The following is a 72,089-nucleotide window of genomic DNA, read 5'->3' as shown; positions in this document are numbered from 1 at the left end:
GTGGACACTGGACCGGCGCCGGCGGACACTGCCGACACTTCTGACATACGCACGCGTGCGGGGACACCTCCCCTACAACGCCACACTCTCGGATAAGCCCGAGAGATGTAAAAAAAAGTTTGGCGGACCGTCCAGTGAGGTCAGAGGTCAGAAAAGTGCAGTTTTCAGACAACGGTGGACACTGGACCGGCGCCGGCGGACACTGCCGACACTTCTGACATACGCACGCGTGCGGGGACACCTCCCCTACAACGCCACACTCTCGGATAAGCCCGAGAGATGTAAAAAAAAGTGTGGCGGACCGTCCAGTGAGGTCAGAGGTCAGAAAAGTGCAGTTTTCAGACAACGGTGGACACTGGACCGGCGCCGGCGGACACTGCCGACACTTCTGACATACGCACGCGTGCGGGGACACCTCCCCTACAACGCCAGACTCTCGGATAAGCCCGAGAGGTGTAATAAAAAGTGTGGCGGACCGTCCAGTGAGGTCAGAGGTCAGAAAAGTGCCGTTTTCAGACAACAGTGGACACTGGACAGGCACCGGTGGACACTGCCGACACTTCTGACATACGCACGCGTGCGGGGACACCTCCCCTACAACGCCACACTCTCGGATAAGCCCGAGAGATGTAAAAAAAAGTGTGGCGGACCGTCCAGTGAGGTCAGAGGTCAGAAAAGTGCAGTTTTCAGACAACGGTGGACACTGGACCGGCGCCGGCGGACACTGCGTGCGGGGACACCTCCCCTACAACGACAGACTCTCGGATAAGCCCGAGAGGTGTAAAGAAAAGTGTGGCGGACCGTCCAGTGAGGTCAGAGGTCAGAAAAGTGCAGTTTTCAGACAACGGTGGACACTGGACCGGCGCCGGCGGACACTGCCGACACTTCTGACATACGCACGCGTGCGGGGACACCTCCCCTACAACGCCACACTCTCGGATAAGCCCGAGAGGTGTAAAGAAAAGTGTGGCGGACCGTCCAGTGAGGTCAGAGGTCAGAAAAGTGCAGTTTTCAGACAACGGTGGACACTGGACCGGCGCCGGCGGACACTAGCGACACTTCTGACATACGCACGCGTGCGGGGACACCTCCCCTACAACGCCAGCCTCTCGGATAAGCCCGAGAGGTGTAAAGAAAAGTGTGGCGGACCGTCCAGTGAGGTCAGAGGTCAGAAAAGTGCAGTTTTCAGACAACGGTGGACACTGGACCGGCGCCGGCGGACACTGCCGACACTTCTGACATACGCACGCGTGCGGGGACACCTCCCCTACAACGCCACACTCTCGGATAAGCCCGAGAGATGTAAAAAAAAGTGTGGTGGACCGTCCAGTGAGGTCAGAGGTCAGAAAAGTGCAGTTTTCAGACAACGGTGGACACTGGACCGGCGCCGGCGGACACTGCCGACACTTCTGACATACGCACGCGTGCGGGGACACCTCCCCTACAACGCCACACTCTCGGATAAGCCCGAGAGATGTAAAAAAAAGTGTGGCGGACCGTCCAGTGAGGTCAGAGGTCAGAAAAGTGCAGTTTTCAGACAACGGTGGACACTGGACCGGCGCCGGCGGACACTGCCGACACTTCTGACATACGCACGCGTGCGGGGACACCTCCCCTACAACGCCACACTCTCGGATAAGCCCGAGAGGTGTAATAAAAAGTGTGGCGGACCGTCCAGTGAGGTCAGAGGTCAGAAAAGTGCCGTTTTCAGACAACAGTGGACACTGGACAGGCACCGGTGGACACTGCCGACACTTCTGACATACGCACGCGTGCGGGGACACCTCCCCTACAACGCCACACTCTCGGATAAGCCCGAGAGGTGTAAAGAAAAGTGTGGCGGACCGTCCAGTGAGGTCAGAGGTCAGAAAAGTGCAGTTTTCAGACAACGGTGGACACTGGACCGGCGCCGGCGGACACTGCCGACACTTCTGACATACGCACGCGTGCGGGGACACCTCCCCTACAACGCCACACTCTCGGATAAGCCCGAGAGATGTCAAAAAAAGTGTGGCGGACCGTCCAGTGAGGTCAGAGGTCAGAAAAGTGCAGTTTTCAGACAACGGTGGACACTGGACCGGCGCCGGCGGACACTGCCGACACTTCTGACATATGCACGCGTGCAGGGACACCTCCCCTACAACGCCACACTCTCGGATAAGCCCGAGAGATGTAAAAAAAAGTGTGGCGGACCGTCCAGTGAGGTCAGAGGTCAGAAAAGTGCAGTTTTCAGACAACGGTGGACACTGGACCGGCGCCGGCGGACACTGCCGACACTTCTGACATACGCACGCGTGCGGGGACACCTCCCCTACAACGCCACACTCTCGGATAAGCCCGAGAGGTGTAATAAAAAGTGTGGCGGACCGTCCAGTGAGGTCAGAGGTCAGAAAAGTGCCGTTTTCAGACAACAGTGGACACTGGACCGGCGCCGGCGGACACTGCCGACACTTCTGACATACGCACGCGTGCGGGGACACCTCCCCTACAACGCCACACTCTCGGATAAGCCCGAGAGATGTCAAAAAAAGTGTGGCGGACCGTCCAGTGAGGTCAGAGGTCAGAAAAGTGCAGTTTTCAGACAACGGTGGACACTGGACCGGCGCCGGCGGACACTGCCGACACTTCTGACATATGCACGCGTGCAGGGACACCTCCCCTACAACGCCACACTCTCGGATAAGCCCGAGAGATGTAAAAAAAAGTGTGGCGGACCGTCCAGTGAGGTCAGAGGTCAGAAAAGTGCAGTTTTCAGACAACGGTGGACACTGGACCGGCGCCGGCGGACACTGCCGACACTTCTGACATACGCACGCGTGCGGGGACACCTCCCCTACAACGCCACACTCTCGGATAAGCCCGAGAGATGTAAAAAAAAGTGTGGCGGACCGTCCAGTGAGGTCAGAGGTCAGAAAAGTGCAGTTTTCAGACAACGGTGGACACTGGACCGGCGCCGGCGGACACTGCCGACACTTCTGACATACGCACGCGTGCGGGGACACCTCCCCTACAACGCCACACTCTCGGATAAGCCCGAGAGATGTAAAAAAAAGTGTGGCGGACCGTCCAGTGAGGTCAGAGGTCAGAAAAGTGCAGTTTTCAGACAACGGTGGACACTGGACCGGCGCCGGCGGACACTGCCGACACTTCTGACATACGCACGCGTGCGGGGACACCTCCCCTACAACGCCAGACTCTCGGATAAGCCCGAGAGGTGTAATAAAAAGTGTGGCGGACCGTCCAGTGAGGTCAGAGGTCAGAAAAGTGCCGTTTTCAGACAACAGTGGACACTGGACAGGCACCGGTGGACACTGCCGACACTTCTGACATACGCACGCGTGCGGGGACACCTCCCCTACAACGCCACACTCTCGGATAAGCCCGAGAGATGTAAAAAAAAGTGTGGCGGACCGTCCAGTGAGGTCAGAGGTCAGAAAAGTGCAGTTTTCAGACAACGGTGGACACTGGACCGGCGCCGGCGGACACTGCGTGCGGGGACACCTCCCCTACAACGACAGACTCTCGGATAAGCCCGAGAGGTGTAAAGAAAAGTGTGGCGGACCGTCCAGTGAGGTCAGAGGTCAGAAAAGTGCAGTTTTCAGACAACGGTGGACACTGGACCGGCGCCGGCGGACACTGCCGACACTTCTGACATACGCACGCGTGCGGGGACACCTCCCCTACAACGCCACACTCTCGGATAAGCCCGAGAGGTGTAAAGAAAAGTGTGGCGGACCGTCCAGTGAGGTCAGAGGTCAGAAAAGTGCAGTTTTCAGACAACGGTGGACACTGGACCGGCGCCGGCGGACACTAGCGACACTTCTGACATACGCACGCGTGCGGGGACACCTCCCCTACAACGCCAGCCTCTCGGATAAGCCCGAGAGGTGTAAAGAAAAGTGTGGCGGACCGTCCAGTGAGGTCAGAGGTCAGAAAAGTGCAGTTTTCAGACAACGGTGGACACTGGACCGGCGCCGGCGGACACTGCCGACACTTCTGACATACGCACGCGTGCGGGGACACCTCCCCTACAACGCCACACTCTCGGATAAGCCCGAGAGATGTAAAAAAAATGGACACTGGACCGGCGCCGGCGGACACTGCCGACACTTCTGACATACGCACGCGTGCGGGGACACCTCCCCTACAACGCCACACTCTCGGATAAGCCCGAGAGATGTAAAAAAAAGTGTGGCGGACCGTCCAGTGAGGTCAGAGGTCAGAAAAGTGCAGTTTTCAGACAACGGTGGACACTGGACCGGCGCCGGCGGACACTGCCGACACTTCTGACATACGCACGCGTGCGGGGACACCTCCCCTACAACGCCACACTCTCGGATAAGCCCGAGAGGTGTAATAAAAAGTGTGGCGGACCGTCCAGTGAGGTCAGAGGTCAGAAAAGTGCCGTTTTCAGACAACAGTGGACACTGGACAGGCACCGGTGGACACTGCCGACACTTCTGACATACGCACGCGTGCGGGGACACCTCCCCTACAACGCCACACTCTCGGATAAGCCCGAGAGGTGTAAAGAAAAGTGTGGCGGACCGTCCAGTGAGGTCAGAGGTCAGAAAAGTGCCGTTTTCAGACAACAGTGGACACTGGACAGGCACCGGTGGACACTGCCGACACTTCTGACATACGCACGCGTGCGGGGACACCTCCCCTACAACGCCACACTCTCGGATAAGCCCGAGAGGTGTAAAGAAAAGTGTGGCGGACAGTCCAGTGAGGTCAGAGGTCAGAAAAGTGCAGTTTTCAGACAACGGTGGACACTGGACCGGCGCCGGCGGACACTGCCGACACTTCTGACATACGCACGCGTGCGGGGACACCTCCCCTACAACGCCACACTCTCGGATAAGCCCGAGAGGTGTAAAGAAAAGTGTGGCGGACCGTCCAGTGAGGTCAGAGGTCAGAAAAGTGCAGTTTTCAGACAACGGTGGACACTGGACCGGCGCCGGCGGACACTGCCGACACTTCTGACATACGCACGCGTGCGGGGACACCTCCCCTACAACGCCAGACTCTCGGATAAGCCCGAGAGGTGTAAAGAAAAGTGTGGCGGACCGTCCAGTGAGGTCAGAGGTCAGAAAAGTGCAGTTTTCAGACAACGGTGGACACTGGACCGGCGCCGGCGGACACTGCCGACACTTCTGACATACGCACGCGTGCGGGGACACCTCCCCTACAACGCCACACTCTCGGATAAGCCCGAGAGATGTCAAAAAAAGTGTGGCGGACCGTCCAGTGAGGTCAGAGGTCAGAAAAGTGCAGTTTTCAGACAACGGTGGACACTGGACCGGCGCCGGCGGACACTGCCGACACTTCTGACATATGCACGCGTGCAGGGACACCTCCCCTACAACGCCACACTCTCGGATAAGCCCGAGAGATGTAAAAAAAAGTGTGGCGGACCGTCCAGTGAGGTCAGAGGTCAGAAAAGTGCAGTTTTCAGACAACGGTGGACACTGGACCGGCGCCGGCGGACACTGCCGACACTTCTGACATACGCACGCGTGCGGGGACACCTCCCCTACAACGCCACACCTCGGATAAGCCCGAGAGATGTAAAAAAAAGTGGGCGGACCCTGTAGGTCAAAGCCACACTCTCGGATAAGCCCGAGAGATGTAAAAAAAGTGTGGCGGACCGTCCAGTGAGGTCAGAGTCAGAAAAGTGCAGTTTTCAGACAACGGTGGACACTGGACCGGCGCCGGCGGACACTGCCGACACTTCTGACATACGCACGCGTGCGGGGACACCTCCCCTACAACGCCACACTCTCGGATAAGCCCGAGAGATGTAAAAAAAAGTGTGGCGGACCGTCCAGTGAGGTCAGAGGTCAGAAAAGTGCAGTTTTCAGACAACGGTGGACACTGGACCGGCGCCGGCGGACACTGCCGACACTTCTGACATACGCACGCGTGCGGGGACACCTCCCCTACAACGCCACACTCTCGGATAAGCCCGAGAGGTGTAAAAAAAAGTGTGGCGGACCGTCCAGTGAGGTCAGAGGTCAGAAAAGTGCCGTTTTCAGACAACAGTGGACACTGGACAGGCACCGGTGGACACTGCCGACACTTCTGACATACGCACGCGTGCGGGGACACCTCCCCTACAACGCCACACTCTCGGATAAGCCCGAGAGGTGTAAAGAAAAGTGTGGCGGACCGTCCAGTGAGGTCAGAGGTCAGAAAAGTGCAGTTTTCAGACAACGGTGGACATTGGACCGGCGCCGGCGGACACTGCCGACACTTCTGACATACGCACGCGTGCGGGGACACCTCCCCTACAACGCCACACTCTCGGATAAGCCCGAGAGGTGTAATAAAAAGTGTGGCGGACCGTCCAGTGAGGTCAGAGGTCAGAAAAGTGCCGTTTTCAGACAACAGTGGACACTGGACCGGCGCCGGCGGACACTGCCGACACTTCTGACATACGCACGCGTGCGGGGACACCTCCCCTACAACGCCATACTCTCGGATAAGCCCGAGAGATGTAAAAAAAAGTGTGGCGGACCGTCCAGTGAGGTCAGAGGTCAGAAAAGTGCAGTTTTCAGACAACGGTGGACACTGGACCGGCGCCGGCGGACACTGCCGACACTTCTGACATACGCACGCGTGCGGGGACACCTCCCCTACAACGCCACACTCTCGGATAAGCCCGAGAGGTGTAAAAAAAAGTGTGGCGGACCGTCCAGTGAAGTCAGAGGTCAGAAAAGTGCCGTTTTCAGACAACAGTGGACACTGGACAGGCACCGGTGGACACTGCCGACACTTCTGACATACGCACGCGTGCTGGGACACCTCCCCTACAACGCCACACTCTCGGATAAGCCCGAGAGGTGTAAAGAAAAGTGTGGCGGACCGTCCAGTGAGGTCAGAGGTCAGAAAAGTGTAGTTTTCAGACAACGGTGGACACTGGACCGGCGCCGGCGGACACTGCCGACACTTCTGACATACTCACGCGTGCGGGGACACCTCCCCTACAACGCCACACTCTCGGATAAGCCCGAGAGATGTAAAAAAAAGTGTGGCGGACCGTCCAGTGAGGTCAGAGGTCAGAAAAGTGCAGTTTTCAGACAACGGTGGACACTGGACCGGCGCTGGCGGACACTGCCGACACTTCTGACATACGCACGCGTGTGGGGACACCTCCCCTACAACGCCACACTCTCGGATAAGCCCGAGAGGTGTAAAAAAAAGTGTGGCGGACCGTCCAGTGAGGTCAGAGGTCAGAAAAGTGCAGTTTTCAGACAACGGTGGACACTGGACAGGCACCGGTGGACACTGCCGACACTTCTGACATACGCACGCGTGCGGGGACACCTCCCCTACAACGCCACACTCTCGGATAAGCCCGAGAGGTGTAAAGAAAAGTGTGGCGGACCGTCCAGTGAGGTCAGAGGTCAGAAAAGTGCAGTTTTCAGACAACGGTGGACACTGGACCGGCGCCGGCGGACACTGCCGACACTTCTGACATACGTACGCGTGCGGGGACACCTCCCCTACAACGCCAGACTCTCGGATAAGCCCGAGAGGTGTAAAGAAAAGTGTGGCGGACCGTCCAGTGAGGTCAGAGGTCAGAAAAGTGCAGTTTTCAGACAACGGTGGACACTGGACCGGCGCCGGCGTACACTGCCGACACTTCTGACATACGCACGCGTGCGGGGACACCTCCCCTACAACGCCACACTCTCGGATAAGCCCGAGAGATGTAAAAAAAAGTGTGGCGGACCGTCCAGTGAGGTCAGAGGTCAGAAAAGTGCAGTTTTCAGACAACGGTGGACACTGGACCGGCGCCGGCGGACACTGCCGACACTTCTGACATACGCACGCGTGCGGGGACACCTCCCCTACAACGCCAAACTCTCGGATAAGCCCGAGAGATGTAAAAAAAAGTGTGGCGGACCGTCCAGTGAGGTCAGAGGTCAGAAAAGTGCAGTTTTCAGACAACGGTGGACACTGGACCGGCGCCGGCGGACACTGCCGACACTTCTGACATACGCACGCGTGCGGGGACACCTCCCCTACAACGCCACACTCTCGGATAAGCCCGAGAGTTGTAATAAAAAGTGTGGCGGACCGTCCAGTGAGGTCAGAGGTCAGAAAAGTGCCGTTTTCAGACAACAGTGGACACTGGACAGGCACCGGTGGACACTGCCGACACTTCTGACATACGCACGCGTGCGGGGACACCTCCCCTACAACGCCACACTCTCGGATAAGCCCGAGAGGTGTAAAGAAAAGTGTGGCGGACCGTCCAGTGAGGTCAGAGGTCAGAAAAGTGTAGTTTTCAGACAACGGTGGACACTGGACCGGCGCCGGCGGACACTGCCGACACTTCTGACATACGCACGCGTGCGGGGACACCTCCCCTACAACGCCAGACTCTCGGATAAGCCCGAGAGGTGTAAAGAAAAGTGTGGCGGACCGTCCAGTGAGGTCAGAGGTCAGAAAAGTGCAGTTTTCAGACAACGGTGGACACTGGACCGGCGCCGGCGGACACTGCCGACACTTCTGACATACGCACGCGTGCGGGGACACCTCCCCTACAACGCCACACTCTCGGATAAGCCCGAGAGATGTAAAAAAAAGTGTGGCGGACCGTCCAGTGAGGTCAGAGGTCAGAAAAGTGCAGTTTTCAGACAACGGTGGACACTGGACCGGCGCCGGCGGACACTGCCGACACTTCTGACATACGCACGCGTGTGGGGACACCTCCCCTACAACGCCACACTCTCGGATAAGCCCGAGAGGTGTAAAAAAAAGTGTGGCGGACCGTCCAGTGAGGTCAGAGGTCAGAAAAGTGCAGTTTTCAGACAACGGTGGACACTGGACAGGCACCGGTGGACACTGCCGACACTTCTGACATACGCACGCGTGCGGGGACACCTCCCCTACAACGCCACACTCTCGGATAAGCCCGAGAGGTGTAAAGAAAAGTGTGGCGGACCGTCCAGTGAGGTCAGAGGTCAGAAAAGTGCAGTTTTCAGACAACAGTGGACACTGGACCGGCGCCGGCGGACACTGCCGACACTTCTGACATACGTACGCGTGCGGGGACACCTCCCCTACAACGCCAGACTCTCGGATAAGCCCGAGAGGTGTAAAGAAAAGTGTGGCGGACCGTCCAGTGAGGTCAGAGGTCAGAAAAGTGCAGTTTTCAGACAACGGTGGACACTGGACCGGCGCCGGCGGACACTGCCGACACTTCTGACATACGCACGCGTGCGGGGACACCTCCCCTACAACGCCACACTCTCGGATAAGCCCGAGAGATGTAAAAAAAAGTGTGGCGGACCGTCCAGTGAGGTCAGAGGTCAGAAAAGTGCAGTTTTCAGACAACGGTGGACACTGGACCGGCGCCGGCGGACACTGCCGACACTTCTGACATACGCACGCGTGCGGGGACACCTCCCCTACAACGCCACACTCTCGGATAAGCCCGAGAGATGTAAAAAAAAGTGTGGCGGACCGTCCAGTGAGGTCAGAGGTCAGAAAAGTGCAGTTTTCAGACAACGGTGGACACTGGACCGGCGCCGGCGGACACTGCCGACACTTCTGACATACGCACGCGTGCGGGGACACCTCCCCTACAACGCCAGACTCTCGGATAAGCCCGAGAGGTGTAATAAAAAGTGTGGCGGACCGTCCAGTGAGGTCAGAGGTCAGAAAAGTGCCGTTTTCAGACAACAGTGGACACTGGACAGGCACCGGTGGACACTGCCGACACTTCTGACATACGCACGCGTGCGGGGACACCTCCCCTACAACGCCACACTCTCGGATAAGCCCGAGAGATGTAAAAAAAAGTGTGGCGGACCGTCCAGTGAGGTCAGAGGTCAGAAAAGTGCAGTTTTCAGACAACGGTGGACACTGGACCGGCGCCGGCGGACACTGCCGACACTTCTGACATACGCACGCGTGCGGGGACACCTCCCCTACAACGCCACACTCTCGGATAAGCCCGAGAGGTGTAAAGAAAAGTGTGGCGGACCGTCCAGTGAGGTCAGAGGTCAGAAAAGTGCAGTTTTCAGACAACGGTGGACACTGGACCGGCGCCGGCGGACACTGCCGACACTTCTGACATACGCACGCGTGCAGGGACACCTCCCCTACAACGCCACACTCTCGGATAAGCCCGAGAGATGTAAAAAAAGTGTGGCGGACCGTCCAGTGAGGTCAGAGGTCAGAAAAGTGCAGTTTTCAGACAACGGTGGACACTGGACCGGCGCCGGCGGACACTGCCGACACTTCTGACATACGCACGCGTGCGGGGACACCTCCCCTACAACGCCATACTCTCGGATAAGCCCGAGAGATGTAAAAAAAAGTGTGGCGGACCGTCCAGTGAGGTCAGAGGTCAGAAAAGTGCAGTTTTCAGACAACGGTGGACACTGGACCGGCGCCGGCGGACACTGCCGACACTTCTGACATACGCACGCGTGCGGGGACACCTCCCCTACAACGCCACACTCTCGGATAAGCCCGAGAGGTGTAAAAAAAAGTGTGGCGGACCGTCCAGTGAAGTCAGAGGTCAGAAAAGTGCCGTTTTCAGACAACAGTGGACACTGGACAGGCACCGGTGGACACTGCCGACACTTCTGACATACGCACGCGTGCTGGGACACCTCCCCTACAACGCCACACTCTCGGATAAGCCCGAGAGGTGTAAAGAAAAGTGTGGCGGACCGTCCAGTGAGGTCAGAGGTCAGAAAAGTGTAGTTTTCAGACAACGGTGGACACTGGACCGGCGCCGGCGGACACTGCCGACACTTCTGACATACTCACGCGTGCGGGGACACCTCCCCTACAACGCCACACTCTCGGATAAGCCCGAGAGATGTAAAAAAAAGTGTGGCGGACCGTCCAGTGAGGTCAGAGGTCAGAAAAGTGCAGTTTTCAGACAACGGTGGACACTGGACCGGCGCTGGCGGACACTGCCGACACTTCTGACATACGCACGCGTGTGGGGACACCTCCCCTACAACGCCACACTCTCGGATAAGCCCGAGAGGTGTAAAAAAAAGTGTGGCGGACCGTCCAGTGAGGTCAGAGGTCAGAAAAGTGCAGTTTTCAGACAACGGTGGACACTGGACAGGCACCGGTGGACACTGCCGACACTTCTGACATACGCACGCGTGCGGGGACACCTCCCCTACAACGCCACACTCTCGGATAAGCCCGAGAGGTGTAAAGAAAAGTGTGGCGGACCGTCCAGTGAGGTCAGAGGTCAGAAAAGTGCAGTTTTCAGACAACGGTGGACACTGGACCGGCGCCGGCGGACACTGCCGACACTTCTGACATACGTACGCGTGCGGGGACACCTCCCCTACAACGCCAGACTCTCGGATAAGCCCGAGAGGTGTAAAGAAAAGTGTGGCGGACCGTCCAGTGAGGTCAGAGGTCAGAAAAGTGCAGTTTTCAGACAACGGTGGACACTGGACCGGCGCCGGCGGACACTGCCGACACTTCTGACATACGCACGCGTGCGGGGACACCTCCCCTACAACGCCACACTCTCGGATAAGCCCGAGAGATGTAAAAAAAAGTGTGGCGGACCGTCCAGTGAGGTCAGAGGTCAGAAAAGTGCAGTTTTCAGACAACGGTGGACACTGGACCGGCGCCGGCGGACACTGCCGACACTTCTGACATACGCACGCGTGCGGGGACACCTCCCCTACAACGCCAAACTCTCGGATAAGCCCGAGAGATGTAAAAAAAAGTGTGGCGGACCGTCCAGTGAGGTCAGAGGTCAGAAAAGTGCAGTTTTCAGACAACGGTGGACACTGGACCGGCGCCGGCGGACACTGCCGACACTTCTGACATACGCACGCGTGCGGGGACACCTCCCCTACAACGCCACACTCTCGGATAAGCCCGAGAGTTGTAATAAAAAGTGTGGCGGACCGTCCAGTGAGGTCAGAGGTCAGAAAAGTGCCGTTTTCAGACAACAGTGGACACTGGACAGGCACCGGTGGACACTGCCGACACTTCTGACATACGCACGCGTGCGGGGACACCTCCCCTACAACGCCACACTCTCGGATAAGCCCGAGAGGTGTAAAGAAAAGTGTGGCGGACCGTCCAGTGAGGTCAGAGGTCAGAAAAGTGTAGTTTTCAGACAACGGTGGACACTGGACCGGCGCCGGCGGACACTGCCGACACTTCTGACATACGCACGCGTGCGGGGACACCTCCCCTACAACGCCAGACTCTCGGATAAGCCCGAGAGGTGTAAAGAAAAGTGTGGCGGACCGTCCAGTGAGGTCAGAGGTCAGAAAAGTGCAGTTTTCAGACAACGGTGGACACTGGACCGGCGCCGGCGGACACTGCCGACACTTCTGACATACGCACGCGTGCGGGGACACCTCCCCTACAAAGCCACACTCTCGGATAAGCCCGAGAGGTGTAAAAAAAAGTGTGGCGGACCGTCCAGTGAAGTCAGAGGTCAGAAAAGTGCCGTTTTCAGACAACAGTGGACACTGGACAGGCACCGGTGGACACTGCCGACACTTCTGACATACGCACGCGTGCTGGGACACCTCCCCTACAACGCCACACTCTCGGATAAGCCCGAGAGGTGTAAAGAAAAGTGTGGCGGACCGTCCAGTGAGGTCAGAGGTCAGAAAAGTGTAGTTTTCAGACAACGGTGGACACTGGACCGGCGCCGGCGGACACTGCCGACACTTCTGACATACTCACGCGTGCGGGGACACCTCCCCTACAACGCCACACTCTCGGATAAGCCCGAGAGATGTAAAAAAAAGTGTGGCGGACCGTCCAGTGAGGTCAGAGGTCAGAAAAGTGCAGTTTTCAGACAACGGTGGACACTGGACCGGCGCCGGCGGACACTGCCGACACTTCTGACATACGCACGCGTGTGGGGACACCTCCCCTACAACGCCACACTCTCGGATAAGCCCGAGAGGTGTAAAAAAAAGTGTGGCGGACCGTCCAGTGAGGTCAGAGGTCAGAAAAGTGCAGTTTTCAGACAACGGTGGACACTGGACAGGCACCGGTGGACACTGCCGACACTTCTGACATACGCACGCGTGCGGGGACACCTCCCCTACAACGCCACACTCTCGGATAAGCCCGAGAGGTGTAAAGAAAAGTGTGGCGGACCGTCCAGTGAGGTCAGAGGTCAGAAAAGTGCAGTTTTCAGACAACAGTGGACACTGGACCGGCGCCGGCGGACACTGCCGACACTTCTGACATACGTACGCGTGCGGGGACACCTCCCCTACAACGCCAGACTCTCGGATAAGCCCGAGAGGTGTAAAGAAAAGTGTGGCGGACCGTCCAGTGAGGTCAGAGGTCAGAAAAGTGCAGTTTTCAGACAACGGTGGACACTGGACCGGCGCCGGCGGACACTGCCGACACTTCTGACATACGCACGCGTGCGGGGACACCTCCCCTACAACGCCACACTCTCGGATAAGCCCGAGAGATGTAAAAAAAAGTGTGGCGGACCGTCCAGTGAGGTCAGAGGTCAGAAAAGTGCAGTTTTCAGACAACGGTGGACACTGGACCGGCGCCGGCGGACACTGCCGACACTTCTGACATACGCACGCGTGCGGGGACACCTCCCCTACAACGCCATACTCTCGGATAAGCCCGAGAGATGTAAAAAAAAGTGTGGCGGACCGTCCAGTGAGGTCAGAGGTCAGAAAAGTGCAGTTTTCAGACAACGGTGGACACTGGACCGGCGCCGGCGGACACTGCCGACACTTCTGACATACGCACGCGTGCGGGGACACCTCCCCTACAACGCCAGACTCTCGGATAAGCCCGAGAGGTGTAATAAAAAGTGTGGCGGACCGTCCAGTGAGGTCAGAGGTCAGAAAAGTGCCGTTTTCAGACAACAGTGGACACTGGACAGGCACCGGTGGACACTGCCGACACTTCTGACATACGCACGCGTGCGGGGACACCTCCCCTACAACGCCACACTCTCGGATAAGCCCGAGAGATGTAAAAAAAAGTGTGGCGGACCGTCCAGTGAGGTCAGAGGTCAGAAAAGTGCAGTTTTCAGACAACGGTGGACACTGGACCGGCGCCGGCGGACACTGCGTGCGGGGACACCTCCCCTACAACGACAGACTCTCGGATAAGCCCGAGAGGTGTAAAGAAAAGTGTGGCGGACCGTCCAGTGAGGTCAGAGGTCAGAAAAGTGCAGTTTTCAGACAACGGTGGACACTGGACCGGCGCCGGCGGACACTGCCGACACTTCTGACATACGCACGCGTGCGGGGACACCTCCCCTACAACGCCAGACTCTCGGATAAGCCCGAGAGGTGTAAAGAAAAGTGTGGCGGACCGTCCAGTGAGGTCAGAGGTCAGAAAAGTGCAGTTTTCAGACAACGGTGGACACTGGACCGGCGCCGGCGGACACTAGCGACACTTCTGACATACGCACGCGTGCGGGGACACCTCCCCTACAACGCCAGCCTCTCGGATAAGCCCGAGAGGTGTAAAGAAAAGTGTGGCGGACCGTCCAGTGAGGTCAGAGGTCAGAAAAGTGCAGTTTTCAGACAACGGTGGACACTGGACCGGCGCCGGCGGACACTGCCGACACTTCTGACATACGCACGCGTGCGGGGACACCTCCCCTACAACGCCACACTCTCGGATAAGCCCGAGAGTTGTAATAAAAAGTGTGGCGGACCGTCCAGTGAGGTCAGAGGTCAGAAAAGTGCCGTTTTCAGACAACAGTGGACACTGGACAGGCACCGGTGGACACTGCCGACACTTCTGACATACGCACGCGTGCGGGGACACCTCCCCTACAACGCCACACTCTCGGATAAGCCCGAGAGGTGTAAAGAAAAGTGTGGCGGACCGTCCAGTGAGGTCAGAGGTCAGAAAAGTGTAGTTTTCAGACAACGGTGGACACTGGACCGGCGCCGGCGGACACTGCCGACACTTCTGACATACGCACGCGTGCGGGGACACCTCCCCTACAACGCCAGACTCTCGGATAAGCCCGAGAGGTGTAAAGAAAAGTGTGGCGGACCGTCCAGTGAGGTCAGAGGTCAGAAAAGTGCAGTTTTCAGACAACGGTGGACACTGGACCGGCGCCGGCGGACACTGCCGACACTTCTGACATACGCACGCGTGCGGGGACACCTCCCCTACAACGCCACACTCTCGGATAAGCCCGAGAGGTGTAAAAAAAAGTGTGGCGGACCGTCCAGTGAGGTCAGAGGTCAGAAAAGTGCAGTTTTCAGACAACGGTGGACACTGGACAGGCACCGGTGGACACTGCCGACACTTCTGACATACGCACGCGTGCGGGGACACCTCCCCTACAACGCCACACTCTCGGATAAGCCCGAGAGGTGTAAAGAAAAGTGTGGCGGACCGTCCAGTGAGGTCAGAGGTCAGAAAAGTGCAGTTTTCAGACAACAGTGGACACTGGACCGGCGCCGGCGGACACTGCCGACACTTCTGACATACGTACGCGTGCGGGGACACCTCCCCTACAACGCCAGACTCTCGGATAAGCCCGAGAGGTGTAAAGAAAAGTGTGGCGGACCGTCCAGTGAGGTCAGAGGTCAGAAAAGTGCAGTTTTCAGACAACGGTGGACACTGGACCGGCGCCGGCGGACACTGCCGACACTTCTGACATACGCACGCGTGCGGGGACACCTCCCCTACAACGCCACACTCTCGGATAAGCCCGAGAGATGTAAAAAAAAGTGTGGCGGACCGTCCAGTGAGGTCAGAGGTCAGAAAAGTGCAGTTTTCAGACAACGGTGGACACTGGACCGGCGCCGGCGGACACTGCCGACACTTCTGACATACGCACGCGTGCGGGGACACCTCCCCTACAACGCCACACTCTCGGATAAGCCCGAGAGATGTAAAAAAAAGTGTGGCGGACCGTCCAGTGAGGTCAGAGGTCAGAAAAGTGCAGTTTTCAGACAACGGTGGACACTGGACCGGCGCCGGCGGACACTGCCGACACTTCTGACATACGCACGCGTGCGGGGACACCTCCCCTACAACGCCAGACTCTCGGATAAGCCCGAGAGGTGTAATAAAAAGTGTGGCGGACCGTCCAGTGAGGTCAGAGGTCAGAAAAGTGCCGTTTTCAGACAACAGTGGACACTGGACAGGCACCGGTGGACACTGCCGACACTTCTGACATACGCACGCGTGCGGGGACACCTCCCCTACAACGCCACACTCTCGGATAAGCCCGAGAGATGTAAAAAAAAGTGTGGCGGACCGTCCAGTGAGGTCAGAGGTCAGAAAAGTGCAGTTTTCAGACAACGGTGGACACTGGACCGGCGCCGGCGGACACTGCGTGCGGGGACACCTCCCCTACAACGACAGACTCTCGGATAAGCCCGAGAGGTGTAAAGAAAAGTGTGGCGGACCGTCCAGTGAGGTCAGAGGTCAGAAAAGTGCAGTTTTCAGACAACGGTGGACACTGGACCGGCGCCGGCGGACACTGCCGACACTTCTGACATACGCACGCGTGCGGGGACACCTCCCCTACAACGCCACACTCTCGGATAAGCCCGAGAGGTGTAAAGAAAAGTGTGGCGGACCGTCCAGTGAGGTCAGAGGTCAGAAAAGTGCAGTTTTCAGACAACGGTGGACACTGGACCGGCGCCGGCGGACACTGCCGACACTTCTGACATACGCACGCGTGCGGGGACACCTCCCCTACAACGCCAGACTCTCGGATAAGCCCGAGAGGTGTAAAGAAAAGTTTGGCGGACCGTCCAGTGAGGTCAGAGGTCAGAAAAGTGCAGTTTTCAGACAACGGTGGACACTGGACCGGCGCCGGCGGACACTGCCGACACTTCTGACATACGCACGCGTGCGGGGACACCTCCCCTACAACGCCACACTCTCGGATAAGCCCGAGAGGTGTAAAGAAAAGTGTGGCGGACCGTCCAGTGAGGTCAGAGGTCAGAAAAGTGCAGTTTTCAGACAACGGTGGACACTGGACCGGCGCCGGCGGACACTGCCGACACTTCTGACATACGCACGCGTGCGGGGACACCTCCCCTACAACGCCAGCCTCTCGGATAAGCCCGAGAGGTGTAAAGAAAAGTGTGGCGGACCGTCCAGTGAGGTCAGAGGTCAGAAAAGTGCAGTTTTCAGACAACGGTGGACACTGGACCGGCGCCGGCGGACACTGCCGACACTTCTGACATACGCACGCGTGCGGGGACACCTCCCCTACAACGCCACACTCTCGGATAAGCCCGAGAGATGTAAAAAAAAGTGTGGTGGACCGTCCAGTGAGGTCAGAGGTCAGAAAAGTGCAGTTTTCAGACAACGGTGGACACTGGACCGGCGCCGGCGGACACTGCCGACACTTCTGACATACGCACGCGTGCGGGGACACCTCCCCTACAACGCCACACTCTCGGATAAGCCCGAGAGGTGTAAAAAAAAGTGTGGCGGACCGTCCAGTGAGGTCAGAGGTCAGAAAAGTGCCGTTTTCAGACAACAGTGGACACTGGACAGGCACCGGTGGACACTGCCGACACTTCTGACATACGCACGCGTGCTGGGACACCTCCCCTACAACGCCACACTCTCGGATAAGCCCGAGAGGTGTAAAGAAAAGTGTGGCGGACCGTCCAGTGAGGTCAGAGGTCAGAAAAGTGTAGTTTTCAGACAACGGTGGACACTGGACCGGCGCCGGCGGACACTGCCGACACTTCTGACATACTCACGCGTGCGGGGACACCTCCCCTACAACGCCACACTCTCGGATAAGCCCGAGAGGTGTAAAGAAAAGTGTGGCGGACCGTCCAGTGAGGTCAGAGGTCAGAAAAGTGCAGTTTTCAGACAACGGTGGACACTGGACCGGCGCCGGCGGACACTGCCGACACTTCTGACATACGCACGCGTGCGGGGACACCTCCCCTACAACGCCACACTCTCGGATAAGCCCGAGAGATGTAAAAAAAAGTGTGGCGGACCGTCCAGTGAGGTCAGAGGTCAGAAAAGTGCAGTTTTCAGACAACGGTGGACACTGGACCGGCGCCGGCGGACACTGCCGACACTTCTGACATACGCACGCGTGCGGGGACACCTCCCCTACAACGCCACACTCTCGGATAAGCCCGAGAGGTGTAAAGAAAAGTGTGGCGGACCGTCCAGTGAGGTCAGAGGTCAGAAAAGTGCAGTTTTCAGACAACGGTGGACACTGGACCGGCGCCGGCGGACACTGCCGACACTTTTGACATACGCTAGCGTGCGGGGACACCTCCCCTACAACGCCACACTCTCGGATAAGCCCGAGAGATGTAAAGAAAAGTGTGGCGGACCGTCCAGTGAGGTCAGAGGTCAGAAAAGTGCAGTTTTCAGACAACGGTGGACACTGGACCGGCGCCGGCGGACACTGCCGACACTTCTGACATACGCACGCGTGCGGGGACACCTCCCCTACAACGCCACACTCTCGGATAAGCCCGAGAGGTGTAAAGAAAAGTGTGGCGGACCGTCCAGTGAGGTCAGAGGTCAGAAAAGTGCAGTTTTCAGACAACGGTGGACACTGGACCGGCGCCGGCGGACACTGCCGACACTTCTGACATACGCACGCGTGCGGGGACACCTCCCCTACAACGCCACACTCTCGGATAAGCCCGAGAGGTGTAAAGAAAAGTGTGGCGGACCGTCCAGTGAGGTCAGAGGTCAGAAAAGTGCAGTTTTCAGACAACGGTGGACACTGGACCGGCGCCGGCGGACACTGCCGACACTTCTGACATACGCACGCGTGCGGGGACACCTCCCCTACAACGCCAGCCTCTCGGATAAGCCCGAGAGGTGTAAAGAAAAGTGTGGCGGACCGTCCAGTGAGGTCAGAGGTCAGAAAAGTGCAGTTTTCAGACAACGGTGGACACTGGACCGGCGCCGGCGGACACTGCCGACACTTCTGACATACGCACGCGTGCGGGGACACCTCCCCTACAACGCCACACTCTCGGATAAGCCCGAGAGATGTAAAAAAAAGTGTGGTGGACCGTCCAGTGAGGTCAGAGGTCAGAAAAGTGCAGTTTTCAGACAACGGTGGACACTGGACCGGCGCCGGCGGACACTGCCGACACTTCTGACATACGCACGCGTGCGGGGACACCTCCCCTACAACGCCACACTCTCGGATAAGCCCGAGAGGTGTAAAAAAAAGTGTGGCGGACCGTCCAGTGAGGTCAGAGGTCAGAAAAGTGCCGTTTTCAGACAACAGTGGACACTGGACAGGCACCGGTGGACACTGCCGACACTTCTGACATACGCACGCGTGCTGGGACACCTCCCCTACAACGCCACACTCTCGGATAAGCCCGAGAGGTGTAAAGAAAAGTGTGGCGGACCGTCCAGTGAGGTCAGAGGTCAGAAAAGTGTAGTTTTCAGACAACGGTGGACACTGGACCGGCGCCGGCGGACACTGCCGACACTTCTGACATACTCACGCGTGCGGGGACACCTCCCCTACAACGCCACACTCTCGGATAAGCCCGAGAGGTGTAAAGAAAAGTGTGGCGGACCGTCCAGTGAGGTCAGAGGTCAGAAAAGTGCAGTTTTCAGACAACGGTGGACACTGGACCGGCGCCGGCGGACACTGCCGACACTTCTGACATACGCACGCGTGCGGGGACACCTCCCCTACAACGCCAGACTCTCGGATAAGCCCGAGAGGTGTAAAGAAAAGTGTGGCGGACCGTCCAGTGAGGTCAGAGGTCAGAAAAGTGCAGTTTTCAGACAACGGTGGACACTGGACCGGCGCCGGCGGACACTGCCGACACTTCTGACATACGCACGCGTGCGGGGACACCTCCCCTACAACGCCAGACTCTCGGATAAGCCCGAGAGGTGTAAAGAAAAGTTTGGCGGACCGTCCAGTGAGGTCAGAGGTCAGAAAAGTGCAGTTTTCAGACAACGGTGGACACTGGACCGGCGCCGGCGGACACTGCCGACACTTCTGACATACGCACGCGTGCGGGGACACCTCCCCTACAACGCCACACTCTCGGATAAGCCCGAGAGGTGTAAAGAAAAGTGTGGCGGACCGTCCAGTGAGGTCAGAGGTCAGAAAAGTGCAGTTTTCAGACAACGGTGGACACTGGACCGGCGCCGGCGGACACTGCCGACACTTCTGACATACGCACGCGTGCGGGGACACCTCCCCTACAACGCCAGCCTCTCGGATAAGCCCGAGAGGTGTAAAGAAAAGTGTGGCGGACCGTCCAGTGAGGTCAGAGGTCAGAAAAGTGCAGTTTTCAGACAACGGTGGACACTGGACCGGCGCCGGCGGACACTGCCGACACTTCTGACATACGCACGCGTGCGGGGACACCTCCCCTACAACGCCACACTCTCGGATAAGCCCGAGAGATGTAAAAAAAAGTGTGGTGGACCGTCCAGTGAGGTCAGAGGTCAGAAAAGTGCAGTTTTCAGACAACGGTGGACACTGGACCGGCGCCGGCGGACACTGCCGACACTTCTGACATACGCACGCGTGCGGGGACACCTCCCCTACAACGCCACACTCTCGGATAAGCCCGAGAGGTGTAAAAAAAAGTGTGGCGGACCGTCCAGTGAGGTCAGAGGTCAGAAAAGTGCCGTTTTCAGACAACAGTGGACACTGGACAGGCACCGGTGGACACTGCCGACACTTCTGACATACGCACGCGTGCTGGGACACCTCCCCTACAACGCCACACTCTCGGATAAGCCCGAGAGGTGTAAAGAAAAGTGTGGCGGACCGTCCAGTGAGGTCAGAGGTCAGAAAAGTGTAGTTTTCAGACAACGGTGGACACTGGACCGGCGCCGGCGGACACTGCCGACACTTCTGACATACTCACGCGTGCGGGGACACCTCCCCTACAACGCCACACTCTCGGATAAGCCCGAGAGGTGTAAAGAAAAGTGTGGCGGACCGTCCAGTGAGGTCAGAGGTCAGAAAAGTGCAGTTTTCAGACAACGGTGGACACTGGACCGGCGCCGGCGGACACTGCCGACACTTCTGACATACGCACGCGTGCGGGGACACCTCCCCTACAACGCCACACTCTCGGATAAGCCCGAGAGATGTAAAAAAAAGTGTGGCGGACCGTCCAGTGAGGTCAGAGGTCAGAAAAGTGCAGTTTTCAGACAACGGTGGACACTGGACCGGCGCCGGCGGACACTGCCGACACTTCTGACATACGCACGCGTGCGGGGACACCTCCCCTACAACGCCACACTCTCGGATAAGCCCGAGAGGTGTAAAGAAAAGTGTGGCGGACCGTCCAGTGAGGTCAGAGGTCAGAAAAGTGCAGTTTTCAGACAACGGTGGACACTGGACCGGCGCCGGCGGACACTGCCGACACTTTTGACATACGCTAGCGTGCGGGGACACCTCCCCTACAACGCCACACTCTCGGATAAGCCCGAGAGATGTAAAGAAAAGTGTGGCGGACCGTCCAGTGAGGTCAGAGGTCAGAAAAGTGCAGTTTTCAGACAACGGTGGACACTGGACCGGCGCCGGCGGACACTGCCGACACTTCTGACATACGCACGCGTGCGGGGACACCTCCCCTACAACGCCACACTCTCGGATAAGCCCGAGAGGTGTAAAGAAAAGTGTGGCGGACCGTCCAGTGAGGTCAGAGGTCAGAAAAGTGCAGTTTTCAGACAACGGTGGACACTGGACCGGCGCCGGCGGACACTGCCGACACTTCTGACATACGCACGCGTGCGGGGACACCTCCCCTACAACGCCACACTCTCGGATAAGCCCGAGAGGTGTAAAGAAAAGTGTGGCGGACCGTCCAGTGAGGTCAGAGGTCAGAAAAGTGCAGTTTTCAGACAACGGTGGACACTGGACCGGCGCCGGCGGACACTGCCGACACTTCTGACATACGCACGCGTGCGGGGACACCTCCCCTACAACGCCAGCCTCTCGGATAAGCCCGAGAGGTGTAAAGAAAAGTGTGGCGGACCGTCCAGTGAGGTCAGAGGTCAGAAAAGTGCAGTTTTCAGACAACGGTGGACACTGGACCGGCGCCGGCGGACACTGCCGACACTTCTGACATACGCACGCGTGCGGGGACACCTCCCCTACAACGCCACACTCTCGGATAAGCCCGAGAGATGTAAAAAAAAGTGTGGTGGACCGTCCAGTGAGGTCAGAGGTCAGAAAAGTGCAGTTTTCAGACAACGGTGGACACTGGACCGGCGCCGGCGGACACTGCCGACACTTCTGACATACGCACGCGTGCGGGGACACCTCCCCTACAACGCCACACTCTCGGATAAGCCCGAGAGGTGTAAAAAAAAGTGTGGCGGACCGTCCAGTGAGGTCAGAGGTCAGAAAAGTGCCGTTTTCAGACAACAGTGGACACTGGACAGGCACCGGTGGACACTGCCGACACTTCTGACATACGCACGCGTGCTGGGACACCTCCCCTACAACGCCACACTCTCGGATAAGCCCGAGAGGTGTAAAGAAAAGTGTGGCGGACCGTCCAGTGAGGTCAGAGGTCAGAAAAGTGTAGTTTTCAGACAACGGTGGACACTGGACCGGCGCCGGCGGACACTGCCGACACTTCTGACATACTCACGCGTGCGGGGACACCTCCCCTACAACGCCACACTCTCGGATAAGCCCGAGAGGTGTAAAGAAAAGTGTGGCGGACCGTCCAGTGAGGTCAGAGGTCAGAAAAGTGCAGTTTTCAGACAACGGTGGACACTGGACCGGCGCCGGCGGACACTGCCGACACTTCTGACATACGCACGCGTGCGGGGACACCTCCCCTACAACGCCACACTCTCGGATAAGCCCGAGAGATGTAAAAAAAAGTGTGGCGGACCGTCCAGTGAGGTCAGAGGTCAGAAAAGTGCAGTTTTCAGACAACGGTGGACACTGGACCGGCGCCGGCGGACACTGCCGACACTTCTGACATACGCACGCGTGCGGGGACACCTCCCCTACAACGCCACACTCTCGGATAAGCCCGAGAGATGTAAAAAAAAGTGTGGCGGACCGTCCAGTGAGGTCAGAGGTCAGAAAAGTGCAGTTTTCAGACAACGGTGGACACTGGACCGGCGCCGGCGGACACTGCCGACACTTCTGACATACGCACGCGTGCGGGGACACCTCCCCTACAACGCCATACTCTCGGATAAACCCGAGAGGTGTAAAGAAAAGTGTGGCGGACCGTCCAGTGAGGTCAGAGGTCAGAAAAGTGCAGTTTTCAGACAACGGTGGACACTGGACCGGCGCCGGTGGACACTGCCGACACTTCTGACATACGCACGCGTGCGGGGACACCTCCCCTACAACGCCACACTCTCGGATAAGCCCGAGAGATGTAAAAAAAGTGTGGCGGACCGTCCAGTGAGGTCAGAGGTCAGAAAAGTGCAGTTTTCAGACAACGGTGGACACTGGACCGGCGCCGGCGGACACTGCCGACACTTCTGACATACGCACGCGTGCGGGGACACCTCCCCTACAACGCCACACTCTCGGATAAGCCCGAGAGATGTAAAGAAAAGTGTGGCGGACCGTCCAGTGAGGTCAGAGGTCAGAAAAGTGCAGTTTTCAGACAACGGTGGACACTGGACCGGCGCCGGCGGACACTGCCGACACTTCTGACATACGCACGCGTGCGGGGACACCTCCCCTACAACGCCAGACTCTCGGATAAGCCCGAGAGGTGTAAAGAAAAGTGTGGCGGACCGTCCAGTGAGGTCAGAGGTCAGAAAAGTGCAGTTTTCAGACAACGGTGGACACTGGACCGGCGCCGGCGGACACTGCCGACACTTCTGACATACGCACGCGTGCGGGGACACCTCCCCTACAACGCCAGACTCTCGGATAAGCCCGAGAGGTGTAAAGAAAAGTGTGGCGGACCGTCCAGTGAGGTCAGAGGTCAGAAAAGTGCAGTTTTCAGACAACGGTGGACACTGGACCGGCGCCGGCGGACACTGCCGACACTTCTGACATACGCACGCGTGCGGGGACACCTCCCCTACAACGCCAGACTCTCGGATAAGCCCGAGAGGTGTAAAGAAAAGTTTGGCGGACCGTCCAGTGAGGTCAGAGGTCAGAAAAGTGCAGTTTTCAGACAACGGTGGACACTGGACCGGCGCCGGCGGACACTGCCGACACTTCTGACATACGCACGCGTGCGGGGACACCTCCCCTACAACGCCAGACTCTCGGATAAGCCCGAGAGGTGTAAAGAAAAGTGTGGCGGACCGTCCAGTGAGGTCAGAGGTCAGAAAAGTGCAGTTTTCAGACAACGGTGGACACTGGACCGGCGCCGGCGGACACTGCCGACACTTCTGACATACGCACGCGTGCGGGGACACCTCCCCTACAACGCCACACTCTCGGATAAGCCCGAGAGATGTAAAAAAAAGTGTGGCGGACCGTCCAGTGAGGTCAGAGGTCAGAAAAGTGCAGTTTTCAGACAACGGTGGACACTGGACCGGCGCCGGCGGACACTGCCGACACTTTTGACATACGCTAGCGTGCGGGGACACCTCCCCTACAACGCCACACTCTCGGATAAGCCCGAGAGATGTAAAGAAAAGTGTGGCGGACCGTCCAGTGAGGTCAGAGGTCAGAAAAGTGCAGTTTTCAGACAACGGTGGACATTGGACCGGCGCCGGCGGACACTGCCGACACTTCTGACATACGCACGCGTGCGGGGACACCTCCCCTACAACGCCAGACTCTCGGATAAGCCCGAGAGGTGTAAAGAAAAGTGTGGCGGACCGTCCAGTGAGGTCAGAGGTCAGAAAAGTGCAGTTTTCAGACAACGGTGGACACTGGACCGGCGCCGGCGGACACTGCCGACACTTCTGACATACGCACGCGTGCGGGGACACCTCCCCTACAACGCCAGACTCTCGGATAAGCCCGAGAGGTGTAAAGAAAAGTGTGGCGGACCGTCCAGTGAGGTCAGAGGTCAGAAAAGTGCAGTTTTCAGACAACGGTGGACACTGGACCGGCGCCGGCGGACACTGCCGACACTTCTGACATACGCACGCGTGCGGGGACACCTCCCCTACAACGCCAGACTCTCGGATAAGCCCGAGAGGTGTAAAGAAAAGTTTGGCGGACCGTCCAGTGAGGTCAGAGGTCAGAAAAGTGCAGTTTTCAGACAACGGTGGACACTGGACCGGCGCCGGCGGACACTGCCGACACTTCTGACATACGCACGCGTGCGGGGACACCTCCCCTACAACGCCACACTCTCGGATAAGCCCGAGAGGTGTAAAGAAAAGTGTGGCGGACCGTCCAGTGAGGTCAGAGGTCAGAAAAGTGCAGTTTTCAGACAACGGTGGACACTGGACCGGCGCCGGCGGACACTGCCGACACTTCTGACATACGCACGCGTGCGGGGACACCTCCCCTACAACGCCAGCCTCTCGGATAAGCCCGAGAGGTGTAAAGAAAAGTGTGGCGGACCGTCCAGTGAGGTCAGAGGTCAGAAAAGTGCAGTTTTCAGACAACGGTGGACACTGGACCGGCGCCGGCGGACACTGCCGACACTTCTGACATACGCACGCGTGCGGGGACACCTCCCCTACAACGCCACACTCTCGGATAAGCCCGAGAGGTGTAAAAAAAAGTGTGGCGGACCGTCCAGTGAGGTCAGAGGTCAGAAAAGTGCCGTTTTCAGACAACAGTGGACACTGGACAGGCACCGGTGGACACTGCCGACACTTCTGACATACGCACGCGTGCTGGGACACCTCCCCTACAACGCCACACTCTCGGATAAGCCCGAGAGGTGTAAAGAAAAGTGTGGCGGACCGTCCAGTGAGGTCAGAGGTCAGAAAAGTGTAGTTTTCAGACAACGGTGGACACTGGACCGGCGCCGGCGGACACTGCCGACACTTCTGACATACTCACGCGTGCGGGGACACCTCCCCTACAACGCCACACTCTCGGATAAGCCCGAGAGGTGTAAAGAAAAGTGTGGCGGACCGTCCAGTGAGGTCAGAGGTCAGAAAAGTGCAGTTTTCAGACAACGGTGGACACTGGACCGGCGCCGGCGGACACTGCCGACACTTCTGACATACGCACGCGTGCGGGGACACCTCCCCTACAACGCCACACTCTCGGATAAGCCCGAGAGATGTAAAAAAAAGTGTGGCGGACCGTCCAGTGAGGTCAGAGGTCAGAAAAGTGCAGTTTTCAGACAACGGTGGACACTGGACCGGCGCCGGCGGACACTGCCGACACTTCTGACATACGCACGCGTGCGGGGACACCTCCCCTACAACGCCACACTCTCGGATAAGCCCGAGAGGTGTAAAGAAAAGTGTGGCGGACCGTCCAGTGAGGTCAGAGGTCAGAAAAGTGCAGTTTTCAGACAACGGTGGACACTGGACCGGCGCCGGCGGACACTGCCGACACTTTTGACATACGCTAGCGTGCGGGGACACCTCCCCTACAACGCCACACTCTCGGATAAGCCCGAGAGATGTAAAGAAAAGTGTGGCGGACCGTCCAGTGAGGTCAGAGGTCAGAAAAGTGCAGTTTTCAGACAACGGTGGACACTGGACCGGCGCCGGCGGACACTGCCGACACTTCTGACATACGCACGCGTGCGGGGACACCTCCCCTACAACGCCACACTCTCGGATAAGCCCGAGAGGTGTAAAGAAAAGTGTGGCGGACCGTCCAGTGAGGTCAGAGGTCAGAAAAGTGCAGTTTTCAGACAACGGTGGACACTGGACCGGCGCCGGCGGACACTGCCGACACTTCTGACATACGCACGCGTGCGGGGACACCTCCCCTACAACGCCACACTCTCGGATAAGCCCGAGAGGTGTAAAGAAAAGTGTGGCGGACCGTCCAGTGAGGTCAGAGGTCAGAAAAGTGCAGTTTTCAGACAACGGTGGACACTGGACCGGCGCCGGCGGACACTGCCGACACTTCTGACATACGCACGCGTGCGGGGACACCTCCCCTACAACGCCAGCCTCTCGGATAAGCCCGAGAGGTGTAAAGAAAAGTGTGGCGGACCGTCCAGTGAGGTCAGAGGTCAGAAAAGTGCAGTTTTCAGACAACGGTGGACACTGGACCGGCGCCGGCGGACACTGCCGACACTTCTGACATACACACGCGTGCGGGGACACCTCCCCTACAACGCCACACTCTCGGATAAGCCCGAGAGATGTAAAAAAAAGTGTGGTGGACCGTCCAGTGAGGTCAGAGGTCAGAAAAGTGCAGTTTTCAGACAATGGTGGACACTGGACCGGCGCCGGCGGACACTGCCGACACTTCTGACATACGCACGCGTGCGGGGACACCTCCCCTACAACGCCACACTCTCGGATAAGCCCGAGAGGTGTAAAAAAAAGTGTGGCGGACCGTCCAGTGAGGTCAGAGGTCAGAAAAGTGCCGTTTTCAGACAACAGTGGACACTGGACAGGCACCGGTGGACACTGCCGACACTTCTGACATACGCACGCGTGCTGGGACACCTCCCCTACAACGCCACACTCTCGGATAAGCCCGAGAGGTGTAAAGAAAAGTGTGGCGGACCGTCCAGTGAGGTCAGAGGTCAGAAAAGTGTAGTTTTCAGACAACGGTGGACACTGGACCGGCGCCGGCGGACACTGCCGACACTTCTGACATACTCACGCGTGCGGGGACACCTCCCCTACAACGCCACACTCTCGGATAAGCCCGAGAGGTGTAAAGAAAAGTGTGGCGGACCGTCCAGTGAGGTCAGAGGTCAGAAAAGTGCAGTTTTCAGACAACGGTGGACACTGGACCGGCGCCGGCGGACACTGCCGACACTTCTGACATACGCACGCGTGCGGGGACACCTCCCCTACAACGCCACACTCTCGGATAAGCCCGAGAGATGTAAAAAAAAGTGTGGCGGACCGTCCAGTGAGGTCAGAGGTCAGAAAAGTGCAGTTTTCAGACAACGGTGGACACTGGACCGGCGCCGGCGGACACTGCCGACACTTCTGACATACGCACGCGTGCGGGGACACCTCCCCTACAACGCCACACTCTCGGATAAGCCCGAGAGATGTAAAAAAAAGTGTGGCGGACCGTCCAGTGAGGTCAGAGGTCAGAAAAGTGCAGTTTTCAGACAACGGTGGACACTGGACCGGCGCCGGCGGACACTGCCGACACTTCTGACATACGCACGCGTGCGGGGACACCTCCCCTACAACGCCATACTCTCGGATAAACCCGAGAGGTGTAAAGAAAAGTGTGGCGGACCGTCCAGTGAGGTCAGAGGTCAGAAAAGTGCAGTTTTCAGACAACGGTGGACACTGGACCGGCGCCGGCGGACACTGCCGACACTTCTGACATACGCACGCGTGCGGGGACACCTCCCCTACAACGCCACACTCTCGGATAAGCCCGAGAGATGTAAAAAAAGTGTGGCGGACCGTCCAGTGAGGTCAGAGGTCAGAAAAGTGCAGTTTTCAGACAACGGTGGACACTGGACCGGCGCCGGCGGACACTGCCGACACTTCTGACATACGCACGCGTGCGGGGACACCTCCCCTACAACGCCACACTCTCGGATAAGCCCGAGAGATGTAAAAAAAAGTGTGGCGGACCGTCCAGTGAGGTCAGAGGTCAGAAAAGTGCAGTTTTCAGACAACGGTGGACACTGGACCGGCGCCGGCGGACACTGCCGACACTTCTGACATACGCACGCGTGCGGGGACACCTCCCCTACAACGCCAGACTCTCGGATAAGCCCGAGAGGTGTAAAGAAAAGTGTGGCGGACCGTCCAGTGAGGTCAGAGGTCAGAAAAGTGCAGTTTTCAGACAACGGTGGACACTGGACCGGCGCCGGCGGACACTGCCGACACTTCTGACATACGCACGCGTGCGGGGACACCTCCCCTACAACGCCAAACTCTCGGATAAGCCCGAGAGGTGTAAAAAAAAGTGTGGCGGACCGTCCAGTGAGGTCAGAGGTCAGAAAAGTGCCGTTTTCAGACAACAGTGGACACTGGACAGGCACCGGTGGACACTGCCGACACTTCTGACATACGCACGCGTGCGGGGACACCTCCCCTACAACGCCACACTCTCGGATAAGCCCGAGAGGTGTAAAGAAAAGTGTGGCGGACCGTCCAGTGAGGTCAGAGGTCAGAAAAGTGCAGTTTTCAGACAACGGTGGACACTGGACCGGCGCCGGCGGACACTGCCGACGACTTCTGACATACGTACGCGTGCGGGGACACCTCCCCTACAACGCCAGACTCTCGGATAAGCCCGAGAGGTGTAAAGAAAAGTGTGGCGTACCGTCCAGTGAGGTCAGATGTCAGAAAAGTGCAGTTTTCAGACAACGGTGGACACTGGACAGGCACCGGTGGACACTGCCGACACTTCTGACATACGCACGCGTGCGGGGACACCTCCCCTACAACGCCACACTCTCGGATAAGCCCGAGAGGTGTAAAAACAAGTGTGGCGGACCGTCCAGTGAGGTCAGAGGTCAGAAAAGTGCCGTTTTCAGACAACAGTGGACACTGGACAGGCACCGGTGGACACTGCCGACACTTCTGACATACGCACGCGTGCGGGGACACCTCCCCTACAACGCCACACTCTCGGATAAGCCCGAGAGGTGTAAAGAAAAGCGTGGCGGACAGTCCAGTGAGGTCAGAGGTCAGAAAAGTGCAGTTTTCAGACAACGGTGGACACTGGACCGGCGCCGGCGGACACTGCCGACACTTCTGACATACGCACGCGTGCGGGGACACCTCCCCTACAACGCCACACTCTCGGATAAGCCCGAGAGATGTAAAAAAAAGTGTGGCGGACCGTCCAGTGAGGTCAGAGGTCAGAAAAGTGCAGTTTTCATACAACGGTGGACACTGGACCGGCGCCGGCGGACACTGCCGACACTTCTGACATACGCACGCGTGCGGGGACACCTCCCCTACAACGCCACACTCTCGGAAAAGCCCGAGAGATGTAAAAAAAAGTGTGGCGGACCGTCCAGTGAGGTCAGAGGTCAGAAAAGTGCAGTTTTCAGACAACAGTGGACACTGGACCGGCGCCGGCGGACACTGCCGACACTTCTCACATACGCACGCGTGCGGGGACACCTCCCCTACAACGCCACACTCTCGGATAAGCCCGAGAGATGTAAAAAAAAGTGTGGCGGACCGTCCAGTGAGGTCAGAGGTCAGAAAAGTGCAGTTTTCAGACAACGGTGGACACTGGACCGGCGCCGGCGGACACTGCCGACACTTCTGACATACGCACGCGTGCGGGGACACCTCCCCTACAACGCCAAACTCTCGGATAAGCCCGAGAGGTGTAAAAAAAAGTGTGGCGGACCGTCCAGTGAGGTCAGAGGTCAGAAAAGTGCCGTTTTCAGACAACAGTGGACAATGGACAGGCACCGGTGGACACTGCCGACACTTCTGACATACGCACGCGTGCGGGGACACCTCCCCTACAACGCCACACTCTCGGATAAGCCCGAGAGGTGTAAAGAAAAGTGTGGCGGACCGTCCAGTGAGGTCAGAGGTCAGAAAAGTGCAGTTTTCAGACAACGGTGGACACTGGACCGGCGCCGGCGGACACTGCCGACGACTTCTGACATACGTACGCGTGCGGGGACACCTCCCCTACAACGCCACACTCTCGGATAAGCCCGAGAGGTGTAAAGAAAAGTGTGGCGGACCGTCCAGTGAGGTCAGAGGTCAGAAAAGTGCAGTTTTCAGACAACGGTGGACACTGGACAGGCACCGGTGGACACTGCCGACACTTCTGACATACGCACGCGTGCGGGGACACCTCCCCTACAACGCCACACTCTCGGATAAGCCCGAGAGGTGTAAAAAAAAGTGTGGCGGACCGTCCAGTGAGGTCAGAGGTCAGAAAAGTGCCGTTTTCAGACAACAGTGGACACTGGACAGGCACCGGTGGACACTGCCGACACTTCTGACATACGCACGCGTGCGGGGACACCTCCCCTACAACGCCACACTCTCGGATAAGCCCGAGAGGTGTAAAGAAAAGCGTGGCGGACAGTCCAGTGAGGTCAGAGGTCAGAAAAGTGCAGTTTTCAGACAACGGTGGACACTGGACCGGCGCCGGCGGACACTGCCGACACTTCTGACATACGCACGCGTGCGGGGACACCTCCCCTACAACGCCACACTCTCGGATAAGCCCGAGAGATGTAAAAAAAAGTGTGGCGGACCGTCCAGTGAGGTCAGAGGTCAGAAAAGTGCAGTTTTCAGACAACGGTGGACACTGGACCGGCGCCGGCGGACACTGCCGACACTTCTGACATACGCACGCGTGCGGGGACACCTCCCCTACAACGCCACACTCTCGGAAAAGCCCGAGAGATGTAAAAAAAAGTGTGGCGGACCGTCCAGTGAGGTCAGAGGTCAGAAAAGTGCAGTTTTCAGACAACAGTGGACACTGGACCGGCGCCGGCGGACACTGCCGACACTTCTCACATACGCACGCGTGCGGGGACACCTCCCCTACAACGCCACACTCTCGGATAAGCCCGAGAGATGTAAAAAAAAGTGTGGCGGACCGTCCAGTGAGGTCAGAGGTCAGAAAAGTGCAGTTTTCAGACAACGGTGGACACTGGACCGGCGCCGGCGGACACTGCCGACACTTCTGACATACGCACGCGTGCGGGGACACCTCCCCTACAACGCCAAACTCTCGGATAAGCCCGAGAGGTGTAAAAAAAAGTGTGGCGGACCGTCCAGTGAGGTCAGAGGTCAGAAAAGTGCCGTTTTCAGACAACAGTGGACAATGGACAGGCACCGGTGGACACTGCCGACACTTCTGACATACGCACGCGTGCGGGGACACCTCCCCTACAACGCCACACTCTCGGATAAGCCCGAGAGGTGTAAAGAAAAGTGTGGCGGACCGTCCAGTGAGGTCAGAGGTCAGAAAAGTGCAGTTTTCAGACAACGGTGGACACTGGACCGGCGCCGGCGGACACTGCCGACGACTTCTGACATACGTACGCGTGCGGGGACACCTCCCCTACAACGCCAGACTCTCGGATAAGCCCGAGAGGTGTAAAGAAAAGTGTGGCGTACCGTCCAGTGAGGTCAGATGTCAGAAAAGTGCAGTTTTCAGACAACGGTGGACACTGGACAGGCACCGGTGGACACTGCCGACACTTCTGACATACGCACGCGTGCGGGGACACCTCCCCTACAACGCCACACTCTCGGATAAGCCCGAGAGGTGTAAAAAAAAGTGTGGCGGACCGTCCAGTGAGGTCAGAGGTCAGAAAAGTGCCGTTTTCAGACAACAGTGGACACTGGACAGGCACCGGTGGACACTGCCGACACTTCTGACATACGCACGCGTGCGGGGACACCTCCCCTACAACGCCACACTCTCGGATAAGCCCGAGAGGTGTAAAGAAAAGTGTGGCGGACAGTCCAGTGAGGTCAGAGGTCAGAAAAGTGCAGTTTTCAGACAACGGTGGACACTGGACCGGCGCCGGCGGACACTGCCGACACTTCTGACATACGCACGCGTGCGGGGACACCTCCCCTACAACGCCACACTCTCGGATAAGCCCGAGAGATGTAAAAAAAAGTGTGGCGGACCGTCCAGTGAGGTCAGAGGTCCGAAAAGTGCAGTTTTCAGACAACGGTGGACACTGGACCGGCGCCGGCGGACACTGCCGACACTTCTGACATACGCACGCGTGCGGGGACACCTCCCCTACAACGCCAAACTCTCGGATAAGCCCGAGAGGTGTAAAAAAAAGTGTGGCGGACCGTCCAGTGAGGTCAGAGGTCAGAAAAGTGCCGTTTTCAGACAACAGTGGACACTGGACAGGCACCGGTGGACACTGCCGACACTTCTGACATACGCACGCGTGCGGGGACACCTCCCCTACAACGCCACACTCTCGGATAAGCCCGAGAGGTGTAAAGAAAAGTGTGGCGGACCGTCCAGTGAGGTCAGAGGTCAGAAAAGTGCAGTTTTCAGACAACGGTGGACACTGGACCGGCGCCGGCGGACACTGCCGACGACTTCTGACATACGTACGCGTGCGGGGACACCTCCCCTACAACGCCAGACTCTCGGATAAGCCCGAGAGGTGTAAAGAAAAGTGTGGCGTACCGTCCAGTGAGGTCAGATGTCAGAAAAGTGCAGTTTTCAGACAACGGTGGACACTGGACAGGCACCGGTGGACACTGCCGACACTTCTGACATACGCACGCGTGCGGGGACACCTCCCCTACAACGCCACACTCTCGGATAAGCCCGAGAGGTGTAAAGAAAAGTGTGGCGGACCGTCCAGTGAGGTCAGAGGTCAGAAAAGTGCAGTTTTCAGACAACGGTGGACACTGGACCGGCGCCGGCGGACACTGCCGACACTTCTGACATACTCACGCGTGCGGGGACACCTCCCCTACAACGCCACACTCTCGGATAAGCCCGAGAGATGTAAAAAAAAGTGTGGCGGACCGTCCAGTGAGGTCAGAGGTCAGAAAAGTGCAGTTTTCAGACAACGGTGGACACTGGACCGGCGCCGGCGGACACTGCCGACACTTCTGACATACGCACGCGTGTGGGGACACCTCCCCTACAACGCCACACTCTCGGATAAGCCCGAGAGGTGTAAAAAAAAGTGTGGCGGACCGTCCAGTGAGGTCAGAGGTCAGAAAAGTGCAGTTTTCAGACAACAGTGGACACTGGACAGGCACCGGTGGACACTGCCGACACTTCTGACATACGCACGCGTGCGGGGACACCTCCCCTACAACGCCACACTCTCGGATAAGCCCGAGAGGTGTAAAAAAAAGTGTGGCGGACCGTCCAGTGAGGTCAGAGGTCAGAAAAGTGCCGTTTTCAGACAACAGTGGACACTGGACAGGCACCGGTGGACACTGCCGACACTTCTGACATACGCACGCGTGCGGGGACACCTCCCCTACAACGCCACACTCTCGGATAAGCCCGAGAGGTGTAAAGAAAAGTGTGGCGGACAGTCCAGTGAGGTCAGAGGTCAGAAAAGTGCAGTTTTCAGACAACGGTGGACACTGGACCGGCGCCGGCGGACACTGCCGACACTTCTGACATACGCACGCGTGCGGGGACACCTCCCCTACAACGCCACACTCTCGGATAAGCCCGAGAGATGTAAAAAAAAGTGTGGCGGACCGTCCAGTGAGGTCAGAGGTCAGAAAAGTGCAGTTTTCAGACAACGGTGGACACTGGACCGGCGCCGGCGGACACTGCCGACACTTCTGACATACGCACGCGTGCGGGGACACCTCCCCTACAACGCCACACTCTCGGATAAGCCCGAGAGATGTAAAAAAAAGTGTGGCGGACCGTCCAGTGAGGTCAGAGGTCAGAAAAGTGCAGTTTTCAGACAACAGTGGACACTGGACCGGCGCCGGCGGACACTGCCGACACTTCTGACATACGCACGCGTGCGGGGACACCTCCCCTACAACGCCACACTCTCGGAAAAGCCCGAGAGATGTAAAAAAAAGTGTGGCGGACCGTCCAGTGAGGTCAGAGGTCAGAAAAGTGCAGTTTTCAGACAACAGTGGACACTGGACCGGCGCCGGCGGACACTGCCGACACTTCTCACATACGCACGCGTGCGGGGACACCTCCCCTACAACGCCACACTCTCGGATAAGCCCGAGAGATGTAAAAAAAAGTGTGGCGGACCGTCCAGTGAGGTCAGAGGTCAGAAAAGTGCAGTTTTCAGACAACGGTGGACACTGGACCGGCGCCGGCGGACACTGCCGACACTTCTGACATACGCACGCGTGCGGGGACACCTCCCCTACAACGCCAAACTCTCGGATAAGCCCGAGAGGTGTAAAAAAAAGTGTGGCGGACCGTCCAGTGAGGTCAGAGGTCAGAAAAGTGCCGTTTTCAGACAACAGTGGACAATGGACAGGCACCGGTGGACACTGCCGACACTTCTGACATACGCACGCGTGCGGGGACACCTCCCCTACAACGCCACACTCTCGGATAAGCCCGAGAGGTGTAAAGAAAAGTGTGGCGGACCGTCCAGTGAGGTCAGAGGTCAGAAAAGTGCAGTTTTCAGACAACGGTGGACACTGGACCGGCGCCGGCGGACACTGCCGACGACTTCTGACATACGTACGCGTGCGGGGACACCTCCCCTACAACGCCAGACTCTCGGATAAGCCCGAGAGGTGTAAAGAAAAGTGTGGCGTACCGTCCAGTGAGGTCAGATGTCAGAAAAGTGCAGTTTTCAGACAACGGTGGACACTGGACAGGCACCGGTGGACACTGCCGACACTTCTGACATACGCACGCGTGCGGGGACACCTCCCCTACAACGCCACACTCTCGGATAAGCCCGAGAGGTGTAAAAAAAAGTGTGGCGGACCGTCCAGTGAGGTCAGAGGTCAGAAAAGTGCCGTTTTCAGACAACAGTGGACACTGGACAGGCACCGGTGGACACTGCCGACACTTCTGACATACGCACGCGTGCGGGGACACCTCCCCTACAACGCCAGACTCTCGGATAAGCCCGAGAGGTGTAAAGAAAAGTGTGGCGGACAGTCCAGTGAGGTCAGAGGTCAGAAAAGTGCAGTTTTCAGACAACGGTGGACACTGGACCGGCGCCGGCGGACACTGCCGACACTTCTGACATACGCACGCGTGCGGGGACACCTCCCCTACAACGCCACACTCTCGGATAAGCCCGAGAGATGTAAAAAAAAGTGTGGCGGACCGTCCAGTGAGGTCAGAGGTCCGAAAAGTGCAGTTTTCAGACAACGGTGGACACTGGACCGGCACCGGCGGACACTGCCGACACTTCTGACATACGCACGCGTGCGGGGACACCTCCCCTACAACGCCAAACTCTCGGATAAGCCCGAGAGGTGTAAAAAAAAGTGTGGCGGACCGTCCAGTGAGGTCAGAGGTCAGAAAAGTGCCGTTTTCAGACAACAGTGGACACTGGACAGGCACCGGTGGACACTGCCGACACTTCTGACATACGCACGCGTGCGGGGACACCTCCCCTACAACGCCACACTCTCGGATAAGCCCGAGAGGTGTAAAGAAAAGTGTGGCGGACCGTCCAGTGAGGTCAGAGGTCAGAAAAGTGCAGTTTTCAGACAACGGTGGACACTGGACCGGCGCCGGCGGACACTGCCGACGACTTCTGACATACGTACGCGTGCGGGGACACCTCCCCTACAACGCCAGACTCTCGGATAAGCCCGAGAGGTGTAAAGAAAAGTGTGGCGTACCGTCCAGTGAGGTCAGATGTCAGAAAAGTGCAGTTTTCAGACAACGGTGGACACTGGACAGGCACCGGTGGACACTGCCGACACTTCTGACATACGCACGCGTGCGGGGACACCTCCCCTACAACGCCACACTCTCGGATAAGCCCGAGAGGTGTAAAGAAAAGTGTGGCGGACCGTCCAGTGAGGTCAGAGGTCAGAAAAGTGCAGTTTTCAGACAACGGTGGACACTGGACCGGCGCCGGCGGACACTGCCGACACTTCTGACATACTCACGCGTGCGGGGACACCTCCCCTACAACGCCACACTCTCGGATAAGCCCGAGAGATGTAAAAAAAAGTGTGGCGGACCGTCCAGTGAGGTCAGAGGTCAGAAAAGTGCAGTTTTCAGACAACGGTGGACACTGGACCGGCGCCGGCGGACACTGCCGACACTTCTGACATACGCACGCGTGTGGGGACACCTCCCCTACAACGCCACACTCTCGGATAAGCCCGAGAGGTGTAAAAAAAAGTGTGGCGGACCGTCCAGTGAGGTCAGAGGTCAGAAAAGTGCAGTTTTCAGACAACGGTGGACACTGGACCGGCGCCGGCGGACACTGCCGACACTTCTGACATACGCACGCGTGCGGGGACACCTCCCCTACAACGCCAGACTCTCGGATAAGCCCGAGAGGTGTAAAGAAAAGTGTGGCGGACCGTCCAGTGAGGTCAGAGGTCAGAAAAGTGCAGTTTTCAGACAACGGTGGACACTGGACCGGCGCCGGCGGACACTGCCGACACTTCTGACATACGCACGCGTGCGGGGACACCTCCCCTACAACGCCACACTCTCGGATAAGCCCGAGAGATGTAAAAAAAAGTGTGGCGGACCGTCCAGTGAGGTCAGAGGTCAGAAAAGTGCAGTTTTCAGACAACGGTGGACACTGGACCGGCGCCGGCGGACACTGCCGACACTTCTGACATACGCACGCGTGCGGGGACACCTCCCCTACAACGCCACACTCTCGGATAAGCCCGAGAGATGTAAAAAAAAGTGTGGCGGACCGTCCAGTGAGGTCAGAGGTCAGAAAAGTGCAGTTTTCAGACAACGGTGGACACTGGACCGGCTCCGGCGGACACTGCCGACACTTCTGACATACGCACGCGTGCGGGGACACCTCCCCTACAACGCCACACTCTCGGATAAGCCCGAGAGGTGTAAAAAACAGTGTGGCGGACCGTCCAGTGGTCAGAGGTCAGAAAAGTGCCGTTTTCAGACAACAGTGGACACTGGACAGGCACCGGTGGACACTGCCGACACTTCTGACATACGCACGCGTGCGGGGACACCTCCCCTACAACGCCACACTCTCGGATAAGCCCGAGAGGTGTAAAGAAAAGTGTGGCGGACAGTCCAGTGAGGTCAGAGGTCAGAAAAGTGCAGTTTTCAGACAACGGTGGACACTGGACCGGCGCCGGCGGACACTGCCGACACTTCTGACATACGCACGCGTGCGGGGACACCTCCCCTACAACGCCACACTCTCGGATAAGCCCGAGAGGTGTAAAGAAAAGTGTGGCGGACCGTCCAGTGAGGTCAGAGGTCAGAAAAGTGCAGTTTTCAGACAACGGTGGACACTGGACCGGCGCCGGTGGACACTGCCGACACTTCTGACATACGCACGCGTGCGGGGACACCTCCCCTACAACGCCAGACTCTCGGATAAGCCCGAGAGGTGTAAAGAAAAGTGTGACGGACCGTCCATTGAGGTCAGAGGTCAGAAAAGTGCAGTTTTCAGACAACGGTGGACACTGGACCGGCGCCGGCGGACACTGCCGACACTTCTGACATACGCACGCGTGCGGGGACACCTCCCCTACAACGCCACACTCTCGGATAAGCCCGAGAGGTGTAAAAAAAAGTGTGGCGGACCGTCCAGTGAGGTCAGAGGTCAGAAAAGTGCAGTTTTCAGACAACAGTGGACACTGGACCGGCGCCGGCGGACACTGCCGACACTTCTGACATACGCTAGCGTGCGGGGACACGTCCCCTACAACGCCACACTCTCGGATAAGCCCGAGAGATGTAAAAAAAAGTGTGGCGGACCGTCCAGTGAGGTCAGAGGTCCGAAAAGTGCAGTTTTCAGACAACGGTGGACACTGGACCGGCGCCGGCGGACACTGCCGACACTTCTGACATACGCACGCGTGCGGGGACACCTCCCCTACAACGCCACACTCTCGGATAAGCCCGAGAGGTGTAAAGAAAAGTGTGGCGGACCGTCCAGTGAGGTCAGAGGTCAGAAAAGTGCAGTTTTCAGACAACGGTGGACACTGGACCGGCGCCGGCGGACACTGCCGACACTTCTGACATACACACGCGTGCTGGGACACCTCCCCTACAACGCCACACTCTCGGATAAGCCCGAGAGGTGTAAAAAAAAGTGTGGCGGACCGTCCAGTGAGGTCAGAGGTCAGAAAAGTGCCGTTTTCAGACAACAGTGGACACTGGACCGGCGCCGGCGGACACTGCCGACACTTCTGACATACGCACGCGTGCGGGGACACCTCCCCTACAACGCCACACTCTCGGATAAGCCCGAGAGGTGTAAAAAAAAGTGTGGCGGACCGTCCAGTGAGGTCAGAGGTCAGAAAAGTGCAGTTTTCAGACAACAGTGGACACTGGACCGGCGCCGGCGGACACTGCCGACACTTCTGACATACGCTAGCGTGCGGGGACACGTCCCCTACAACGCCACACTCTCGGATAAGCCCGAGAGATGTAAAAAAAAGTGTGGCGGACCGTCCAGTGAGGTCAGAGGTCCGAAAAGTGCAGTTTTCAGACAACGGTGGACACTGGACCGGCGCCGGCGGACACTGCCGACACTTCTGACATACGCACGCGTGCGGGGACACCTCCCCTACAACGCCACACTCTCGGATAAGCCCGAGAGGTGTAAAGAAAAGTGTGGCGGACCGTCCAGTGAGGTCAGAGGTCAGAAAAGTGCAGTTTTCAGACAACGGTGGACACTGGACCGGCGCCGGCGGACACTGCCGACACTTCTGACATACACACGCGTGCTGGGACACCTCCCCTACAACGCCACACTCTCGGATAAGCCCGAGAGGTGTAAAAAAAAGTGTGGCGGACCGTCCAGTGAGGTCAGAGGTCAGAAAAGTGCCGTTTTCAGACAACAGTGGACACTGGACAGGCACCGGTGGACACTGCCGACACTTCTGACATACGCACGCGTGCGGGGACACCTCCCCTACAACGCCACACTCTCGGATAAGCCTGAGAGGTGTAAAGAAAAGTGTGGCGGACCGTCCAGTGAGGTCAGAGGTCAGAAAAGTGCAGTTTTCAGACAACGGTGGACACTGGACCGGCGCCGGCGGACACTGCCGACACTTCTGACATACGCACGCGTGCAGGGACACCTCCCCTACAACGCCACACTCTCGGATAAGCCCGAGAGATGTAAAAAAAGTGTGGCGGACCGTCCAGTGAGGTCAGAGGTCAGAAAAGTGCAGTTTTCAGACAACGGTGGACACTGGACCGGCGCCGGCGGACACTGCCGACACTTCTGACATACGCACGCGTGCTGGGACACCTCCCCTACAACGCCACACTCTCGGATAAGCCCGAGAGGTGTAAAAGAAAGTGTGGCGGACCGTCCAGTGAGGTCAGAGGTCAGAAAAGTGCCGTTTTCAGACAACAGTGGACACTGGACAGGCACCGGTGGACACTGCCGACACTTCTGACATACGCACGCGTGCGGGGACACCTCCCCTACAACGCCACACTCTCGGATAAGCCTGAGAGGTGTAAAGAAAAGTGTGGCGGACCGTCCAGTGAGGTCAGAGGTCAGAAAAGTGCAGTTTTCAGACAACGGTGGACACTGGACCGGCGCCGGCGGACACTGCCGACACTTCTGACATACGCACGCGTGCGGGGACACCTCCCCTACAACGCCAGACTCTCGGATAAGCCCGAGAGGTGTAAAGAAAAGTGTGGCGGACCGTCCAGTGAGGTCAGAGGTCAGAAAAGTGCAGTTTTCAGACAACGGTGGACACTGGACCGGCGCCGGCGGACACTGCCGACACTTCTGACATACGCACGCGTGCGGGGACACCTCCCCTACAACGCCACACTCTCGGATAAGCCCGAGAGATGTAAAAAAAAGTGTGGCGGACCGTCCAGTGAGGTCAGAGGTCAGAAAAGTGCAGTTTTCAGACAACGGTGGACACTGGACCGGCGCCGGCGGACACTGCCGACACTTCTGACATACGCACGCGTGCGGGGACACCTCCCCTACAACGCCACACTCTCGGATAAGCCCGAGAGATGTAAAAAAAAGTGTGGCGGACCGTCCAGTGAGGTCAGAGGTCAGAAAAGTGCAGTTTTCAGACAACGGTGGACACTGGACCGGCTCCGGCGGACACTGCCGACACTTCTGACATACGCACGCGTGCGGGGACACCTCCCCTACAACGCCACACTCTCGGATAAGCCCGAGAGGTGTAAAAAACAGTGTGGCGGACCGTCCAGTCGTCAGAGGTCAGAAAAGTGCCGTTTTCAGACAACAGTGGACACTGGACAGGCACCGGTGGACACTGCCGACACTTCTGACATACGCACGCGTGCGGGGACACCTCCCCTACAACGCCACACTCTCGGATAAGCCCGAGAGGTGTAAAGAAAAGTGTGGCGGACAGTCCAGTGAGGTCAGAGGTCAGAAAAGTGCAGTTTTCAGACAACGGTGGACACTGGACCGGCGCCGGCGGACACTGCCGACACTTCTGACATACGCACGCGTGCGGGGACACCTCCCCTACAACGCCACACTCTCGGATAAGCCCGAGAGGTGTAAAGAAAAGTGTGGCGGACCGTCCAGTGAGGTCAGAGGTCAGAAAAGTGCAGTTTTCAGACAACGGTGGACACTGGACCGGCGCCGGTGGACACTGCCGACACTTCTGACATACGCACGCGTGCGGGGACACCTCCCCTACAACGCCAGACTTTCGGATAAGCCCGAGAGGTGTAAAGAAAAGTGTGACGGACCGTCCATTGAGGTCAGAGGTCAGAAAAGTGCAGTTTTCAGACAACGGTGGACACTGGACCGGCGCCGGCGGACACTGCCGACACTTCTGACATACGCACGCGTGCGGGGACACCTCCCCTACAACGCCACACTCTCGGATAAGCCCGAGAGGTGTAAAAAAAAGTGTGGCGGACCGTCCAGTGAGGTCAGAGGTCAGAAAAGTGCAGTTTTCAGACAACAGTGGACACTGGACAGGCACCGGTGGACATTGCCGACACTTCTGACATACGCACGCGTGCGGGGACACCTCCCCTACAACGCCACACTCTCGGATAAGCCCGAGAGGTGTAAAGAAAAGTGTGGCGGACCGTCCAGTGAGGTCAGAGGTCAGAAAAGTGCAGTTTTCAGACAACGGTGGACACTGGACCGGCGCCGGCGGACACTGCCGACACTTCTGACATACGCACGCGTGCGGGGACACCTCCCCTACAACGCCACACTCTCGGATAAGCCCGAGAGATGTAAAAAAAAGTGTGGCGGACCGTCCAGTGAGGTCAGAGGTCAGAAAAGTGCAGTTTTCAGACAACGGTGGACACTGGACCGGCGCCGGCGGACACTGCCGACACTTCTGACATACGCTAGCGTGCGGGGACACGTCCCCTACAACGCCACACTCTCGGATAAGCCCGAGAGATGTAAAAAAAAGTGTGGCGGACCGTCCAGTGAGGTCAGAGGTCCGAAAAGTGCAGTTTTCAGACAACGGTGGACACTGGACCGGCGCCGGCGGACACTGCCGACACTTCTGACATACGCACGCGTGCGGGGACACCTCCCCTACAACGCCACACTCTCGGATAAGCCCGAGAGGTGTAAAGAAAAGTGTGGCGGACCGTCCAGTGAGGTCAGAGGTCAGAAAAGTGCAGTTTTCAGACAACGGTGGACACTGGACCGGCGCCGGCGGACACTGCCGACACTTCTGACATACACACGCGTGCTGGGACACCTCCCCTACAACGCCACACTCTCGGATAAGCCCGAGAGGTGTAAAAAAAAGTGTGGCGGACCGTCCAGTGAGGTCAGAGGTCAGAAAAGTGCCGTTTTCAGACAACAGTGGACACTGGACAGGCACCGGTGGACACTGCCGACACTTCTGACATACGCACGCGTGCGGGGACACCTCCCCTACAACGCCACACTCTCGGATAAGCCTGAGAGGTGTAAAGAAAAGTGTGGCGGACCGTCCAGTGAGGTCAGAGGTCAGAAAAGTGCAGTTTTCAGACAACGGTGGACACTGGACCGGCGCCGGCGGACACTGCCGACACTTCTGACATACGCACGCGTGCAGGGACACCTCCCCTACAACGCCACACTCTCGGATAAGCCCGAGAGATGTAAAAAAAGTGTGGCGGACCGTCCAGTGAGGTCAGAGGTCAGAAAAGTGCAGTTTTCAGACAACGGTGGACACTGGACCGGCGCCGGCGGACACTGCCGACACTTCTGACATACGCACGCGTGCTGGGACACCTCCCCTACAACGCCACACTCTCGGATAAGCCCGAGAGGTGTAAAAGAAAGTGTGGCGGACCGTCCAGTGAGGTCAGAGGTCAGAAAAGTGCCGTTTTCAGACAACAGTGGACACTGGACAGGCACCGGTGGACACTGCCGACACTTCTGACATACGCACGTGTGCGGGGACACCTCCCCTACAACGCCACACTCTCGGATAAGCCCGAGAGGTGCAAAGAAAAGTGTGGTGGACCGTCCAGTGAGGTCAGAGGTCAGCAAAGTGCAGTTTTCAGACAACGGTGGACACTGGACCGGCGCCGGCGGACACTGCCGACACTTCTGACATACGCACGCGTGCGGGGACACCTCCCCTACAACGCCAGACTCTCGGATAAGCCCGAGAGGTGTAAAGAAAAGTGTGGCGGACCGTCCAGTGAGGTCAGAGGTCAGAAAAGTGCAGTTTTCAGACAACGGTGGACACTGGACCGGCGCCGGCGGACACTGCCGACACTTCTGACATACGCACGCGTGCGGGGACACCTCCCCTACAACGCCACACTCTCGGATAAGCCCGAGAGATGTAAAAAAAAGTGTGGCGGACCGTCCAGTGAGGTCAGAGGTCAGAAAAGTGCAGTTTTCAGACAACGGTGGACACTGGACCGGCGCCTGCGGACACTGCCGACACTTCTGACATACGCACGCGTGCGGGGACACCTCCCCTACAACGCCACACTCTCGGATAAGCCCGAGAGGTGTAAAGAAAAGTGTGGCGGACCGTCCAGTGAGGTCAGAGGTCAGAAAAGTGCAGTTTTCAGACAACGGTGGACACTGGACCGGCGCCGGCGGACACTGCCGACACTTCTGACATACGCACGCGTGCTGGGACACCTCCCCTACAACGCCACACTCTCGGATAAGCCCGAGAGGTGTAAAAAAAAGTGTGGCGGACCGTCCAGTGAGGTCAGAGGTCAGAAAAGTGCCGTTTTCAGACAACAGTGGACACTGGACAGGCACCGGTGGACACTGCCGACACTTCTGACATACGCACGCGTGCGGGGACACCTCCCCTACAACGCCACACTCTCGGATAAGCCTGAGAGGTGTAAAGAAAAGTGTGGCGGACCGTCCAGTGAGGTCAGAGGTCAGAAAAGTGCAGTTTTCAGACAACGGTGGACACTGGACCGGCGCCGGCGGACACTGCCGACACTTCTGACATACGCACGCGTGCAGGGACACCTCCCCTACAACGCCACACTCTCGGATAAGCCCGAGAGATGTAAAAAAAGTGTGGCGGACCGTCCAGTGAGGTCAGAGGTCAGAAAAGTGCAGTTTTCAGACAACGGTGGACACTGGACCGGCGCCGGCGGACACTGCCGACACTTCTGACATACGCACGCGTGCTGGGACACCTCCCCTACAACGCCACACTCTCGGATAAGCCCGAGAGGTGTAAAAGAAAGTGTGGCGGACCGTCCAGTGAGGTCAGAGGTCAGAAAAGTGCCGTTTTCAGACAACAGTGGACACTGGACAGGCACCGGTGGACACTGCCGACACTTCTGACATACGCACGTGTGCGGGGACACCTCCCCTACAACGCCACACTCTCGGATAAGCCCGAGAGGTGCAAAGAAAAGTGTGGTGGACCGTCCAGTGAGGTCAGAGGTCAGCAAAGTGCAGTTTTCAGACAACGGTGGACACTGGACCGGCGCCGGCGGACACTGCCGACACTTCTGACATACGCACGCGTGCGGGGACACCTCCCCTACAACGCCAGACTCTCGGATAAGCCCGAGAGGTGTAAAGAAAAGTGTGGCGGACCGTCCAGTGAGGTCAGAGGTCAGAAAAGTGCAGTTTTCAGACAACGGTGGACACTGGACCGGCGCCGGCGGACACTGCCGACACTTCTGACATACGCACGCGTGCGGGGACACCTCCCCTACAACGCCACACTCTCGGATAAGCCCGAGAGATGTAAAAAAAAGTGTGGCGGACCGTCCAGTGAGGTCAGAGGTCAGAAAAGTGCAGTTTTCAGACAACGGTGGACACTGGACCGGCGCCTGCGGACACTGCCGACACTTCTGACATACGCACGCGTGCGGGGACACCTCCCCTACAACGCCACACTCTCGGATAAGCCCGAGAGGTGTAAAGAAAAGTGTGGCGGACCGTCCAGTGAGGTCAGAGGTCAGAAAAGTGCAGTTTTCAGACAACGGTGGACACTGGACCGGCGCCGGCGGACACTGCCGACACTTCTGACATACGCACGCGTGCTGGGACACCTCCCCTATAACGCCACACTCTCGGATAAGCCCGAGAGGTGTAAAAAAAAGTGTGGCGGACCGTCCAGTGAGGTCAGAGGTCAGAAAAGTGCCGTTTTCAGACAACAGTGGACACTGGACAGGCACCGGTGGACACTGCCGACACTTCTGACATACGCACGCGTGCGGGGACACCTCCCCTACAACGCCACACTCTCGGATAAGCCTGAGAGGTGTAAAGAAAAGTGTGGCGGACCGTCCAGTGAGGTCAGAGGTCAGAAAAGTGCAGTTTTCAGACAACGGTGGACACTGGACCGGCGCCGGCGGACACTGCCGACACTTCTGACATACGCACGCGTGCAGGGACACCTCCCCTACAACGCCACACTCTCGGATAAGCCCGAGAGATGTAAAAAAAGTGTGGCGGACCGTCCAGTGAGGTCAGAGGTCAGAAAAGTGCAGTTTTCAGACAACGGTGGACACTGGACCGGCGCCGGCGGACACTGCCGACACTTCTGACATACGCACGCGTGCTGGGACACCTCCCCTACAACGCCACACTCTCGGATAAGCCCGAGAGGTGTAAAAGAAAGTGTGGCGGACCGTCCAGTGAGGTCAGAGGTCAGAAAAGTGCCGTTTTCAGACAACAGTGGACACTGGACAGGCACCGGTGGACACTGCCGACACTTCTGACATACGCACGCGTGCGGGGACACCTCCCCTACAACGCCAGACTCTCGGATAAGCCCGAGAGGTGTAAAGAAAAGTGTGGCGGACCGTCCATTGAGGTCAGAGGTCAGAAAAGTGCAGTTTTCAGACAACGGTGGACACTGGACCGGCGCCGGCGGACACTGCCGACACTTCTGACATACGCACGCGTGCGGGGACACCTCCCCTACAACGCCACACTCTCGGATAAGCCCGAGAGGTGTAAAAAAAAGTGTGGCGGACCGTCCAGTGAGGTCAGAGGTCAGAAAAGTGCAGTTTTCAGACAACAGTGGACACTGGACAGGCACCGGTGGACACTGCCGACACTTCTGACATATGCACGCGTGCGGGGACACCTCCCCTACAACGCCACACATTCGGATAAGCCCGAGAGGTGCAAAGAAAAGTGTGGCGGACCGTCCAGTGAGGTCAGAGGTCAGAAAAGTGCAGTTTTCAGACAACGGTGGACACTGGACCGGCGCCGGCGGACAATGCCGACACTTCTGACATACGCACGCGTGCGGGGACACCTCCCCTACAACGCCAGACTCTCGGATAAGCCCGAGAGGTGTAAAGAAAAGTGTGGCGGACCGTCCAGTGAGGTCAGAGGTCAGAAAAGTGCAGTTTTCAGACAACGGTGGACACTGGACCGGCGCCGGCGGACACTGCCGACACTTCTGACATACGCACGCGTGCGGGGACACCTCCCCTACAACGCCACACTCTCGGATAAGCCCGAGAGGTGTAAAGAAAAGTGTGGCGGACCGTCCAGTGAGGTCAGAGGTCAGAAAAGTGCAGTTTTCAGACAACGGTGGACACTGGACCGGCGCCGGCGGACACTGCCGACACTTCTGACATACGCACGCGTGCGGGGACACCTCCCCTACAACGCCAGACTCTCGGATAAGCCCGAGAGGTGTAAAGAAAAGTGTGGCGGACCGTCCAGTGAGGTCAGAGGTCAGAAAAGTGCAGTTTTCAGACAACGGTGGACACTGGACCGGCGTCGGCGGACACTGCCGACACTTCTGACATACGCACGCGTGCGGGGACACCTCCCCTACAACGCCACACTCTCGGATAAGCCCGAGAGATGTAAAAAAAAGTGTGGCGGACCGTCCAGTGAGGTCAAAGGTCAGAAAAGTGCAGTTTTCAGACAACGGTGGACACTGGACCGGCGCCGGCGGACACTGCCGACACTTCTGACATACGCACGCGTGCGGGGACACCTCCCCTACAACGCCACACTCTCGGATAAGCCCGAGAGATGTAAAAAAAAGTGTGGCGGACCGTCCAGTGAGGTCAGAGGTCAGAAAAGTGCAGTTTTCAGACAACGGTGGACACTGGACCGGCGCCGGCGGACACTGCCGACACTTCTGACATACGCACGCGTGCGGGGACACCTCCCCTACAACGCCACACTCTCGGATAAGCCCAAGAGGTGTAAAAAAAAGTGTGGCGGACCGTCCAGTGAGGTCAGAGGTCAGAAAAGTGCCGTTTTCAGACAACAGTGGACACTGGACAGGCACCGGTGGACACTGCCGACACTTCTGACATACGCACGCGTGCGGGGACACCTCCCCTACAACGCCACACTCTCGGATGAGCCCGAAAGGTGTAAAGAAAAGTGTGGCGGACCGTCCAGTGAGGTCAGAGGTCAGAAAAGTGCAGTTTTCAGACAACGGTGGACACTGGACCGGCGCCGGCGGACACTGCCGACACTTCTGACATACGCACGCGTGCGGGGACACCTCCCCTACAACGCCAGACTCTCGGATAAGCCCGAGAGGTGTAAAGAAAAGTGTGGCGGACCGTCCATTGAGGTCAGAGGTCAGAAAAGTGCAGTTTTCAGACAACGGTGGACACTGGACCGGCGCCGGCGGACACTGCCGACACTTCTGACATACGCACGCGTGCGGGGACACCTCCCCTACAACGCCACACTCTCGGATAAGCCCGAGAGGTGTAAAGAAAAGTGTGGCGGACCGTCCAGTGAGGTCAGAGGTCAGAAAAGTGCAGTTTTCAGACAACGGTGGACACTGGACCGGCGCCGGCGGACACTGCCGACACTTCTGACATACGCACGCGTGCGGGGACACCTCCCCTACAACGCCAGACTCTCGGATAAGCCCGAGAGGTTTAAAGAAAAGTGTGGCGGACCGTCCAGTGAGGTCAGAGGTCAGAAAAGTGCAGTTTTCAGACAACGGTGGACACTGGACCGGCGTCGGCGGACACTGCCGACACTTCTGACATACGCACGCGTGCGGGGACACATCCCCTACAACGCCACACTCTCGGATAAGCCCGAGAGGTGTAAAGAAAAGTGTGGCGGACCGTCCAGTGAGGTCAGAGGTCAGAAAAGTGCCGTTTTCAGACAACAGTGGACACTGGACAGGCACCGGTGGACACTGCCGACACTTCTGACATACGCACGCGTGCGGGGACACCTCCCCTACAACGCCACACTCTCGGATAAGCCCGAGAGGTGTAAAGAAAAGTGTGGCGGACCGTCCAGTGAGGTCAGAGGTCAGAAAAGTGCAGTTTTCAGACAACGGTGGACACTGGACCGGCGCCGGCGGACACTGCCGACACTTCTGACATACGCACGCGTGCGGGGACACCTCCCCTACAACGCCAGACTCTCGGATAAGCCCGAGAGGTGTAAAGAAAAGTGTGGCGGACCGTCCAGTGAGGTCAGACGTCAGAAAAGTGCAGTTTTCAGACAACGGTGGACACTGGACCGGCGCCGGCGGACGCTGCCGACACTTCTGACATACGCACGCGTGCGGGGACACCTCCCCTACAACGCCACACTCTCGGATAAGCCCGAGAGATGTAAAAAAAAGTGTGGCGGACCGTCCAGTGAGGTCAGAGGTCAGAAAAGTGCAGTTTTCAGACAACAGTGGACACTGGACCGGCGCCGGCGGACACTGCCGACACTTTTGACATACGCACGCGTGCGGGGACACCTCCCCTACAACGCCACACTCTCGGATAAGCCCGAGAGATGTAAAAAAAAGTGTGGCGGACCGTCCAGTGAGGTCAGAGGTCAGAAAAGTGCAGTTTTCAGACAACGGTGGACACTGGACCGGCGCCGGCGGACACTGCCGACACTTCTGACATACGCACGCGTGCAGGGACACCTCCCCTACAACGCCTCACTCTCGGATAAGCCCGAGAGATGTAAAAAAAAGTGTGGCGGACCGTCCAGTGAGGTCAGAGGTCAGAAAAGTGCCGTTTTCAGACAACAGTGGACACTGGACAGGCACCGGTGGACACTGCCGACACTTCTGACATACGCACGCGTGCGGGGACACCTCCCCTACAACGCCACACTCTCGGATAAGCCCGAGAGGTGTAAAGAAAAGTGTGGCGGACCATCCAGTGAGGTCAGAGGTCAGAAAAGTGCAGTTTTCAGACAACGGTGGACACCGGACCGGCGCCGGCGGACACTGCCGACACTTCTGACATACGCACGCGTGCGGGGACACCTCCCCTACAACGCCTCACACTCGGATAAGCCCGAGAGATGTAAAAAAAAGTGTGGCGGACCGTCCAGTGAGGTCAGAGGTCAGAAAAGTGCAGTTTTCAGACAACGGTGGACACTGGACCGGCGCCGGCGGACACTGCCGACACTTCTGACATACGCACGCGTGCGGGGACACCTCCCCTACAACGCCAGACTCTCGGATAAGCCCGAGAGGTTTAAAGAAAAGTGTGGCGGACCGTCCAGTGAGGTCAGAGGTCAGAAAAGTGCAGTTTTCAGACAACGGTGGACACTGGACCGGCGTCGGCGGACACTGCCGACACTTCTGACATACGCACGCGTGCGGGGACACATCCCCTACAACGCCACACTCTCGGATAAGCCCGAGAGGTGTAAAGAAAAGTGTGGCGGACCGTCCAGTGAGGTCAGAGGTCAGAAAAGTGCCGTTTTCAGACAACAGTGGACACTGGACAGGCACCGGTGGACACTGCCGACACTTCTGACATACGCACGCGTGCGGGGACACCTCCCCTACAACGCCACACTCTCGGATAAGCCCGAGAGGTGTAAAGAAAAGTGTGGCGGACCGTCCAGTGAGGTCAGAGGTCAGAAAAGTGCAGTTTTCAGACAACGGTGGACACTGGACCGGCGCCGGCGGACACTGCCGACACTTCTGACATACGCACGCGTGCGGGGACACCTCCCCTACAACGCCAGACTCTCGGATAAGCCCGAGAGGTGTAAAGAAAAGTGTGGCGGACCGTCCAGTGAGGTCAGACGTCAGAAAAGTGCAGTTTTCAGACAACGGTGGACACTGGACCGGCGCCGGCGGACGCTGCCGACACTTCTGACATACGCACGCGTGCGGGGACACCTCCCCTACAACGCCACACTCTCGGATAAGCCCGAGAGATGTAAAAAAAAGTGTGGCGGACCGTCCAGTGAGGTCAGAGGTCAGAAAAGTGCAGTTTTCAGACAACGGTGGACACTGGACCGGCGCCGGCGGACACTGCCGACACTTCTGACATACGCACGCGTGCAGGGACACCTCCCCTACAACGCCTCACTCTCGGATAAGCCCGAGAGATGTAAAAAAAAGTGTGGCGGACCGTCCAGTGAGGTCAGAGGTCAGAAAAGTGCCGTTTTCAGACAACAGTGGACACTGGACAGGCACCGGTGGACACTGCCGACACTTCTGACATACGCACGCGTGCGGGGACACCTCCCCTACAACGCCACACTCTCGGATAAGCCCGAGAGGTGTAAAGAAAAGTGTGGCGGACCATCCAGTGAGGTCAGAGGTCAGAAAAGTGCAGTTTTCAGACAACGGTGGACACCGGACCGGCGCCGGCGGACACTGCCGACACTTCTGACATACGCACGCGTGCGGGGACACCTCCCCTACAACGCCTCACTCTCGGATAAGCCCGAGAGATGTAAAAAAAAGTGTGGCGGACCGTCCAGTGAGGTCAGAGGTCAGAAAAGTGCCGTTTTCAGACAACAGTGGACACTGGACAGGCACCGGTGGACACTGCCGACACTTCTGACATACGCACGCGTGCGGGGACACCTCCCCTACAACGCCACACTCTCGGATAAGCCCGAGAGGTGTAAAGAAAAGTGTGGCGGACCGTCCAGTGAGGTCAGAGGTCAGAAAAGTGCAGTTTTCAGACAACGGTGGACACCGGACCGGCGCCGGCGGACACTGCCGACACTTCTGACATACGCACGCGTGCGGGGACACCTCCCCTACAACGCCACACTCTCGGATAAGCCCGAGAGATGTAAAAAAAAGTGTGGCGGACCGTCCAGTGAGGTCAGAGGTCAGAAAAGTGCAGTTTTCAGACAACGGTGGACACTGGACCGGCGCCGGCGGACACTGCCGACACTTCTGACATACGCACGCGCGCGGGGACACCTCCCCTACAACGCCAGACTCTCGGATAAGCCCGAGAGGTGTAAAGAAAAGTGTGGCGGACCGTCCAGTGAGGTCAGAGGTCAGAAAAGTGCAGTTTTCAGACAACGGTGGACACTGGACCGGCGCCGGCGGACACTGCCGACACTTCTGACATACGCACGCGTGCGGGGACACCTCCCCTACAACGCCACACTCTCGGATAAGCCCGAGAGATGTAAAAAAAAGTGTGGCGGACCGTCCAGTGAGGTCAGAGGTCAGAAAAGTGCCGTTTTCAGACAACAGTGGACACTGGACAGGCACCGGTGGACACTGCCGACACTTCTGACATACGCACGCGTGCGGGGACACCTCCCCTACAACGCCACACTCTCGGATAAGCCCGAGAGGTGTAAAGAAAAGTGTGGCGGACCGTCCAGTGAGGTCAGAGGTCAGAAAAGTGCAGTTTTCAGACAACGGTGGACACCGGACCGGCGCCGGCGGACACTGCCGACACTTCTGACATACGCACGCGTGCGGGGACACCTCCCCTACAACGCCACACTCTCGGATAAGCCCGAGAGATGTAAAAAAAAGTGTGGCGGACCGTCCAGTGAGGTCAGAGGTCAGAAAAGTGCAGTTTTCAGACAACGGTGGACACTGGACCGGCGCCGGCGGACACTGCCGACACTTCTGACATACGCACGCGTGCGGGGACACCTCCCCTACAACGCCAGACTCTCGGATAAGCCCGAGAGGTGTAAAGAAAAGTGTGGCGGACCGTCCAGTGAGGTCAGAGGTCAGAAAAGTGCAGTTTTCAGACAACGGTGGACACTGGACCGGCGCCGGCGGACACTGCCGACACTTCTGACATACGCACGCGTGCGGGGACACCTCCCCTACAACGCCACACTCTCGGATAAGCCCGAGAGATGTAAAAAAAAGTGTGGCGGACCGTCCAGTGAGGTCAGAGGTCAGAAAAGTTCAGTTTTCAGACAACGGTGGACACTGGACCGGCGCCGGCGGACACTACCGACACTTCTGACATACGCACGCGTGCGGGGACACCTCCCCTACAACGCCACACTCTCAGATAAGCCCGAGAGATGTAAAAAAAAGTGTGGCGGACCGTCCAGTGAGGTCAGAGGTCAGAAAAGTGCAGTTTTCAGACAACAGTGGACACTGGACAGGCACCGGTGGACACTGCCGACACTTCTGACATACGCACGCGTGCGGGGACACCTCCCCTACAACGCCACACTCTCGGATAAGCCCGAGAGGTGTAAAGAAAAGTGTGGCGGACCGTCCAGTGAGGTCAGAGGTCAGAAAAGTGCAGTTTTCAGACAACGGTGGACACCGGACCGGCGCCGGCGGACACTGCCGACACTTCTGACATACGCACGCGTGCGGGGACACCTCCCCTACAACGCCACACTCTCGGATAAGCCCGAGAGATGTAAAAAAAAGTGTGGCGGACCGTCCAGTGAGGTCAGAGGTCAGAAAAGTGCAGTTTTCAGACAACGGTGGACACTGGACCGGCGCCGGCGGACACTGCCGACACTTCTGACATACGCACGCGTGCGGGGACACCTCCCCTACAACGCCAGACTCTCGGATAAGCCCGAGAGGTGTAAAGAAAAGTGTGGCGGACCGTCCAGTGAGGTCAGAGGTCAGAAAAGTGCAGTTTTCAGACAACGGTGGACACTGGACCGGCGCCGGCGGACACTGCCGACACTTCTGACATACGCACGCGTGCGGGGACACCTCCCCTACAACGCCACACTCTCGGATAAGCCCGAGAGATGTAAAAAAAAGTGTGGCGGACCGTCCAGTGAGGTCAGAGGTCAGAAAAGTGCCGTTTTCAGACAACAGTGGACACTGGACAGGCACCGGTGGACACTGCCGACACTTCTGACATACGCACGCGTGCGGGGACACCTCCCCTACAACGCCACACTCTCGGATAAGCCCGAGAGGTGTAAAGAAAAGTGTGGCGGACCGTCCAGTGAGGTCAGAGGTCAGAAAAGTGCAGTTTTCAGACAACGGTGGACACCGGACCGGCGCCGGCGGACACTGCCGACACTTCTGACATACGCACGCGTGCGGGGACACCTCCCCTACAACGCCACACTCTCGGATAAGCCCGAGAGATGTAAAAAAAAGTGTGGCGGACCGTCCAGTGAGGTCAGAGGTCAGAAAAGTGCAGTTTTCAGACAACGGTGGACACTGGACCGGCGCCGGCGGACACTGCCGACACTTCTGACATACGCACGCGTGCGGGGACACCTCCCCTACAACGCCAGACTCTCGGATAAGCCCGAGAGGTGTAAAGAAAAGTGTGGCGGACCGTCCAGTGAGGTCAGATGTCAGAAAAGTGCAGTTTTCAGACAACGGTGGACACTGGACCGGCGCCGGCGGACACTGCCGACACTTCTGACATACGCACGCGTGCGGGGACACCTCCCCTACAACGCCACACTCTCGGATAAGCCCGAGAGATGTAAAAAAAAGTGTGGCGGACCGTCCAGTGAGGTCAGAGGTCAGAAAAGTTCAGTTTTCAGACAACGGTGGACACTGGACCGGCGCCGGCGGACACTACCGACACTTCTGACATACGCACGCGTGCGGGGACACCTCCCCTACAACGCCACACTCTCGGATAAGCCCGAGAGATGTAAAAAAAAGTGTGGCGGACCGTCCAGTGAGGTCAGAGGTCAGAAAAGTGCAGTTTTCAGACAACAGTGGACACTGGACAGGCACCGGTGGACACTGCCGACACTTCTGACATACGCACGCGTGCGGGGACACCTCCCCTACAACGCCACACTCTCGGATAAGCCCGAGAGGTGTAAAGAAAAGTGTGGCGGACCGTCCAGTGAGGTCAGAGGTCAGAAAAGTGCAGTTTTCAGACAACGGTGGACACTGGACCGGCGTCGGCGGACACTGCCGACACTTCTGACATACGCACGCGTGCGGGGACACATCCCCTACAACGCCACACTCTCGGATAAGCCCGAGAGGTGTAAAGAAAAGTGTGGCGGACCGTCCAGTGAGGTCAGAGGTCAGAAAAGTGCCGTTTTCAGACAACAGTGGACACTGGACAGGCACCGGTGGACACTGCCGACACTTCTGACATACGCACGCGTGCGGGGACACCTCCCCTACAACGCCACACTCTCGGATAAGCCCGAGAGGTGTAAAGAAAAGTGTGGCGGACCGTCCAGTGAGGTCAGAGGTCAGAAAAGTGCAGTTTTCAGACAACGGTGGACACTGGACCGGCGCCGGCGGACACTGCCGACACTTCTGACATACGCACGCGTGCGGGGACACCTCCCCTACAACGCCAGACTCTCGGATAAGCCCGAGAGGTGTAAAGAAAAGTGTGGCGGACCGTCCAGTGAGGTCAGACGTCAGAAAAGTGCAGTTTTCAGACAACGGTGGACACTGGACCGGCGCCGGCGGACGCTGCCGACACTTCTGACATACGCACGCGTGCGGGGACACCTCCCCTACAACGCCACACTCTCGGATAAGCCCGAGAGATGTAAAAAAAAGTGTGGCGGACCGTCCAGTGAGGTCAGAGGTCAGAAAAGTGCAGTTTTCAGACAACAGTGGACACTGGACCGGCGCCGGCGGACACTGCCGACACTTTTGACATACGCACGCGTGCGGGGACACCTCCCCTACAACGCCACACTCTCGGATAAGCCCGAGAGATGTAAAAAAAAGTGTGGCGGACCGTCCAGTGAGGTCAGAGGTCAGAAAAGTGCAGTTTTCAGACAACGGTGGACACTGGACCGGCGCCGGCGGACACTGCCGACACTTCTGACATACGCACGCGTGCAGGGACACCTCCCCTACAACGCCTCACTCTCGGATAAGCCCGAGAGATGTAAAAAAAAGTGTGGCGGACCGTCCAGTGAGGTCAGAGGTCAGAAAAGTGCCGTTTTCAGACAACAGTGGACACTGGACAGGCACCGGTGGACACTGCCGACACTTCTGACATACGCACGCGTGCGGGGACACCTCCCCTACAACGCCACACTCTCGGATAAGCCCGAGAGGTGTAAAGAAAAGTGTGGCGGACCATCCAGTGAGGTCAGAGGTCAGAAAAGTGCAGTTTTCAGACAACGGTGGACACCGGACCGGCGCCGGCGGACACTGCCGACACTTCTGACATACGCACGCGTGCGGGGACACCTCCCCTACAACGCCTCACACTCGGATAAGCCCGAGAGATGTAAAAAAAAGTGTGGCGGACCGTCCAGTGAGGTCAGAGGTCAGAAAAGTGCAGTTTTCAGACAACGGTGGACACTGGACCGGCGCCGGCGGACACTGCCGACACTTCTGACATACGCACGCGTGCGGGGACACCTCCCCTACAACGCCAGACTCTCGGATAAGCCCGAGAGGTTTAAAGAAAAGTGTGGCGGACCGTCCAGTGAGGTCAGAGGTCAGAAAAGTGCAGTTTTCAGACAACGGTGGACACTGGACCGGCGTCGGCGGACACTGCCGACACTTCTGACATACGCACGCGTGCGGGGACACATCCCCTACAACGCCACACTCTCGGATAAGCCCGAGAGGTGTAAAGAAAAGTGTGGCGGACCGTCCAGTGAGGTCAGAGGTCAGAAAAGTGCCGTTTTCAGACAACAGTGGACACTGGACAGGCACCGGTGGACACTGCCGACACTTCTGACATACGCACGCGTGCGGGGACACCTCCCCTACAACGCCACACTCTCGGATAAGCCCGAGAGGTGTAAAGAAAAGTGTGGCGGACCGTCCAGTGAGGTCAGAGGTCAGAAAAGTGCAGTTTTCAGACAACGGTGGACACTGGACCGGCGCCGGCGGACACTGCCGACACTTCTGACATACGCACGCGTGCGGGGACACCTCCCCTACAACGCCAGACTCTCGGATAAGCCCGAGAGGTGTAAAGAAAAGTGTGGCGGACCGTCCAGTGAGGTCAGACGTCAGAAAAGTGCAGTTTTCAGACAACGGTGGACACTGGACCGGCGCCGGCGGACGCTGCCGACACTTCTGACATACGCACGCGTGCGGGGACACCTCCCCTACAACGCCACACTCTCGGATAAGCCCGAGAGATGTAAAAAAAAGTGTGGCGGACCGTCCAGTGAGGTCAGAGGTCAGAAAAGTGCAGTTTTCAGACAACGGTGGACACTGGACCGGCGCCGGCGGACACTGCCGACACTTCTGACATACGCACGCGTGCAGGGACACCTCCCCTACAACGCCTCACTCTCGGATAAGCCCGAGAGATGTAAAAAAAAGTGTGGCGGACCGTCCAGTGAGGTCAGAGGTCAGAAAAGTGCCGTTTTCAGACAACAGTGGACACTGGACAGGCACCGGTGGACACTGCCGACACTTCTGACATACGCACGCGTGCGGGGACACCTCCCCTACAACGCCACACTCTCGGATAAGCCCGAGAGGTGTAAAGAAAAGTGTGGCGGACCATCCAGTGAGGTCAGAGGTCAGAAAAGTGCAGTTTTCAGACAACGGTGGACACCGGACCGGCGCCGGCGGACACTGCCGACACTTCTGACATACGCACGCGTGCGGGGACACCTCCCCTACAACGCCTCACTCTCGGATAAGCCCGAGAGATGTAAAAAAAAGTGTGGCGGACCGTCCAGTGAGGTCAGAGGTCAGAAAAGTGCCGTTTTCAGACAACAGTGGACACTGGACAGGCACCGGTGGACACTGCCGACACTTCTGACATACGCACGCGTGCGGGGACACCTCCCCTACAACGCCACACTCTCGGATAAGCCCGAGAGGTGTAAAGAAAAGTGTGGCGGACCGTCCAGTGAGGTCAGAGGTCAGAAAAGTGCAGTTTTCAGACAACGGTGGACACCGGACCGGCGCCGGCGGACACTGCCGACACTTCTGACATACGCACGCGTGCGGGGACACCTCCCCTACAACGCCACACTCTCGGATAAGCCCGAGAGATGTAAAAAAAAGTGTGGCGGACCGTCCAGTGAGGTCAGAGGTCAGAAAAGTGCAGTTTTCAGACAACGGTGGACACTGGACCGGCGCCGGCGGACACTGCCGACACTTCTGACATACGCACGCGCGCGGGGACACCTCCCCTACAACGCCAGACTCTCGGATAAGCCCGAGAGGTGTAAAGAAAAGTGTGGCGGACCGTCCAGTGAGGTCAGAGGTCAGAAAAGTGCAGTTTTCAGACAACGGTGGACACTGGACCGGCGCCGGCGGACACTGCCGACACTTCTGACATACGCACGCGTGCGGGGACACCTCCCCTACAACGCCACACTCTCGGATAAGCCCGAGAGATGTAAAAAAAAGTGTGGCGGACCGTCCAGTGAGGTCAGAGGTCAGAAAAGTGCCGTTTTCAGACAACAGTGGACACTGGACAGGCACCGGTGGACACTGCCGACACTTCTGACATACGCACGCGTGCGGGGACACCTCCCCTACAACGCCACACTCTCGGATAAGCCCGAGAGGTGTAAAGAAAAGTGTGGCGGACCGTCCAGTGAGGTCAGAGGTCAGAAAAGTGCAGTTTTCAGACAACGGTGGACACCGGACCGGCGCCGGCGGACACTGCCGACACTTCTGACATACGCACGCGTGCGGGGACACCTCCCCTACAACGCCACACTCTCGGATAAGCCCGAGAGATGTAAAAAAAAGTGTGGCGGACCGTCCAGTGAGGTCAGAGGTCAGAAAAGTGCAGTTTTCAGACAACGGTGGACACTGGACCGGCGCCGGCGGACACTGCCGACACTTCTGACATACGCACGCGTGCGGGGACACCTCCCCTACAACGCCAGACTCTCGGATAAGCCCGAGAGGTGTAAAGAAAAGTGTGGCGGACCGTCCAGTGAGGTCAGAGGTCAGAAAAGTGCAGTTTTCAGACAACGGTGGACACTGGACCGGCGCCGGCGGACACTGCCGACACTTCTGACATACGCACGCGTGCGGGGACACCTCCCCTACAACGCCACACTCTCGGATAAGCCCGAGAGATGTAAAAAAAAGTGTGGCGGACCGTCCAGTGAGGTCAGAGGTCAGAAAAGTTCAGTTTTCAGACAACGGTGGACACTGGACCGGCGCCGGCGGACACTACCGACACTTCTGACATACGCACGCGTGCGGGGACACCTCCCCTACAACGCCACACTCTCAGATAAGCCCGAGAGATGTAAAAAAAAGTGTGGCGGACCGTCCAGTGAGGTCAGAGGTCAGAAAAGTGCAGTTTTCAGACAACAGTGGACACTGGACAGGCACCGGTGGACACTGCCGACACTTCTGACATACGCACGCGTGCGGGGACACCTCCCCTACAACGCCACACTCTCGGATAAGCCCGAGAGGTGTAAAGAAAAGTGTGGCGGACCGTCCAGTGAGGTCAGAGGTCAGAAAAGTGCAGTTTTCAGACAACGGTGGACACCGGACCGGCGCCGGCGGACACTGCCGACACTTCTGACATACGCACGCGTGCGGGGACACCTCCCCTACAACGCCACACTCTCGGATAAGCCCGAGAGATGTAAAAAAAAGTGTGGCGGACCGTCCAGTGAGGTCAGAGGTCAGAAAAGTGCAGTTTTCAGACAACGGTGGACACTGGACCGGCGCCGGCGGACACTGCCGACACTTCTGACATACGCACGCGTGCGGGGACACCTCCCCTACAACGCCAGACTCTCGGATAAGCCCGAGAGGTGTAAAGAAAAGTGTGGCGGACCGTCCAGTGAGGTCAGAGGTCAGAAAAGTGCAGTTTTCAGACAACGGTGGACACTGGACCGGCGCCGGCGGACACTGCCGACACTTCTGACATACGCACGCGTGCGGGGACACCTCCCCTACAACGCCACACTCTCGGATAAGCCCGAGAGATGTAAAAAAAAGTGTGGCGGACCGTCCAGTGAGGTCAGAGGTCAGAAAAGTGCCGTTTTCAGACAACAGTGGACACTGGACAGGCACCGGTGGACACTGCCGACACTTCTGACATACGCACGCGTGCGGGGACACCTCCCCTACAACGCCACACTCTCGGATAAGCCCGAGAGGTGTAAAGAAAAGTGTGGCGGACCGTCCAGTGAGGTCAGAGGTCAGAAAAGTGCAGTTTTCAGACAACGGTGGACACCGGACCGGCGCCGGCGGACACTGCCGACACTTCTGACATACGCACGCGTGCGGGGACACCTCCCCTACAACGCCACACTCTCGGATAAGCCCGAGAGATGTAAAAAAAAGTGTGGCGGACCGTCCAGTGAGGTCAGAGGTCAGAAAAGTGCAGTTTTCAGACAACGGTGGACACTGGACCGGCGCCGGCGGACACTGCCGACACTTCTGACATACGCACGCGTGCGGGGACACCTCCCCTACAACGCCAGACTCTCGGATAAGCCCGAGAGGTGTAAAGAAAAGTGTGGCGGACCGTCCAGTGAGGTCAGATGTCAGAAAAGTGCAGTTTTCAGACAACGGTGGACACTGGACCGGCGCCGGCGGACACTGCCGACACTTCTGACATACGCACGCGTGCGGGGACACCTCCCCTACAACGCCACACTCTCGGATAAGCCCGAGAGATGTAAAAAAAAGTGTGGCGGACCGTCCAGTGAGGTCAGAGGTCAGAAAAGTTCAGTTTTCAGACAACGGTGGACACTGGACCGGCGCCGGCGGACACTACCGACACTTCTGACATACGCACGCGTGCGGGGACACCTCCCCTACAACGCCACACTCTCGGATAAGCCCGAGAGATGTAAAAAAAAGTGTGGCGGACCGTCCAGTGAGGTCAGAGGTCAGAAAAGTGCAGTTTTCAGACAACAGTGGACACTGGACAGGCACCGGTGGACACTGCCGACACTTCTGACATACGCACGCGTGCGGGGACACCTCCCCTACAACGCCACACTCTCGGATAAGCCCGAGAGGTGTAAAGAAAAGTGTGGCGGACCGTCCAGTGAGGTCAGAGGTCAGAAAAGTGCAGTTTTCAGACAACGGTGGACACCGGACCGGCGCCGGCGGACACTGCCGACACTTCTGACATACGCACGCGTGCGGGGACACCTCCCCTACAACGCCACACTCTCGGATAAGCCCGAGAGATGTAAAAAAAAGTGTGGCGGACCGTCCAGTGAGGTCAGAGGTCAGAAAAGTGCAGTTTTCAGACAACGGTGGACACTGGACCGGCGCCGGCGGACACTGCCGACACTTCTGACATACGCACGCGTGCAGGGACACCTCCCCTACAACGCCTCACTCTCGGATAAGCCCGAGAGATGTAAAAAAAAGTGTGGCGGACCGTCCAGTGAGGTCAGAGGTCAGAAAAGTGCAGTTTTCAGACAACGGTGGACACTGGACCGGCGCCGGCGGACACTGCCGACACTTCTGACATACGCACGCGTGCAGGGACACCTCCCCTACAACGCCTCACTCTCGGATAAGCCCGAGAGATGTAAAAAAAAGTGTGGCGGACCGTCCAGTGAGGTCAGAGGTCAGAAAAGTGCCGTTTTCAGACAACAGTGGACACTGGACAGGCACCGGTGGACACTGCCGACACTTCTGACATACGCACGCGTGCGGGGACACCTCCCCTACAACGCCACACTCTCGGATAAGCCCGAGAGGTGTAAAGAAAAGTGTGGCGGACCATCCAGTGAGGTCAGAGGTCAGAAAAGTGCAGTTTTCAGACAACGGTGGACACCGGACCGGCGCCGGCGGACACTGCCGACACTTCTGACATACGCACGCGTGCGGGGACACCTCCCCTACAACGCCTCACTCTCGGATAAGCCCGAGAGATGTAAAAAAAAGTGTGGCGGACCGTCCAGTGAGGTCAGAGGTCAGAAAAGTGCCGTTTTCAGACAACAGTGGACACTGGACAGGCACCGGTGGACACTGCCGACACTTCTGACATACGCACGCGTGCGGGGACACCTCCCCTACAACGCCACACTCTCGGATAAGCCCGAGAGGTGTAAAGAAAAGTGTGGCGGACCGTCCAGTGAGGTCAGAGGTCAGAAAAGTGCAGTTTTCAGACAACGGTGGACACCGGACCGGCGCCGGCGGACACTGCCGACACTTCTGACATACGCACGCGTGCGGGGACACCTCCCCTACAACGCCACACTCTCGGATAAGCCCGAGAGATGTAAAAAAAAGTGTGGCGGACCGTCCAGTGAGGTCAGAGGTCAGAAAAGTGCAGTTTTCAGACAACGGTGGACACTGGACCGGCGCCGGCGGACACTGCCGACACTTCTGACATACGCACGCGCGCGGGGACACCTCCCCTACAACGCCAGACTCTCGGATAAGCCCGAGAGGTGTAAAGAAAAGTGTGGCGGACCGTCCAGTGAGGTCAGAGGTCAGAAAAGTGCAGTTTTCAGACAACGGTGGACACTGGACCGGCGCCGGCGGACACTGCCGACACTTCTGACATACGCACGCGTGCGGGGACACCTCCCCTACAACGCCACACTCTCGGATAAGCCCGAGAGATGTAAAAAAAAGTGTGGCGGACCGTCCAGTGAGGTCAGAGGTCAGAAAAGTGCCGTTTTCAGACAACAGTGGACACTGGACAGGCACCGGTGGACACTGCCGACACTTCTGACATACGCACGCGTGCGGGGACACCTCCCCTACAACGCCACACTCTCGGATAAGCCCGAGAGGTGTAAAGAAAAGTGTGGCGGACCGTCCAGTGAGGTCAGAGGTCAGAAAAGTGCAGTTTTCAGACAACGGTGGACACCGGACCGGCGCCGGCGGACACTGCCGACACTTCTGACATACGCACGCGTGCGGGGACACCTCCCCTACAACGCCACACTCTCGGATAAGCCCGAGAGATGTAAAAAAAAGTGTGGCGGACCGTCCAGTGAGGTCAGAGGTCAGAAAAGTGCAGTTTTCAGACAACGGTGGACACTGGACCGGCGCCGGCGGACACTGCCGACACTTCTGACATACGCACGCGTGCGGGGACACCTCCCCTACAACGCCACACTCTCGGATAAGCCCGAGAGATGTAAAAAAAAGTGTGGCGGACCGTCCAGTGAGGTCAGAGGTCAGAAAAGTTCAGTTTTCAGACAACGGTGGACACTGGACCGGCGCCGGCGGACACTACCGACACTTCTGACATACGCACGCGTGCGGGGACACCTCCCCTACAACGCCACACTCTCAGATAAGCCCGAGAGATGTAAAAAAAAGTGTGGCGGACCGTCCAGTGAGGTCAGAGGTCAGAAAAGTGCAGTTTTCAGACAACAGTGGACACTGGACAGGCACCGGTGGACACTGCCGACACTTCTGACATACGCACGCGTGCGGGGACACCTCCCCTACAACGCCACACTCTCGGATAAGCCCGAGAGGTGTAAAGAAAAGTGTGGCGGACCGTCCAGTGAGGTCAGAGGTCAGAAAAGTGCAGTTTTCAGACAACGGTGGACACCGGACCGGCGCCGGCGGACACTGCCGACACTTCTGACATACGCACGCGTGCGGGGACACCTCCCCTACAACGCCACACTCTCGGATAAGCCCGAGAGATGTAAAAAAAAGTGTGGCGGACCGTCCAGTGAGGTCAGAGGTCAGAAAAGTGCAGTTTTCAGACAACGGTGGACACTGGACCGGCGCCGGCGGACACTGCCGACACTTCTGACATACGCACGCGTGCGGGGACACCTCCCCTACAACGCCAGACTCTCGGATAAGCCCGAGAGGTGTAAAGAAAAGTGTGGCGGACCGTCCAGTGAGGTCAGAGGTCAGAAAAGTGCAGTTTTCAGACAACGGTGGACACTGGACCGGCGCCGGCGGACACTGCCGACACTTCTGACATACGCACGCGTGCGGGGACACCTCCCCTACAACGCCACACTCTCGGATAAGCCCGAGAGATGTAAAAAAAAGTGTGGCGGACCGTCCAGTGAGGTCAGAGGTCAGAAAAGTGCCGTTTTCAGACAACAGTGGACACTGGACAGGCACCGGTGGACACTGCCGACACTTCTGACATACGCACGCGTGCGGGGACACCTCCCCTACAACGCCACACTCTCGGATAAGCCCGAGAGGTGTAAAGAAAAGTGTGGCGGACCGTCCAGTGAGGTCAGAGGTCAGAAAAGTGCAGTTTTCAGACAACGGTGGACACCGGACCGGCGCCGGCGGACACTGCCGACACTTCTGACATACGCACGCGTGCGGGGACACCTCCCCTACAACGCCACACTCTCGGATAAGCCCGAGAGATGTAAAAAAAAGTGTGGCGGACCGTCCAGTGAGGTCAGAGGTCAGAAAAGTGCAGTTTTCAGACAACGGTGGACACTGGACCGGCGCCGGCGGACACTGCCGACACTTCTGACATACGCACGCGTGCGGGGACACCTCCCCTACAACGCCAGACTCTCGGATAAGCCCGAGAGGTGTAAAGAAAAGTGTGGCGGACCGTCCAGTGAGGTCAGATGTCAGAAAAGTGCAGTTTTCAGACAACGGTGGACACTGGACCGGCGCCGGCGGACACTGCCGACACTTCTGACATACGCACGCGTGCGGGGACACCTCCCCTACAACGCCACACTCTCGGATAAGCCCGAGAGATGTAAAAAAAAGTGTGGCGGACCGTCCAGTGAGGTCAGAGGTCAGAAAAGTTCAGTTTTCAGACAACGGTGGACACTGGACCGGCGCCGGCGGACACTACCGACACTTCTGACATACGCACGCGTGCGGGGACACCTCCCCTACAACGCCACACTCTCGGATAAGCCCGAGAGATGTAAAAAAAAGTGTGGCGGACCGTCCAGTGAGGTCAGAGGTCAGAAAAGTGCAGTTTTCAGACAACAGTGGACACTGGACAGGCACCGGTGGACACTGCCGACACTTCTGACATACGCACGCGTGCGGGGACACCTCCCCTACAACGCCACACTCTCGGATAAGCCCGAGAGGTGTAAAGAAAAGTGTGGCGGACCGTCCAGTGAGGTCAGAGGTCAGAAAAGTGCAGTTTTCAGACAACGGTGGACACCGGACCGGCGCCGGCGGACACTGCCGACACTTCTGACATACGCACGCGTGCGGGGACACCTCCCCTACAACGCCACACTCTCGGATAAGCCCGAGAGATGTAAAAAAAAGTGTGGCGGACCGTCCAGTGAGGTCAGAGGTCAGAAAAGTGCAGTTTTCAGACAACGGTGGACACTGGACCGGCGCCGGCGGACACTGCCGACACTTCTGACATACGCACGCGTGCGGGGACACCTCCCCTACAACGCCAGACTCTCGGATAAGCCCGAGAGGTGTAAAGAAAAGTGTGGCGGACCGTCCAGTGAGGTCAGAGGTCAGAAAAGTGCAGTTTTCAGACAACGGTGGACACTGGACCGGCGCCGGCGGACACTGCCGACACTTCTGACATACGCACGCGTGCGGGGACACCTCCCCTACAACGCCACACTCTCGGATAAGCCCGAGAGATGTAAAAAAAAGTGTGGCGGACCGTCCAGTGAGGTCAGAGGTCAGAAAAGTGCAGTTTTCAGACAACAGTGGACACTGGACAGGCACCGGTGGACACTGCCGACACTTCTGACATACGCACGCGTGCGGGGACACCTCCCCTACAACGCCACACTCTCGGATAAGCCCGAGAGGTGTAAAGAAAAGTGTGGCGGACCGTCCAGTGAGGTCAGAGGTCAGAAAAGTGCAGTTTTCAGACAACGGTGGACACCGGACCGGCGCCGGCGGACACTGCCGACACTTCTGACATACGCACGCGTGCGGGGACACCTCCCCTACAACGCCACACTCTCGGATAAGCCCGAGAGATGTAAAAAAAAGTGTGGCGGACCGTCCAGTGAGGTCAGAGGTCAGAAAAGTGCAGTTTTCAGACAACGGTGGACACTGGACCGGCGCCGGCGGACACTACCGACACTTCTGACATACGCACGCGTGCGGGGACACCTCCCCTACAACGCCACACTCTCGGATAAGCCCGAGAGATGTAAAAAAAAGTGTGGCGGACCGTCCAGTGAGGTCAGAGGTCAGAAAAGTGCAGTTTTCAGACAACAGTGGACACTGGACAGGCACCGGTGGACACTGCCGACACTTCTGACATACGCACGCGTGCGGGGACACCTCCCCTACAACGCCACACTCTCGGATAAGCCCGAGAGGTGTAAAGAAAAGTGTGGCGGACCGTCCAGTGAGGTCAGAGGTCAGAAAAGTGCAGTTTTCAGACAACGGTGGACACCGGACCGGCGCCGGCGGACACTGCCGACACTTCTGACATACGCACGCGTGCGGGGACACCTCCCCTACAACGCCACACTCTCGGATAAGCCCGAGAGATGTAAAAAAAAGTGTGGCGGACCGTCCAGTGAGGTCAGAGGTCAGAAAAGTGCAGTTTTCAGACAACGGTGGACACTGGACCGGCGCCGGCGGACACTGCCGACACTTCTGACATACGCACGCGTGCGGGGACACCTCCCCTACAACGCCAGACTCTCGGATAAGCCCGAGAGGTGTAAAGAAAAGTGTGGCGGACCGTCCAGTGAGGTCAGAGGTCAGAAAAGTGCAGTTTTCAGACAACGGTGGACACTGGACCGGCGCCGGCGGACACTGCCGACACTTCTGACATACGCACGCGTGCGGGGACACCTCCCCTACAACGCCACACTCTCGGATAAGCCCGAGAGATGTAAAAAAAAGTGTGGCGGACCGTCCAGTGAGGTCAGAGGTCAGAAAAGTGCCGTTTTCAGACAACAGTGGACACTGGACAGGCACCGGTGGACACTGCCGACACTTCTGACATACGCACGCGTGCGGGGACACCTCCCCTACAACGCCACACTCTCGGATAAGCCCGAGAGGTGTAAAGAAAAGTGTGGCGGACCGTCCAGTGAGGTCAGAGGTCAGAAAAGTGCAGTTTTCAGACAACGGTGGACACTGGACCGGCGCCGGCGGACACTGCCGACACTTCTGACATACGCACGCGTGCGGGGACACCTCCCCTACAACGCCAGACTCTCGGATAAGCCCGAGAGGTGTAAAGAAAAGTGTGGCGGACCGTCCAGTGAGGTCAGAGGTCAGAAAAGTGCAGTTTTCAGACAACGGTGGACACTGGACCGGCGCCGGCGGACACTGCCGACACTTCTGACATACGCACGCGTGCGGGGACACCTCCCCTACAACGCCACACTCTCGGATGAGCCCGAGAGATGTAAAAAAAAGTGTGGCGGACCGTCCAGTGAGGTCAGAGGTCAGAAAAGTTCAGTTTTCAGACAACGGTGGACACTGGACCGGCGCCGGCGGACACTACCGACACTTCTGACATACGCACGCGTGAGGGGACACCTCCCCTACAACGCCACACTCTCGGATAAGCCCGAGAGATGTAAAAAAAAGTGTGGCGGACCGTCCAGTGAGGTCAGAGGTCAGAAAAGTGCAGTTTTCAGACAACAGTGGACACTGGACAGGCACCGGTGGACACTGCCGACACTTCTGACATACGCACGCGTGCGGGGACACCTCCCCTACAACGCCAGACTCTCGGATAAGCCCGAGAGGTGTAAAGAAAAGTGTGGCGGACCGTCCAGTGAGGTCAGAGGTCAGAAAAGTGCAGTTTTCAGACAACGGTGGACACTGGACCGGCGCCGGCGGACGCTGCCGACACTTCTGACATACGCACGCGTGCGGGGACACCTCCCCTACAACGCCACACTCTCGGATAAGCCCGAGAGATGTAAAAAAAAGTGTGGCGGACCGTCCAGTGAGGTCAGAGGTCAGAAAAGTGCAGTTTTCAGACAACAGTGGACACTGGACCGGCGCCGGCGGACACTGCCGACACTTCTGACATACGCACGCGTGCGGGGACACCTCCCCTACAACGCCACACTCTCGGATAAGCCCGAGAGATGTAAAAAAAAGTGTGGCGGACCGTCCAGTGAGGTCAGAGGTCAGAAAAGTGCAGTTTTCAGACAACGGTGGACACTGGACCGGCGCCGGCGGACACTGCCGACACTTCTGACATACGCACGCGTGCGGGGACACCTCCCCTACAACGCCACACTCTCGGATAAGCCCGAGAGATGTAAAAAAAAGTGTGGCGGACCGTCCAGTGAGGTCAGAGGTCAGAAAAGTGCAGTTTTCAGACAACGGTGGACACTGGACCGGCGCCGGCGGACACTGCCGACACTTCTGACATACGCACGCGTGCGGGGACACCTCCCCTACAACGCCTCACTCTCGGATAAGCCCGAGAGATGTAAAAAAAAGTGTGGCGGACCGTCCAGTGAGGTCAGAGGTCAGAAAAGTGCCGTTTTCAGACAACAGTGGACACTGGACAGGCACCGGTGGACACTGCCGACACTTCTGACATACGCACGCGTGCGGGGACACCTCCCCTACAACGCCACACTCTCGGATAAGCCCGAGAGGTGTAAAGAAAAGTGTGGCGGACCGTCCAGTGAGGTCAGAGGTCAGAAAAGTGCAGTTTTCAGACAACGGTGGACACTGGACCGGCGCCGGCGGACACTGCCGACACTTCTGACATACGCACGCGTGCGGGGACACCTCCCCTACAACGCCACACTCTCGGATAAGCCCGAGAGATGTAAAAAAAAGTGTGGCGGACCGTCCAGTGAGGTCAGAGGTCAGAAAAGTGCAGTTTTCAGACAACGGTGGACACTGGACCGGCGCCGGCGGACACTGCCGACACTTCTGACATACGCACGCGTGCGGGGACACCTCCCCTACAACGCCACACTCTCGGATAAGCCCGAGAGATGTAAAAAAAAGTGTGGCGGACCGTCCAGTGAGGTCAGAGGTCAGAAAAGTGCAGTTTTCAGACAACGGTGGACACTGGACCGGCGCCGGCGGACACTGCCGACACTTCTGACATACGCACGCGTGCGGGGACACCTCCCCTACAACGCCACACTCTCGGATAAGCCCGAGAGATGTAAAAAAAAGTGTGGCGGACCGTCCAGTGAGGTCAGAGGTCAGAAAAGTGCAGTTTTCAGACAACAGTGGACACTGGACAGGCACCGGTGGACACTGCCGACACTTCTGACATACGCACGCGTGCGGGGACACCTCCCCTACAACGCCCACTCTCGGATAAGCCCGAGAGGTGTAAAGAAAAGTGTGGCAGACCGTCCAGTGAGGTCAGAGGTCAGAAAAGTGCAGTTTTCAGACAACGGTGGACACTGGACCGGCGCCGGCGGACACTGCCGACACTTCTGACATACGCACGCGTGCGGGGACACCTCCCCTACAACGCCAGACTCTCGGATAAGCCCGAGAGGTGTAAAGAAAAGTGTGGCGGACCGTCCAGTGAGGTCAGAGGTCAGAAAAGTGCAGTTTTCAGACAACGGTGGACACTGGACCGGCGCCGGCGGACACTCCCGACACTTCTGACATACGCACGCGTGCGGGGACACCTCCCCTACAACGCCACACTCTCGGATAAGCCCGAGAGGTGTAAAGAAAAGTGTGGCGGACCGTCCAGTGAGGTCAGAGGTCAGAAAAGTGCAGTTTTCAGACAACGGTGGACACTGGACCGGCGCCGGCGGACACTGCCGACACTTCTGACATACGCACGCGTGCGGGGACACCTCCCCTACAACGCCAGACTCTCGGATAAGCCCGAGAGGTGTAAAGAAAAGTGTGGCGGACCGTCCAGTGAGGTCAGAGGTCAGAAAAGTGCAGTTTTCAGACAACGGTGGACACTGGACCGGCGCCGGCGGACACTGCCGACACTTCTGACATACGCACGCGTGCGGGGATACCTCCCCTACAACGCCACACTCTCGGATAAGCCCGAGAGATGTAAAAAAAAGTGTGGCGGACCGTCCAGTGAGGTCAGAGGTCAGAAAAGTGCAGTTTTCAGACAACGGTGGACACTGGACCGGCGCCGGCGGACACTGCCGACACTTCTGACATACGCACGCGTGCGGGGACACCTCCCCTACAACGCCACACTCTCGGATAAGCCCGAGAGATGTAAAAAAAAGTGTGGCGGACCGTCCAGTGAGGTCAGAGGTCAGAAAAGTGCAGTTTTCAGACAACAGTGGACACTGGACCGGCGCCGGTGGACACTGCCGACACTTCTGACATACGCACGCGTGCGGGGATACCTCCCCTACAACGCCACACTCTCGGATAAGCCCGAGAGATGTAAAAAAAAGTGTGGCGGACCGTCCAGTGAGGTCAGAGGTCAGAAAAGTGCCGTTTTCAGACAACAGTGGACACTGGACAGGCACCGGTGGACACTGCCGACACTTCTGACATACGCACGCGTGCGGGGACACCTCCCCTACAACGCCACACTCTCGGATAAGCCCGAGAGGTGTAAAGAAAAGTGTGGCGGACCGTCCAGTGAGGTCAGAGGTCAGAAAAGTGCAGTTTTCAGACAACGGTGGACACTGGACCGGCGCCGGCGGACACTGCCGACACTTCTGACATACGCACGCGTGCGGGGACACCTCCCCTACAACGCCACACTCTCGGATAAGCCCGAGAGATGTAAAAAAAAGTGTGGCGGACCGTCCAGTGAGGTCAGAGGTCAGAAAAGTGCAGTTTTCAGACAACGGTGGACACTGGACCGGCGCCGGCGGACACTGCCGACACTTCTGACATACGCACGCGTGCGGGGACACCTCCCCTACAACGCCACACTCTCGGATAAGCCCGAGAGATGTAAAAAAAAGTGTGGCGGACCGTCCAGTGAGGTCAGAGGTCAGAAAAGTGCAGTTTTCAGACAACGGTGGACACTGGACCGGCGCCGGCGGACACTGCCGACACTTCTGACATACGCACGCGTGCGGGGACACCTCCCCTACAACGCCACACTCTCGGATAAGCCCGAGAGATGTAAAAAAAAGTGTGGCGGACCGTCCAGTGAGGTCAGAGGTCAGAAAAGTGCAGTTTTCAGACAACAGTGGACACTGGACAGGCACCGGTGGACACTGCCGACACTTCTGACATACGCACGCGTGCGGGGACACCTCCCCTACAACGCCCACTCTCGGATAAGCCCGAGAGGTGTAAAGAAAAGTGTGGCAGACCGTCCAGTGAGGTCAGAGGTCAGAAAAGTGCAGTTTTCAGACAACGGTGGACACTGGACCGGCGCCGGCGGACACTGCCGACACTTCTGACATACGCACGCGTGCGGGGACACCTCCCCTACAACGCCAGACTCTCGGATAAGCCCGAGAGGTGTAAAGAAAAGTGTGGCGGACCGTCCAGTGAGGTCAGAGGTCAGAAAAGTGCAGTTTTCAGACAACGGTGGACACTGGACCGGCGCCGGCGGACACTCCCGACACTTCTGACATACGCACGCGTGCGGGGACACCTCCCCTACAACGCCACACTCTCGGATAAGCCCGAGAGGTGTAAAGAAAAGTGTGGCGGACCGTCCAGTGAGGTCAGAGGTCAGAAAAGTGCAGTTTTCAGACAACGGTGGACACTGGACCGGCGCCGGCGGACACTGCCGACACTTCTGACATACGCACGCGTGCGGGGACACCTCCCCTACAACGCCAGACTCTCGGATAAGCCCGAGAGGTGTAAAGAAAAGTGTGGCGGACCGTCCAGTGAGGTCAGAGGTCAGAAAAGTGCAGTTTTCAGACAACGGTGGACACTGGACCGGCGCCGGCGGACACTGCCGACACTTCTGACATACGCACGCGTGCGGGGATACCTCCCCTACAACGCCACACTCTCGGATAAGCCCGAGAGATGTAAAAAAAAGTGTGGCGGACCGTCCAGTGAGGTCAGAGGTCAGAAAAGTGCAGTTTTCAGACAACGGTGGACACTGGACCGGCGCCGGCGGACACTGCCGACACTTCTGACATACGCACGCGTGCGGGGACACCTCCCCTACAACGCCACACTCTCGGATAAGCCCGAGAGATGTAAAAAAAAGTGTGGCGGACCGTCCAGTGAGGTCAGAGGTCAGAAAAGTGCAGTTTTCAGACAACAGTGGACACTGGACCGGCGCCGGTGGACACTGCCGACACTTCTGACATACGCACGCGTGCGGGGACAACCTCCCCTACAACGCCACACTCTCGGATAAGCCCGAGAGGTGTAAAGAAAAGTGTGGCGGACCGTCCAGTGAGGTCAGAGGTCAGAAAAGTGCAGTTTTCAGACAACGGTGGACACTGGACCGGCGCCGGCGGACACTGCCGACACTTCTGACATACGCACGTGTGCGGGGACACCTCCCCTACAACGCCAGACTCTCGGATAAGCCCGAGAGGTGTAAAGAAAAGTGTGGCGGACCGTCCAGTGAGGTCAGAAGTGACACTGGACCGGCAGAAGTGACACTGGACCGGCGCCGGCGGACACTGCCGACACTTCTGACATACGCACGCGTGCGGGGACACCTCCCCTACAACGCCAGACTCTCGGATAAGCCCGAGAGGTGTAAAGAAAAGTGTGGCGGACCGTCCAGTGAGGTCAGAAGTGACACTGGACCGGCAGAAGTGACACTGGACCGGCGCCGGCGGACACTGCCGACACTTCTGACATACGCACGCGTGCGGGGACACCTCCCCTACAACGCCAGACTCTCGGATAAGCCCGAGAGGTGTAAAGAAAAGTGTGGCGGACCGTCCAGTGAGGTCAGAGGTCAGAAAAGTGCAGTTTTCAGACAACGGTGGACACTGGACCGGCGCCGGCGGACACTGCCGACACTTCTGACATACGCACGCGTGCGGGGACACCTCCCCTACAACGCCTCACTCTCGGATAAGCCCGAGAGATGTAAAAAAAAGTGTGGCGGACCGTCCAGTGAGGTCAGAGGTCAGAAAAGTGCCGTTTTCAGACAACAGTGGACACTGGACAGGCACCGGTGGACACTGCCGACACTTCTGACATACGCACGCGTGCGGGGACACCTCCCCTACAACGCCACACTCTCGGATAAGCCCGAGAGGTGTAAAGAAAAGTGTGGCGGACCGTCCAGTGAGGTCAGAGGTCAGAAAAGTGCAGTTTTCAGA

Source organism: Gymnoscopelus braueri, assembly GCF_963280865.1.
Source record: "Gymnoscopelus braueri genome assembly, contig: SUPER_15_unloc_1, whole genome shotgun sequence".
NCBI classification, from domain to species: Eukaryota; Metazoa; Chordata; class Actinopteri; order Myctophiformes; family Myctophidae; genus Gymnoscopelus; species Gymnoscopelus braueri.
This window is presented reverse-complemented; position numbering follows the sequence as displayed.